General features: G+C 49.9%; 1 protein-coding gene across 2 annotated transcripts; it reads left to right on the top strand.

Moving 5' to 3' along the window:
- The first annotated feature begins 11661 nt into the window (after window positions 1-11661).
- Window positions 11662-69530, top strand: LOC311525920 (alpha-2-macroglobulin-like). Of its 2 annotated transcripts, none has more exons than XM_084638413.1 (36): window positions 11662-11826; window positions 18277-18460; window positions 19520-19676; window positions 19976-20028; window positions 25384-25404; window positions 28677-28845; window positions 31093-31177; window positions 32214-32337; window positions 33311-33425; window positions 33606-33715; window positions 34191-34352; window positions 34736-34963; window positions 35338-35401; window positions 36382-36524; window positions 37005-37154; window positions 38344-38514; window positions 39483-39579; window positions 41106-41223; window positions 41901-42129; window positions 43283-43409; window positions 44084-44205; window positions 49350-49401; window positions 50001-50084; window positions 50574-50750; window positions 53143-53227; window positions 54465-54621; window positions 54939-55013; window positions 55852-56017; window positions 60163-60386; window positions 61383-61601; window positions 61907-62034; window positions 64801-64891; window positions 66456-66524; window positions 66944-67046; window positions 67954-67995; window positions 69362-69530. In XM_084638413.1, exons 1-36 carry the CDS (start codon window positions 11738-11740, stop codon window positions 69385-69387), a joined length of 4416 nt encoding a protein of 1471 aa, XP_084494539.1. In that variant the 5' UTR covers window positions 11662-11737; the 3' UTR covers window positions 69388-69530. The 2 variants fall into 2 exon arrangements, with proteins under 2 accessions (XP_084494539.1, XP_084494540.1); XM_084638414.1 differs by having other exon boundaries at window positions 11704-11826; window positions 41103-41223.
- Window positions 69531-70977: the final 1447 nt, after the last annotated feature.

The following is a 70977-nucleotide window of genomic DNA, read 5'->3' as shown; positions in this document are numbered from 1 at the left end:
ATCCCAATGCCGAGGAGCCTATGCAGTGTAACCTGGGGAACTGGGCAGACCCATGCTCCCTAATCCACCTTGTGGGGGTCTCACTAACCCCACATATGTACACTAGACCAGTGAAGCTAAATGGGGTAGAGACAACAGCACTGGTTGATTCAGGGAGTGCTATCATGCTTGTCTCGGGGAAGCTCGTGAAGCATAGGCAGCTGCTGTGGGCTTAGCATACGGGGATAACGTGTCCATGGGACAGTTGGTTATTACCCCACCATCCCAGTAAAAATCGAGATTCAGGGGAACACTACTGAGGTAGCAGCAGGTGTAGTCCCTAAACTCCCATACCCAGTGCTCATAGGGAGGGACTTCCCAGGGTTTGGAGACTTACTCCCGGTAGGGGAATTGGAGAAAGGGGGAAGCCCTGAAAGTAGTGAGGCATCCACAGTAGACTGTCAACCCCCAACCTTCTCTGAAATATCCCCAGATTTGTTCTCCACTCCCAGACAGTGTAGAAAGACAAAAAGAGAAAGAAGGGCAGCTAAGGCCTTGGGAACCCGAATACTGGCCCAAAGCCAGAGGGTCACTCTCGTAGGTAGGCAGACCCGAGCAGCTGAAAAGGAGGCCACCCAGGAGGGAGAAGCACCCAAGTCTGACCCACACCCTAACGCCTCTGAACCAGTAGAGGCAACAGAGACTGGCCCCCTAGATCTCGGGCAGATTAGCCCCGGGAAAGGAAATTTTGGACAGGACCAGGCTGAAGACCCAAGGTACGACAACATTAGGAAGGAGGTGACCGAAATAGATGGGGTCCCCGTGGAAGGGAAAACCCAGGGACCAGGACTCTACTTCATAATGAAGAAGAATCTCTTATACCGGGTTGCACCTGTACAGGGGCAGAAGGTACAGCAGATCCGAGTACCTCAAAAACACCAGAATGCTGTATTAAGTCTGGCCCATAGTCATCTTTTTGGGGGGCATTTGGGGGTAGAGAAGACCCTGGCACGGGTCCTGCGACGATTCTTCTGGCCCGGAGTATATGAAGAAGTGCGGAGGTACTGTGCATCCTGCCTGCAGTGTCAGCTGCACAGTCCCTGTCCCCACTCGAGGGCACCTTTAGTACCCCTTCCCATCATAGAGGTCCCCTTCGAGCGAATAGCCATGGATCTAGTGGGACCCCTGGAGAAGACAGCCCGGGGCCACCAATATATACTTGTCGTTCTGGATTATGCTACTCACTACCCAGAAGCCGTCCCCCTGCGGAACACGGCCTATAAAATGATAGCGAAAGAGTTGGTGGGGATCTTTTCCCAAGTGGGGCTACCAAAGGAGATATTAACAGACCAAGGTACCCCATTTATGTCAAAGCTAACGAAGGACCTTCTCCTCGGCATCAGCCCCACCCTTCCCTCTCCCTCCCCATGAGGCCACAATCTCCCTCCCAATCCAGCCTGCAAGCCCTCTTGGCTGGTGGCATCTCCCTGGGCTGGGCCCTCTGCCCAGAGCCCGTTCACTCTCCCCAGCTGCTCACTGCACTCAGCTCCCGACTGTTCCAGCTCCGCTCTGCCTCAGCACGGCTGCTGCTCTGCCTTCAGCGCAGCTCCCTCGGCTGCTTCTCTGGCCCCTCTGGCTGCTGCTGCTGCTCTGCTCAGCTCAGGCTGCTTCTCTGGTTCTCTCTGGCTGGTGCGGCTCTGCTCCCCAGCTCAGCTTGGGTTCCTGCTCTCCCCATAGCTCTGCCCGCTCTGGCCCAGGCAGCTCCCACTCACATAGAGGACAGGACCCCCAGCCTCTTGACTCCCTCAGCAGCCTGCCTGCCCTGTCAATCAGGCTGACCTGGAGCACTGGCTTCTCCCCTTTGGTCTTGGGGACTGTCTCAGGGTCTTGATTTCTCATTGGCCCTTCCCCTTTCTTTCTGTACTGGGAGCTAGCCAACCAATAAACCCCACTAAGTTTCAGTAAGTGGCCAACAGTCCCCTTACATCTACATAGATCGGGGTCTCAAACTCCCGGCCCCTGGGCCATCTGTGGCCCGCGAACCTCCCCAATGTGGCCCGCTGGGCTCCAGCAGTTTTGGGGCCGGGTCTCTCCCTTGGCCCCACCTGCCGCCCCCGGGAGCTCCCACTGCCACCGCCTGTGATTTACAGTGGCCCGGGGTCCTGGCAGCGCAGCGGAGCTGAGTGGCATCTGCCTGCTTGCTCCACCTGTCTGCTGGTCCCTCCCTGCGGCCCCTGGGTGGCGCTGTTCTTCTGCATGCTGCCCCGAGCGCCCCTGCGGCCAATGGGAAGCTGCGGGGTTTGCACCCCTCCACCCCCTCCAAGAACTTGCATCCCCACCCCTTCCCCACGTACCCCCCCGGCCCCCAAACTCCCTCCCTGAGCCTGCACCCCCACCCCCTCCTCCTGCACCCCCTGCCTCAGCCCAGAGTCTGCACCCAGCACCCAAATTCCATCCCAGAGCCTGCTCCCCAGACCTCCTCCCCCACCCAAACTCCCTCCCAGAGTCCAACCTCTCACCCCTTCTGCACCCAAACTCCCTCCCAGAGCCTCCACCCCCACCCCCTCCTCCTGAAACCCCACCCCCTGCTTCAGCCCAGAGTCTGCACCCAGCACCCAAACTCCATCCCAGAGCCTGCACCCCAATCCTCAAATTCCAAGTGCCTGGGCCCTAGTTATCTACACACTTTTTAGCAGCACAAACCTGCAACTGAAGCACATTTATCACTCGTTGACTAAGCAAAGTGGGGCCCTGCACGTAACTCAGTGGCACTTCCCTTTTTGTCTGTAACAGGATAACTTTTGAACACCACAGCTGATCAATTCCAGAACTTCTGGAACTGTTCGAGGCATCAATGAGAAGAGGCCTATTTAATTTTGGTGATACTCAGAAAACCAGAAAATCCTGATTTCCACCAGTGTGTGGGAAAAATCAACTAACAGCACGCCCCATTTGGTGCTGCAGGCAGAGGAATATCTGGAGTGCCCGCTGCTGCTGCATACCCACATCAGAGACAGCAGCTTAATTTTGTGCTGCTCACAGGCTGTCTGCTTATGGTGGCACGTAGAGTACATGCATTGCAAAGGTAGTTGTAATGCTTGTGTGGTGTGACACTCTGCCCCGCTCTAGTGGAGGCTAGACCAGCTAGAGATTGATGAGCCTGCTGCAGCCTTGGCTAAGAGAGCAGTATCTTTTAGCTCAGAAATAGAACCTCATGCATTAAGCTCCAGGGGTCACAGGTTTGATCTGCTGGAGTCTCTTGGCATATACACTGCAGTGAAAGGCCCTGGCAAGCGGGGAAGCAGCAGGAACTATACGACTAAAAGTAGCAGTGTAGACATAGGAGGCACAGCTCGGGTGTGTAGAGATCTGTGTGGATTATACACCTTGCAGGTTCAGGTACGTAGAGCACTCCACCCTACCCGTCCAAGCCATGCCTCCCTGTGTATGCTGCTGTTTATACCCGTGCTAGCACGGTGTGCACTGTTTGTACTCTGCCCACGGCTGCAAGTGTCGCCATATCTTCAGTGGGTGTACACCTCTGCCTACAAACGCACCAAAACGTGCGACTTCTAGTTAGAGCTAGAGGCCATCTCAAAGAGACAGCAACCCAGGCAGTCACAAAAGGGCAGAAGAGTTGCCCAAGGTTCTTGGGCTGACAGCAATACTACTGACACACTGAAGTGCAAAAATCTGCTAAATTGCTAACTGCACCTGAATCCTGACCTGTATTCCCCCACCCCCCTTCTATTCCGGTCCTTCCCACACAGCCCTGCCAATGCCCTTCAGTCCTGCCCTGCACACACACCCCCCTGCTATTCCAGTCCTGGGCTCCTCACACAGCTCTGCCAATGCCACTCAGTCCTGCCCTGCAGCCCCTGCTAGTCCAGTCCCCCCCACAGCTCTGCCCAAAACTTCTTTAGAAGTGCCAAGATGAGGCACTGAGATATGGGCTTGTACGACTAAAAAGCAGCCGATTTTTTGAGGTTACAGAGGCAGGACAAAACCCACAGGACTATAGAATCCTTCCATGGATTAAATCCACCACTGCCCAGGTCCAAAGAACCTTTTCCCTTCCCCTTGTCTCTGAGGTGTCTCTAAAGATCATCACTATCCCTCTTCCACACACTCAGGAGTTAGTCCGGCTTTTCCTTCTCAAAGGTGTAACTGAGCCAGAGCTCTACATGCTAGAGGCATGGCGGAGAGGGCTAATAGGAACCACACTGGCCCTTGCCACCTCCACTAGCAGTATCCGCACTGGGAAATGTAACAGTAGATCATAAATCTACTTCTGAACTTCCTATCCATTAACCCCACTGCCTCACTGGAGGGGACTCTTCTCATCATTACAAACTGCTGCCAGTAACCCAGATTCTGGCCCAAATTCTAATGATGGCTGTAACTACTCTTATTTATACCTTGGTTTGGGCCGTAGGCTTGCATCACGGAGCCCATCCCAGTGTTGTGCAGGATGGAATGTGCTGAGAGCCACATGGTGAGGGACTGGAGTTCTGCGTGGGCCTCTCTTCCTCCCAATGTGGGCACCAGAATGAAAGGGCTGCAGAACCCACTGGCATAATGTCTGGCCCCAGGGAAGCTGGCACAAAGGCAGCCTGCATGTCCTTGCTGAGTCTCCTGGTTGTTTACTCCATGTCCCTCCTGTTAGAACAAAGTCAGGTTATGTGGGCCAGGGCCCTGCAGCAAGTCAATGCCTCAGTTGTAAATATGCAGCTGGCTGCTCTGTTGCTTGGCTCAAATCCACTGTGCTCCCCGTGGCCCCTGTTGTAACAAAGCCAAGTAATTAAGTGATGAACCAGCAAATTCTGTCCTGTTCCACTTTCCAAATCCTCTGATATCTGCTCACTGCTTTCCTGTCTTCTCCTAAACTCCCACACCGTCAATATGCTCAACAACTACAAGGTGTCCAGGTGGACCAGCCAGCTATTGGCTAAAGCTGGTGAAAATCTCCAATGGAACATTTCTCTTGTGATGGCTCTGCTCAGCAGGGGACTGTAACTCCCATCAGCCACCTCCACACTGCACTTCCCCTTCCTCCCGGCCAGGTGCAGGAAAAGGAGCAGAATCTGCCTGGGAAGTGGTGGCTGCTTGGCTAGCCAGGAGCTAAAGGAAGCTGGATGCAGAGGGCAGTCCCCAGGAACAGATGCAGAGCTGCATATGGAACAGTCTGTGTTTGCTGGAGGTTACAGATGGGTGCAGGTCTGTGTGGGGCTTATGAGGGAGCAGCAGCAGAGAGCCAGTGCAGAGTGGCCCCAATGAGAGACACTAAGTAAACCTGGCCTGGAAACCTGCTAGGGTTGCTAACCTCCTGACTGAACAAAACCAAACACCCTTGCCCCGCCCCGTCTCCAAGGCCCCAACCTGCTCCATCCATCGCTTGCTCTCCCCCACCTCACTCACTCACTCACTCACTCACTCATTTTCTTGAATAGAGAATGGACTGAAAGAGGTCACCCCAGGCACTAGGCAAGAAGAGCCCTGACTCTCAACTGGCCAGCCCCAGAGACTCAAACATTTATCACTATTGCTCACTGGGAGCTGTAACTGTTTAAGCATCTGGACCTAGGGCATCTACAATCTTCCCCTTTCCTGCCAGCCCTAGTAAAATACCCTTTCCTTTAGCCACGTGTCTGGCGGTTAGTGGGACTCACCAGGGCTAGCACGCAAAGGCCTAGCTGCTGAAGCACCTACATGGTTTGCCTCCGAGCTGTGGTACACCTATTAGCACCCTAGGAGTCTGGCATATTCAACGATGGGTTAAAGAATTTTGCGGCCCTGTGCACTATGGAAATTAGGCCGCGCATGTGAACCAACATCTGTAAATATGAGAACGCCTTCATTCATTATTATTATTTCTAGATCTTTCTGAGCAGAAAACACAGAAGCACCACTGGCAGTGAAAAGAGTTTGCTCCTATGGTAACTTGAGCAGTACTGTATTCTGTGTATGAGAAAGAATACAAGCAGAATTTGAATATAAGAATAAAAATTGTATAGTGCCTCACTGAGTGAGAACAAGCATTACAGTGTGTAGAGCTGCACAGTTCATGAACCAGAAGAAAACATGTATGTTTAATATATTTTAAAATGTTTTGTTTGTTTGGGGTTTTTGTTAACCTTACAACCACAATATAGTTCACTTTGTTACATTTTTTCAACAAAATAATTATTTTTATAGGATGCATAGCTTCAGAACATAACATGCACCTAGTGTACTTCATTAAATTGGTTTATTGCAGAGGTTCTCAAACTTCATTGCACCGCGACCCCCTTCTGACAACAACAATTATTACATGACACGAGGAGGGGAGACCGAAGCCTGAGCCCAGCTGCCCCGGGTGGTGAGGCCAAAGCCCAAGCCCCACTGTCCCAGGTGGAGGGGCGAAAGCCGAAGCCGAAGGCTATGGGCTTCAGCCCCAGGCAGGGGGCCTGTAACCTGAGCCCCACCACCCAGGGCTGAAGCCCTTGCACTTTGGTTTCAGTCCCGGGTGATGGGGCTCGGGCTTTGGCCCTGGCCCCTAGCGCCAACAAATCTGAGCCAGCCCTAGCGACCCCATTAAAATGGGGTCCTGCCCCACAGTTTGAGAACTGCTGGTTTATTGAATTCTTAGATCATTAAATCCAAACAACTCAAACTGACTATATAAATGCACAACAGAAACATGGCCTTAACTATAGTACTGCAGGGGCTTCTTCCCAGATCAGTGGCTTGCAAAATTTTCAATTATTTCACTGTAATGCAGGGTTCACGTCACATCACTCTGAACAGACATTAAGGCCAGGGTGTTTATTATGGCCTGTCCCCATTGTTGTGCGGTCTGAGGTTTTAATTCTCCTCATCCTGGAGAATGACTGTTCCACTTCAGCATTTGTAACCGGCAATGTGAGGTAAATACGAAGAGTGATGCCCACATTTGGAAAAGTGGATTCTGGGTAGGGAGCCTTCAGCTGCTCTAGTAGGTTAGCTGGCAAGTAACAATCTTCATTGTTTGCAAAAGAACAAAACTGTTCAAACTCATCTTCAAAAGTTGCTTCGGGATCAGATGCATATTTTGCAAACAAAGCTGCAGCTGCAGAAGAAATCTCAGTGTGCAGTATATTGTTGAAGTTGTTTAGGGAGCCAAAATCCTTAAATAAATGAATATAAGTGTGACACTGCACCCCATATTCATCATAGTAATATTATTATAATATGGTTATGGCATAATTATGATGCATTTTGTACAAGATATTGTGTGAAGTGTCATTGGAAAAGTTATGATTTGCTGAATATGATTATCCTATTTGTATGCAGATATTTTTATATCTGAAGTTATAAATACTGACTAGTAACACCCACTAGACAAGATGCTTTCAGTCTAGATAGCTGGTTGGGAAGGGCCTATTCAGGGCAATGAACCATCATGCAAAACAATAGGCCTTAGGAGAAGCTTATCTCCTACCTGGTGAGCCTTCCTGAGAACACTCCAGACAGCCTGTAAGTAATGGCTGCTAAGACTGTACAAGGGCATGTGATCAGGTCATATGATTCTGGACTCTATCTTTGGATATCAGTATTTTTCCACAAATCAGTCTGGGAACCAAGTTTCGAAACAAAGGGTTCCCACCATATGCTAAAGTTATATAAAGGAGGGAGTGACATCATCTACGGTCTTCACTCCCCACACAAGAAGACTCCCGTAAACACCTGAGGAAAAAGATTGAATTGGGGGAATTGCTGGACCCAGGCTAAAGGGATTGTTAGCCTGTATATGAAGACCTGAGAAACCCAAGCTGTAAAGCTAATGCAGCTTGTGCCTTAAGAATCTACAAGTCTGCTTGTATCATCTCTTAGGGTGAGAATCTGCTATTCATATACAATCTATCTAGTATATTAAGCTTAGTTTTCATTTTTTGTTTATTTACTAGGTAATCTGCTTTGATCTGTTTGCTATCACTTATAATCACTTAAAATCTATCTTTTGTAGTTAATAAACTTGTTTCAATCTAAACCAGTGAGTTTAGAGTGAAGTGCCTGGAAATCTTAGCTCAAGGGGCAGGGGCTGTTGCATTTCCTCTCCACATTGAGCAGGTGGGAAGTGAACTGGATAATAAATTCATACTGTTTGGGGTTTGGACCAGGATAGCATGGTACCGCTCTGGGGTCCTAGGCTGGGGATCTGGGGGTTATTTTGGCGGTAGCCCCTCTATTGTTTGTTCACACGCAGTGGCTGGTCAGAGAGCCTGCATGTAACTGCAGCTGGGTGTGTCCTTACCTGTGTGTTTGCTGGTGGAACTGTAAAATCAGGAGCGTGTCTGCAGCTTGTCACAGCAGCACAGTGTGAGAGGGAGCCCCAGCTGGTGTGTCACAGGGCTAAGTGGTACCCCAGTTCCAGGTGGCACCCTGGGGGGGAATCCATCACAATAAGCTTCCAGACGACTTTGCAGGGGCATTTTCAATTATGTCAGGGTCAATTATGATGTTAAAAGTTTCTATTCCACATTTTTGTGGCCCCTGCAACTCTGTATTTGGTGTGCTGGATTCACATATCTGCTGTTTATGTTTTGGGACTCAAGGAGTGCAAGTGCTTCCCTCAGGTACCGTAAAAAAATCAGCCAATGACTTCAGGAGTTGAGTAGTGGAAGCAAGGTCGATCTCACACAAACTGACAGCTGGGGAATTAAAAAATCTCCTTTGAGAGGAAATAGGGTGCAGCAGGGTATTAACTGTTGACAGGGCACTCTGAGTCCATGCTCCAAGGACTATTCAAGTGCTAACTCTTCACATGTTTTCACTTCCCACGTCTTGGCCAGGACCACAGGGAGGTGAAGGCTGGGTTATCATCCACAGCCAATTGCATAACCTTTTCCAACTGTTTGTACTGGAAGTGACTAGAGCTAGGCCCGTGCAGGTTGGGGTTTACAGCAGAGTGACATTGTTTACACAAAACTCCTTTTTGGTGAAAAATGAAGATTGGGCAACAGCAAAACTTTTGCAAATTATTTTGGTTAAAAAAAACCCTTAAACCAAATTCCAAAAAAACCCCAGAACATTTTGTTCTGACATTTTCAAATAAAATGTTTTGATTTTTTTGGTTCAAAATTGCTTTTCCTTGCAACAGTTCCTTTTAATTGTATTTTAAAAATACTCAAATACATTAAAAAAGAGTCAAAATCAAAATGAATTTTTTTCTTTCAGCTTGAATGAAATGTTTCAATTGACCCCAAATTTTTTTTCAACCTTTTGATTCACTAAGTGTTTAGAAAACTTTTGGTTTTGGTTCAATCCAAACCAATTAAAAAAATTTGCAATTGTCAGCAAATCAAAAAATTACTTATTCTCCTAGGTCTATTGGTCTAAATAGGATCCATCCTTCTCCTGACTAAGGCTTCCCCTGTATTTCAGATCTCCGTTTCGTGGAAGCAGGGCAGGGGTTTCCCACACTCCTTGAATGACCTTAATTCACTAATGGGGTAAGGGATTAACCATCAGAATGTCTGACTTCTGTTTTCCGATGTGCCACAAAAAGGGCTTCTTCCTTTGCCTTTCTATTGCACCTCCCACCAGAAGATCCTAAACCACTTGACAACCATTAATCAGTTGAGCCCAACACGCCCCTGCCAGGTGGGTCAGGATCATTACCTCCATTTTTCAGATGGGTAAAGTCAGATACAGAGGGGAATAGATGTGCCCAAGGTCAAACAGTAAATCGGTGGCAGGGCTGAGAAATGAACCCACTTCTCCAAACTCCAATGTCTTTGCTCACAAGACTCTCCTTTCTCCATTTAGAGCCCCAGTGTGCCAATCTTACTGTGTTCCAAAGAGACCATTCACAACTAGCACCAGCTTCCTGGGGAGCTAAAGAAGCAGTCCCGCTCCCTCGAACAACTGAGGGCGCTGATATGCACAGAGTTAGTCTGATGTTGCCTCCCACTGGTTGGAATATGGTGCATCCCAGCTCCTACTCTAGCACAGCTGTTCAGCCAGGATAGGCAAGTACTGTGGATGTGAGCAAGTGTGCTCTATGCACTCCTGCAAGGGCAGTGGCACAAACACACCCCCTACAGGGACAGCTCCACTCATTCAGCCAGCAAAGGGCACTTTTGTCCCCATGGCCAGCTCTGACACTCACCATGCAGCAGGGGGCAATAGTACACAAAATGGTCTCTCACTGTCATTCCCTACAGACAGGACTGACTAGAAGCAGGAAAGACAATTGTACGGAGACAATTGTACGGGGTCCCCAGACTCAGGGGTCCCCAAAACTTTGGTAACATCTGCATAAATAAAGTAAATTGGAGGGGGAGGGGCCCCCACACACGTGATGTCCCAGGGCCCCAATTTCTCTCAACGGGCCTGCCTGCATGTGTGCCAGGGGGCTATTATTAGAGGTAACTGGCTAAGCTGCCAGTGGAATGTGATATGCAATATTGCCAACACTTGAGATTTTTTTTGTGAGTGATGGGACTTCGGGGGTGGTGGGGGAGCAGGGGGAGAGGGGCTGGAGCTCGCCTCACACTGACACAAGGCACCCACCTGGGGCCAGAGGTCTGGAGACTCTCCCCTCCCATCGCCATTCTCACAGGAGGGGAACGGGGAGAGGGGAGCAAAGAGCCCAGCCGCTCCAGATGGCTCCTCTGCTCCTCCCCACTCCCCTCTCCTCCCTTCTGCATCTGGTCTGGGAAGGGGGAGGGGGGAAGAGCCCTGGTACCCCTCCAGCCTGGGAGAAGGGGTGGGGACCCCACTGCAAGCCCCTCCCCCTCAGGCCTTGGAGAAAGAGGGGTGAAGAGACCCAGTAAGAACTGACATGAGGCTGAAGGGGGCTGCTTGGGGAACTGATGGGGGCTGGGGAACAGGATTAATGCCTGGACATGGGACAGGCAGATGTGGGGGTGAGAGCTCCTGCAGCAGGGCCCCAAATCCCCTTAACCCAAACCTCTGGTAGAGTGGGTCAGACTGACAGTTGCATACACACACAGGGGAGGGGCACGGGGAGTTCAAAAGACCAAAACCACAATGGTGTCTTTCTTTATATAGAACCTTAAGATTTTAGGGAGGCCAATCTGATTATGTTGAGGGTCTGACTTGCGCTTTTTGATCTCTTGTGGTTGGTAGTACTGGGAATGGGGACAGAAAAGGTTTCTCTGGAAACGCTGGGCAGGATTTGGGGAGTTTGTTCCAGTCCCCACAGAATGCTGGACTGGCCCAGTAATGAGCTAAAGGGCTTCTCCAACCACCGCAGAGTGCTGCTGGAGTGATACAAAGAGGGGATGGGGGTGAATGGTTCAGACACAGGACAGTGTCTCACATGAACACCTCCAATAAATACTCTTCTCCCCAAAAAAAGAAAAGCAGGACTTGTGGCACCTTAGAGACGAACAAATTTATTTGAGCATAAGCTTTTGTGAGCTACAGCTCACTTCATCGGATGCATGTAGTGGAAAATGCAGTGGGGAGATTTTATATACACAGAGAACATGAAACAATGGGTGTTACCATACACACTGTAACCAGAGTGATCAGTTTCTCAGGGTCTGGCCAGGGATATTTTCTGTGCCATGAGTTAAGATTGGCTCTGGCTCCTCCTCACGTACCTCTCTCCATTGCCCAAATGGTCCTGGTCCCCTGCCCTTGTCTCGCCCCTCCCGGGGGCTGTTTGCAGAGAGAGGTATAAAGGGGCGGACCCAGCGGACAGCCCGGGTGCAGGGAGCCAGCGGACAAGGCTGTGTGTCTGCCTCACTCACCATCCTCGCTCTGCACCATGGGCAAGGACAGGCTGCCCGGAGGCCCGAACATCTTCCTGCTGCTCCTCTTCCTCCTCCCTGGAGACACGTCACCCACCACCGAACCGTAAGCTGCACACGCAGAGGGGGCTCGTGCTGTCTTCTCTTTTCTTTCCTTCATCCCCCTCACAGCGCTGCCAATGCCACTCAGACCTGCCCTGCAGCCCCCCTGCCATTCCAGTCCTGGGCTCCCCACACAGCGCTGCCAATGCCCCTCAGTCCTGCCCTGCAGCCCCCCTGTTATTCCAGTTTCCTTGCCTGTGAGGGAGAGCTCAGAAAAGTGTTGATCTTTTCTCCTCTTCTTTAAAGCCAGTTTGCTTCCCTTGGCAGCCACAGACTGTGCTTGTTCCCAAAGAGAGTCAGTGACCTAGATTCCTGTCTGTCAGCACAGACCCTGGCTGTGGCACATTCTGCCGGAATATCCACCTGGGGCACTGCAAACTAGCAACTTGGCTGCAACCTCGCCTCCATTGAGGGGCCTGAAGAGGGCGCGTGGCTAAGCTCAGCCAGGAGCTGGGCAGACTCAGGGTATCCCTTTGGCAGTGTCGACTGGCAGAGACTTCCCCTGGAGCCCGGCATAGATTAGAACATTTGCCCTCCAGTGGGCACTCCCCTGTCCTGGGGGCAGCACCCCTCCTCGCTGGTGTACATGAGCAGGTACAATTTACAATGCCCTGATTCAGCAGGCGATGGATCTAGGGTTGATAACTTTCTATTTGCACAAAACTGAACACCCTTGCCCTGACCTCTGCCCTTCCCCCTCCTCCAAGGCCCCGACCATGTCCCGCCCCCTGCTCACTCCATCCCCCCCTCCCTTTCTCGTTTGCTCTCCCCACCCTCACTCACTTGCTCATTTTCACCAGGCTGGCTCAGGGGACTGGGGTGCAGGAGGGGGTGACGGCTGCAGCTGGGGGTGCAGGCTCTGGGGTGGGGCCAGAAATTAGGGGTTCAGGGTGCGGGAAGGGACTCCAGGCCTGGGTAGGGGTTGGGGTGTGGGGGGGTGAGGGCTTCGGCTGGGGGTGAGGGCTCTGATGTGGGGCTGGAGATGAGGGATTTGGGGTGCAGGAAGGGGCTCCAGGCTGAGGGGTTCAGAGTGCAGGAGGGGACTCTGGGCTGGGGTTGAGGCATGCGGGGTAAGGCTCTGGGTGGGGCTGGGCATGAGGGGTTTTGGGGTGCAGGAGGGTGCTCCGGGCTGGGACTGAGTTTTGGAGTTTGGAGAGTGGGAGGGGTTTGGAGAGCGGGAGGGCTGGGTCAGGAGGTTGGGGAATGTGGGGGGAAGTGAGGGCTTCAGCTGGGAGTGCGGACTCTGGGGTGGGGCTGAGGATGATGGGGTGGGTGAAGGATGGTGCTCCGGGCTGGGATTGAGGGGTTCAGAGGGCAGGAGGAGGATCGAGTCTGGGGCGGGGGTTGGGGGTGCAGGCTCCGGGCAGCGCTTATCTCAAGTAGCTTCTGGAAGCAGCAGCATGTCCCCCCTCCGGCTCCTACGCAGAGGCTCGGCCAGGCAGCTCTGAGCACTACTCCATCTGCAGGCACCGCCCCTGCCATTCCCATTGGCCATGGTTCCTGGCCCATGGAAGCTCTGGGGGCGGTGCTTGGGGCGGAGGCAGCGTGCAGAGCCCCGTGGCTGCACTTACACGTAGGAGCCGGAGGGGGGACATGCTGGCTGCTCCCTGGGAGCCGTGTGGAGTGGAGGTTAGCATGGAGCCTGCCAGCCCCGCTGCGTGGCGCCGCCAACCAGACAGTCAGCAGCCCGGTCAGCAGTGTTGACCGGAGCCACCAGTATGCCTTTTCGACCGGGTGTTCCGGTCACCTGGTCACTCTAGATAGATCTAGTCCCATAACTCCAATGTCAGATCTCTTAATCCAATTCACTCCATATTGTTTTGAATTGCCACCCTGCCAGAAATTCTGACATTTCAAAAATTGGTCTCATTGCAAATTGGAACACACAGTCCAAATTTTTCATGGAATGGAAATCCCAGAAATATTTTATTCAGAAAATCTAAACACTTACCTTTTGATAATGTCAAAACATTGTACTGTAATATAAAATGAAAAGGAGTACTTGTGGCACCTTAGAGACTTGAGCATAAGCTTTCGTGAGCTACAGCTCACAGTGAGCTGTAGCTCACGAAAGCTTATGCTCAAATAAATTGGTTAGTCTCTAAGGTGCCACAAGTACTCCTTTTCTTTTTGCGAATACAGACTAACACGGCTGCTCCTCTGAAACCTGTAATATAAAATGTTGCACATCATAATGTATTATATTTAATATTCTATAACATTCATATTATAATATAAAAGTCAAAACATTTTTACGTTATTTAAATAAGAATGTCAAAACAATTCATTTAGACATTTTCCCATTCAAAATGTTGTCAAAATTGACACGCTCCTGCAAATTGTCTCCATTATGATGAAACTGCATTTTCTGACAGAAAACGGTTCCCTCTGAATTCTTTTGCCTCGCTCTGTTCCACTCTGAGCATGTAGTTTCATCTGGTCAGACTTGTCTGCGTCTTGCACCTTTAAATGGAGAGAAGACCCCCCTCTGTGCTGCAGAAGCAGCTGCCATTTTGTGTTCAGTTGCATCCTACAGGAGAGGCCCCGCTCTTCTCTCTCCATCTGTCTTACCAAGACCTGCCTTTTGTCCTATCTCATTCTCTTAGTCTAGACGAAAATTTGTTCTTGCTGAAAGGGCAGAGGAAGAACACAACATGAGGCACTGTCACCAAGTCTATTCTGCTCTGTGTGAGGCATTTTATGCACATTTTAATGAAATAATTTGCATATTTGTGAATACTTTGCATATGAGCATAAATTTAAGCTCATGGTCGACAAACCCTGCCCCAAGCAGAGGGGGGGAGGGCTGGCCAAGGAGCTCAACAACACATGGCCGCTATGGAAGGTCAGTGCTGAAAGGTCTCTGGGGGCAGAGCTGCTGGAGTGGTAAGGCTGCTGGGGCTGGAACTCCTGCAACGCATTGGGCTGTACAGATTGATGGGGGCTGAGGGGTTGTACAGGGGGGTGGTGGCGGCCAATATCAGACCCCTCACATTTAGGGTTACCATACGTCCATATTTTCCCGGATATGTCCGGCTTTTTGGTTCTTAAATCGGCCTCCGGGAGGAATTTTTAAATTTTAAAAATTCCTCCCGGGAAAATATGGACCTATTTAAATATCTAAAAACATCCGGGAGGGCAGCTGCAACAGCGAAGGTTACCCCGCCACCCTGTGGACTGTCCTCTTTTTTGAATGTTCAAATATGGTAACCCTATTCACATTGTGCTTTTGCCCCAGCCAGCTTCTGCAGCCTCTGTTAGAGAGCTTATTCCTTCACTCTCCCACTTGGTCCTTCTCGCATGAACAGAGAGCAACAATACCCGAAGTCTGAAGGTGCAAACAATTCGATGTTTATTGGGGTGAACTTCCAGCAAGCTTAAATACAAGTTCCTTTTTCCTTATTTTCGAATCCCAACTTACTTCCTGTTTGCCCCTAATTTATATAGTAATATTCTTAGCTATACCTTAACCAATCATACTACTGAAATTTAACTAACCAATCCTAACATACTGTAACATGATTAGCTAACCAATTATATCCCACCACCTTAATCAGTTTACACCCAGCAAAATTAATTATACAGCAAACAGAAACAATCACAGAACCAGACAGAGATTATACAGACAAACAATAGCAAAGTGGGAACTATAATGACAAAACAATACAGAAGTGAGGATTTCACATCCCAGCTATTGATAAGTGAGTTCTTGCCAGACAGGATGCTATCAAACTAAGTTTCCTTTTACATTTTCTAGGCACTTCCCTTTCTCTGGAGGCGATAGGCATTACCAGGACAGGAGTGTATTCCTAACAGCCCAATAGCACCTTCTTTCAATGTGACTAGTTTGGAATGTGAGGATGTGACCGTTTGCTTCACAGCTTATGGCTGCCTCTGCTGCTTAGCCAAAGGCCTTAGCCTAAGAACAGGGCCTCAAACTGTCACAGTAAAAGAAGGCCCTTACACCAGCAGACAGTGATTTTGATTCTTTCTTTTATACCTCTAGAACTAGCCAAGTGATAAGAATACCCCTAAATTCTTAAAGTACAGGCCTTTGCAGACAGGCCTGAATATCTATATCCTAACAGCCTCTGCCATCACCTCCAGGCCGCTTGCTCTGATCCAGCAGGGAGAGAGGAGGCACCTGGCTACCTGCTCAGCAAATGCCACAGCTGCCTCTAGCAGCCATAAGGTGCAACTGCAGGAAACTGCCTGCTGCCTTCTTACAGCTCAGCCCTTGGTCTCTATTCTATGTAGGTTCTCATAGTGTGCGAATCACTGCAGTACCAGCGAGCCTGCCACTAGAGTGTTAAGCCAGACGACTGTCACATGTTGTTCCTTCTGTCATCCTCACCCCAGAGGGAGAAGTGTGTGCCATGCAGTGTCTGGCAGAGTGGGTGTCAAATGCTATCAGAGCAGAAGGGCTGATTTCAGGCCCCCTTTGCACTCACTCTGCACCAGGTGCCAGGCAGGGAAGAATCAGCTCCCAGCCTTTATTGGCTGAGATTGAAGATAGAGAGAAAATCACACAGGGCTTGATTCAAAGCCCAGTGAGGTGAATGGAAAGAGTCCTATTGACTTCCATGGGCTTTGGCTCAGGCCTAATAAAGGGCGAAGAGGAATTTAATCAGAGCCAGATTAAGGCTACTCCTACCTGACTTTGTCATTTTGAAATCTTGGCTAAGCAAGATGAACAGCCCCCCGGCAGAAAGCTGGGTGTCCCAGGGGGCTTCATGCTGCTGCATGTCCAGCCTCCCAGCAGTGACGCTCTGCCAGCATCTCTGCTCTGAGTCAGCAGGCTGCAGCCTTCTGTAGTAGGGTTGCCAGGCATCCAGTTTTTGACCAGAATGCCTGCTTGAAAAGGGACCCTGGCGGCTCTGGTCAGCACTGCTGACTGGGCCATTAAAAGTCTGGTTGGCCACCTGCAGCAAGGCAGGCAGGGTGCCTGCCTGGCTTTGCTAAGCTCCCAGAAAGCTGCCGGCATCTCCATCTGGCTCCTAGGCTTAGGGGTGGCCAGGGGAGCTCTGCACGCTGCTTCCCTCCCTCCTCCCAGCGCTGGGTCCGCATCTCCCATTGGCCAGGAATTGCGGCCAATGGAAACTGCGGAGTGGCACCTGCATGCAGGGGCAGCATGGAGACTGCAGAGCCACTTGGCTGTACCTCTGCCTAGGAGCCAGACAGGCTGGCAGCTTTCTCGGAGCCTCCTGAAGTAAGCACCACCCAGAGCCTGCATCCCAAACCCCCTCCCACACACCAGCCCCCTGCCCCAGCCCTGAGCCCCCTCCTGCACCCCAAACCCCTCATCCCCACCCCAAAGCCCACACCCCCAGCTGGAGCCCTCACTCCCTCCCGCACCCCAATCCCCTGCCCCAGCCCAGAGTCCCCTCCTGCACTCTGAACCCCTCAACTCTGTCTCCACCCCTGAGCCCACACCCCAACCACCTGCCCCAGACTGGTGAAAATGAGTGAGGGTGGGGGAGAGCAAGCAATGGAGGGAGGGGGGATGGAGTGAGCAGCGGTGGGGCCTCGGAGAAGGGGCGGGGTAGGGGGTATGGCAAGGGTGTTAGGTTTTCTGCCAAATAGAAAGTTGGCAACCTTATTCTGTAGCCCAAATTACTCTGTTGTTGTCATTGCTGGTGAGGGGCGAGCTAACCTGGGTAAAGTCCTCATTAACATTTGAACTTGTAAGCTAGCACTTTTCATCCAGAGATCTACATGTACATTAAAGGGGGGCATAAGCAGCATCTTCAGGATCCCCATATGAGAAATGGGGAAACTGAGGCACAGAGAAGTGAAGCCCAGTAGCACACAGCAGATCACTGACAGACCCAGCAATAGCAATGAGTTTTCTGGCCAAATCCCTGTACAGTAGGTCACTCTGCCCCTTTAGCAGAATGGCCATTCCCTACATTCAGATGTCATCGCACACAGCCATCCCTACATTTGTATCTCTCCATTACTGAGGGCAGCTGGTGACACCTAGATCCACAGACAGCTAGAGAGGGGGTTAGATTAAAAGCCCTGATCCACACTCCTCTGTAACTGCCTGCCAGTCTCCATGGAGGTACAACAAGCATTTCATCTGAGCTCCCTCCCCGCTGTTCAGATAATACAGCGAGGGGCTGTGGGATACACAAACATCAATTAACAGCCTGGAACTTTTCAAGCCATCTCCACGCCCTGCTGGGAGCCTGAACAAACAGCCCTTGGACAGCAATCGCTGCTAGCACAGAACTAGTTCCTTCGCTCCAGGTGGTGTCCTGGGTTCCTGGCTGACTGAGCAGACCAGCTAGTATGTTACAAAAACAAAATTAAATTCACCATCCTGTATGTACAAATTACAGTGTGGATGGATGGTCGGGGATTCGGCTGTCACACTAGCCCATGCCCTTTCATCAGTACCTTCTCCATTCCCCATCCCCGCCTCTCTGACCTGTGCCCTTCCCCTTCCCAGGCAGTACATGGTGCTAGTGCCCTTTCTGATCCACACCAACGTTCCTGAAAAGGTCTGTATCCAGCTGACCCACCTGAACGAGTCTGTGACGCTGAGCGCCACGCTGGAATACGCCGGGGCGAACAGGAGCCTGATCGCAGACGTGGTGTCGGAGAAGGACGTGTTCAAGTGCATCCCGTTCACGGTGAGTCTCTGACTCCCACAGGGTTTATTACCTGAGTCAGTAAGAGAGTGACAGCCTGGGACCAACCCCTGCAAGGCCTGACACCATCAGAAACCACAAACGGAGACAGGCTCAGGAAGGAGACATTCACGGAAAACCCCACAGTTCCTGCTGGCAGTGCTGTGGGTGCCTCAGAGGAGTGATCTTCAGTCGGTGCTGAGCTCAGTGCCTGGCACAATGCTGGGAGAGGCTCTGCTACAGGCTGTGGTGTGGCTGGCTTTGTTGGGTGGTTTTCTCTCTGAGTCAGTGCTAACCTTATGGCTGCGGCCTGGCCTCCCATTTCTCGGGGGGCTCCACAAGCCTCTGAGTGAGACTGGAAAGAAAGCCATGGAAGGAGGAGGTTACAGAACTTCCTCCAGACCATCAACGTCCTTGAGCTCATCTGGTGCCTCTCCCGGGGGCCAGTCCAGGATTTCTCCCTGCAGCTCTCAAGGCTGGCTGCGGGGACAGTAGAAGAAAATGGACCCAGCACAGAAGTAATGAATCAGATGTAGCTTCCCATTTTCCTCCATCACTGGGATCCACAGCTGGGGGGACACGATCACAGTCCATCAATCCCTTTGAGGAAGGAGCATAATGAGGGAAGAGAAATGACCCCCAATCTTGGCAAGAGGCAGCACAAGGGGTGATGGGCAGAAGGAAAAGCTGAGACTAAGACACTGGGGGAAGTTCTTAAGATATGAGCTACTGGGGTGGAGGAGTCAGAGACTCCTGGTTGGGAGGGGATGGCAGTGGGTGGCAGGCACCGTCTCCTCTGGAGGAGATGGTGGAGGCCCCATCACTGCAAAGATTCTGGCAGCATAAAGGAGACATTAGTGGGGATGGAGGAGAAGAGTCCTGCAAAACCAGGGTGAGGTGAGACTGGCAGAGCTTGGCTTTCTTTCCCCAGACCCCACAATCCCTGATTCTGGTAGGTATGTGGTGACCTTTTTGGTTGGGTTTCATGTACAACTCCAGCCTCCAAAGGCTCAGTGCAGAAGGGAGAGCCTCTAAGGCAGCGGCTCTTTTGCTGTTCTCCAGGTTCCAAAGTCCAGCAGCTCATCAGCAGCGTTTCTCACGGTGCTGGTGAAGGGGCCGACGCTGGAGTTCAGGAGCCGGAAATCGGTGCTGGTCAAGAACTCAGAGAGCCTGGTCTTTGTCCAGACGGACAAACCCATCTACAAACCGGGACAAACAGGTACAAGGAGTTGGGTGGGGAATTATATACAAGGCAGGAAATCCTCCCTGCCTCCCCAGAGACCCCACAACTCATCACCAAGTTAGTACGGCTGGCAATAAACCTGCCTTCCCACCGCCTCCCCGCTAGTCACAGAGGGGAGTGTGGTGCATGCGTCCAACCTTGCCATGTGTCCATGGATCATTGTATCTGGGCCAGGCATGCACACAGCAGCTGCCTCAATGACTGATGGTCCCTGTGTGAGTGGCTGCAGGTGTAACAGTGAAAATCTCTTCCTCTCTCAATCATGCCCTCTGCAGTTCTGTTTCGGATCGTCTCTCTGGACGAAGACTTCCGTCCTCTGAATGTGAAGGTAGGTCAGATCACTGATCAGTTTCCATGGCTGACTTGGTGAGCGCTGATGATGACCCCGTTAAAGTCCTTTGTGAGTCCTGAGGAACTTATTTCTATAAACATCCTTCTAGAGCCGTAAAAGCAACTCGGTAAATCAAATAATCCCATCTGACTCCCCACATCTTCTATGTGGGGATCAGTTTCTGCCATGATTTACACTCCATTCTCCTTCTTTGACAGCGTGTACATAGGACAGAATATGTCCCTTTATGGCACAATATGAATTATTATATTATATTACAATACTATAAAGCTGGCTAGTGTGTAAATGCACCACTGCCCTCTACTGGTTGGAATCTGAAATGCACAATTGTGTGTCATAAGGCTACTACTTTGTTGCCACAGTGGTCACAAAAATTGTGAATTTCAATAAAATCCATGAAATCTTGGATATGGCTGTAAAAACTCATTTGATTAGCCCCCAAACCAAGTGGTGTTGTGACCTGGCACATGGGAATGCAGCCCCACTCAGGTTGGGCCCGTCTGACCCTCCTTCTCCATCTGTGGAGGCGTGGACGGGCCAAACCTGAGTGGAACTGTGACCACATGCACCAGGTCCCAATGCCCAAAATGGGGAGTCGGGCTAACTACTGCAGGACAGGAGCTGCCGCTGCAGGGTGAGCACAGCATGCCCCCCATCACCACCCCGGGCCTCCCCTTTCAGCACCCTCACTATACTCTTTTCATGTTGATGTAGTGCAAACTACATTATTTGGTAACCTTGCCATAACTTACTGTTTTTTCTCCCACACCGCTGTTGTGAAATTTACTAAAAATTTCTGTGCTGAAATCGTAGCATTAGCCATAGGCCTTATGTTGCGAACAGCTAACATAGATTCTTCTTTGGATTCCATGGTTGAGGCCTGGGCAAATGGATCAGAGTTCTGTGCCTTCTGCTGTTGCCATGAGTTTTGAAAGGCCATGGTGTATGGTAGAGTGACAGTCATGACATCAGAGATGGTCACAAAGTTGCTATAATGTGGAACCCCACAATGTTTTTCCAGAGTGACTGTTCAGAGACTAAATCCCTCTGAAGTGGATTTATGGACATCTACTAAAATAGCCAGTAATCCTGGCTCCCAAATGGGATCCTCTCCACAAGCAGCCCAGCTACAGAGGAGATTATGGGGTTGCTTCCTGTCTGCTTCCTGCCTCTTGGAAATACCCCAAGAGGAAGTAGGGTTAAAGAAATGTTTAGATGGGATGATCCTTGCTCTGAGATGCTGGGCCACATTCTGATCTCATTTGTACCACTGTCAATCTGGAACAACTCCACTGACTTCATGGGAACTGGAGTTGATGTGAGAGCCTAAATTGTGCATTAGTGCATTAGTAATGCCTTAGACTAAGACCAGTTACTGGGAGCAAAATTTGGCCAGTGAGGCTAAGCTGATTCTGAGATTGTCTTGGCAAAGATCTTGGGGAGGATGTTCATCTTTCCCCTGGAGCAGGGAATGGAAATTGTCCTGTTAGGATCATGTTGCCAGAAGTAAGTAAATTGGAAAAAGTCCAGAGGAGAGCAAAAAATAATAAGATGTTTCAAAAACCTGATCTATAAGGAAAGGTTGAAAGAATTGGGCCTGTTTAGTGTAGAGAAGAGACAGCTGAGGGGGGACCTGACAATAATAATCAGATATGTAAAACATTGTTATAAAGGAGACGGTGATCAGTTGTTCTCCATGTCCAAGAAGTAATTGATTTTGTTGGCAACAAGAGAGATTTAGACTATAAAGTAGGAAAACCTTTCTAACTCTAAGGATAGTTATGCACTGGAACAGGTTACTAAGGGAGGTTGTGGAATCCCCATCATTGGAGGTTTGTAAGAACAGGTTGGACAAACAACTCTCAGGGATGGTCTAGGTTAACTTGGTCCTGCCTCAGTGCAGGGAATGGACTAGATGATCTCTGGAGGTCCCTTCTGGCCCTACATTTCTGTGATTCTACAATTCTGTCCTACATGATAAATTGCTCACAGTTGGTGGAGCTAAGAACCTCCCTCTATCTTCTGTGTTACATCTTAAAAATCATAATCCTCTGTTTGTGGCATCCTTATGGGCCCTCTGACTATAGGGAACAGGAATTCGGGGCAGAGGGAATGAGCAGCAGGGCAGACGAATCTCCAGAGGCAAAAGATTATCATTATTCTGAAGGTGAAGGAGCATGCTAGTGTAACAAGGAGATTCTGATCACTTCATCTGATCTCAAGGAAACATAAAACTCTACCAGAGAAGTTAGTTCTTTGAACAGAATTGTAAAGAATAACTGTCAAAGAAGAAACCATTGGTCTTAACATGCAGAGCAAGATTGGAATAACTGGTTTCTCCAGTGCTTAATTTGTAAAGGTGCTGGGGGCTCAAACAATTTTTTTTTACGTGACGCGGCAAGCGTAGAGATGCCAGGGCTATTTACTGCCAAGCTAGAGATGCGGGGCTATGAACTGCCAAGCCTGGAGATACTGGGGCTCAGCCCTGGCACAAATTAAGCACTGGGCTTCTCCATTTGATCAAATCAGAGACTTTCAGTAGTGGCTTTAGGAACATCCTAAGGGCCTGATTCCCCAGTGCCGTGCACCTTGCGGCATCATTAACACCAGAGCAAAGTGGGCATAAAACGTCAAATGAGGCTTGTTCTGTGTGCCTCACTTTGCACTGGTGTGAGTGACAGCACCAGGGGTGGGCCAGCAGTGAGTCAGGCCCTGAGGAGATCACTTCTGTCTTGTGGGAAGGCATGTGACTGGGCCTCAAGACCCCTATACCTGGCTCTGTCACACCTTTCTGCACATCGTACACTGTGACCTAGCTGACCCGCCTCCACAACCTCACTGCAAGTTTGCATGTGCAGGAGCAGGGGTCCCTCAGGAGACATCCCAGCAGCAGGCCCCGCCTGATGCTGCAGAGCAGGACACAGAGAATTGAGTTGCCACCTGAAAGCCCTGAAAACCAGCAACTTTCCAAAGGGCCTCAGTGACTTAGAAACTTAAGTTCCCTCCCCACTCTGAACTCTGGGGTACAGATGTGGGGACCCACATGAAAGACCCCCTAAATTTATATTCCACCAACTTAGATTAAAAGTTTCCCCAAGGCACAAATTCCTTGTCTTTGGACGGTATCGCTGCCACCACCAAGTGAGTTAGACAAAGTTTCAGGAAAAGGACTACTTGGAGTTCCTGTTTCCCCAAAATATCCCCCCCAAATCCCTTCACCCCCTTTCCTGGGGAGGCTTGAGAATAATATAGCAACCAAATAGGTAAACAAGGTGAACACAGACCAGACCCTTGGGTTTTTAGGACACTAAAAACCCAATCAGATTCTTAAAAGCAGAACTTTATTATAAAGAAAAAAGTAGAAGAAGCACCTCTGTAAAATCAGGATGGAAGGTAATTTTACAGGGTAATAAGATTTAAAAACACAGAGGATTCCCCTCTAGGCAAAACTTCAAAGTTACCAAAAAAAAAAAAAAAAAAAAAGGAATAAACCTCTCTCTTAGCACAGGGAAAATTCACAAGCTAAAACAAAAGATACTCTAATACATTTCCTTGCTATTACTTACAATTTCTGTAATTTTAGATTATCATTTCAGTAGAAGCTGGATTACTTGCTTGATCTCTCTCTTTGTCTCAGAGAGAACAACAAAGAGCACAAACAACCCCCCGCCCCCAATTTGAAAGTATCTTCTTTCCCCATTGGTCCTTCTGGTCAGGTGCCAACTAGGTTAATGGAACTGATTAATCCCTTACAGGTAAAGGAGGGATTTTATGCTACCCTTAGCTGTATGTTTATGACAGGGCCAGATTGCCAAAGGGATTTAGATGCCTAAAGTTGCAGATAGGCGCATAGTGGATTTTCAGAAGCACGTAGGCAATTAGGAGCCTAACTCCCATTGGCTGTGGTGGGAACTAGGTACCTCAGCTCTTGGAAACTCCTCTAGGTACCTGTCTGCATTGTTAGGCACCTAAACACTTTTACAGATCTGCCCCCAAGTCTCACTGAAAGTCAGTGGCTCTTTGGCTCCTAAGCCACAGAACTTGAAAGGTACATAGGTGCCTGACTCCCATTGAAATCAATGGGAGGTAGATACATAAGTCCATTTGTGGATCTGGCCTAAAGTGCCTAAATCACTTTTGAAAAAGGCTCCTATGATAAATGAAGCGGGGGGAGGGGAGTAGCTCCCTTTTATGGGCACCCAGCCAGCCAGTTAGGTACAAAATCCGTTAGTAGCTGTTCTCTACTTGCTTTACCTGTAAAGGGTTAAAAAAGCCCATAAATAAAAGGAAGGGAGTGGGCACCTGAGCAAAAGAGCCAATGGGAAGGCTAGAACTTCTTAAAATTGGGAAAAAACTTTCCCTTTGTCTGTCTGTCTGTTGTTCTCCGGAGAGAGCAGACACAGAGCAGCAATGCTGTAAGAAGCTTTAAACCCGTTATGAAAAATCATCAAATCATACCTTGAAACTACTTATCTGAAAACCCAGATATGTAAGTAGATCAGGGAATGTCTAGGATTAGGTTTATTTCTTTATGGCTTGTGGACTCCTCTGTGCTAACCCCAGGTGCTTTTGTTTTGCTTGTAACCTTTAAGCAGCACCTCAAGAAAACCAATCTTGATGCTTATTATTATATTTGCTCTTTTTAAAATTTAGCCATAGCCTATGTTCCAGATGTATTTTCTTTCTTTTCGTTTTTTAATAAAATTTACCTTTTTTAAGAACAGGATTGGGTTTTTGTGTCCTAAGAGGTTTGTGCATATATTGTTTAATTAGCTGGTGGCAACTACTGATTTCCTTTGTTTTCCTTCTCAGTTCTTCCCTGGACAGGGGCGGAGGTGAAAGGGCTTGAGGGTCCCCGATAGGGAGGAATTCCCAAGTGTGCCTTCCTGGGTTCAAAGGCATTTTTTGCATTTGGGTCATGGCAATATCTACCCATCCAAGGTCACAGAGAAGCTATAACCTTGGGAGTTTAATACCAGCCTGGAGTGGCCAGTATTAATTTTTGCAATCCTTGCAGGCCCTCACCTTCTGCACTCAAAGTGCCAGAGTGGTGAATCAACCTTGACAGCTCCTAAGTCACTTGGGTGGGTTTGACATTTTTATCCTGAATCCTCTAAATGCAAAACAAAGTGTTTAATTTCACAGCTGTGTTAAACTGACCAGTTCAGGCTCTAAAACATTAAAAGGCCCCGCTGGAGTTTCTCATTGAGTAACAGAGAGCAAGGGGCAGAGGGAAATGCAGAGACACAGAAATCCCCTGAACAGGGTAGATGAGCTCAGTGCATGTCTGACCTGTATTTCTAACTCTGCTTTTCCCTGTTTTCCCCACAGTTTCCACTGGTCTTCATCAAGGTAAGTGGCACGTTGATTTTTACTCTCACGGCCGCTAGCTGAAACCTGGGGTTGCTGAGGGGCCGGGGAGACTCCCGTGCTCCACAGCAAAGGGGGTGTGTAGTGCGGTGTTCATTGTGAATGGGTAGTGTGGCCACTAGGGGGCTCAGAGCAAGGAAGTAAGGGTGAGTCTGTGGGAACAGGAAATAAGAGTCCTGCATTCACCCCACCCACCCTGGGTGATCATTGGATCATCTCAGCATTGGATCACCCTAGAGATTTCAGTCCTCAGCTGCAGTGCAGCATTGGAACGTGACCTGCAAAGGGGGAAAATGGGCCCGTGACCTTTTCTGCTTCTTTAGGTTGCTTAAAGGAGCCTGAAAAGGGTCTTTTGTGAAAGTGAGCCCTGGTCTGCACACAGATTTCATTCCAGTTTAACTGTGTCAGTCAGGGGTGGGATTTTATACCAAAATAGTTAAACCAGTGCAGCCACTAGCATGGGTCCAGTTATACCAACATAGAGGTGCCTTATACTGGCATAGCTCATTCCCTTTCTCATACAGAAATAAGCTATACTGGTCAAAGGCACCTTTATCCTGGTATAACTGTGTCCACACTAGGGGATTGAACTGGTGTCATTACACCAGTATAGCTCAAGCAGTACAACTTTTATATGTAGACGGGCCCTATGTTTGTTATTTCTGCCTCTTTTTCCATTAGAAGTTCAGATCTTGTCCACCCTGGAAGTCTCTGCGGGCACAAGAGAACTAGAGAGTTGATGATATGATACGAGTCCGTGGCAGGAAAACTGAACCCCTCAGATGGGAAGGGATCTTTAGGACTCTAATATTATTTAGGGTTGTTTGTTTTGTTTTTGTGGCCAGCTGTTTAATTCCAATGATTAAAAAACTGTTGGGATAAAGGCTGTCTCTGTTGAGACAGTGTGACCTAGATAGACAACTGTGGTGGGACTCAGGAGACCTGGGTTCTATTGGTAACTCTCCCACCCTTCTACTGGTGACTTTAAGAAGTAAGCTCACTTCTATCTACCTCAGTTTCCCCAGATGTGAAACAGGGATAATGATTCTGACCTCCTTTGTAAAGCGGGTTGAGGTCTATGGATGCAAAGTGCTAGGTATTTTTTTTATTGTTATAATTGTTTCCAACTCCCACCCCTTCAATTAAGATGTGGCCGCTCACAATAAATACATCTGAGATCTGGTGAGAAACCAGGGGAGATCAGACGTGGCATTCCTGCTATTTCTGAAGTTAAAACAATAAGCAGGGGGGCGAAAAAACACTTTTTTTTTTTTCATGTGGAAAAAGCTTTCAGGACTTCTGTCTATATCCATCATAAAGATGGCAAAGGCAGCACAAGCCCAATGATAAACCTTCTTTCCCAGCCTCCTCTGAGTCACATAGTCATTTCATCTCCAGATCCGCCTCACACTGGGCTACCCGCTTTTGACTTGACTTAAGTGTGGGGCCAACTCTCAATAACTGCGACAGCGCAGTGGGACTTGTCAGCTGAAGGTCCTTTCACCCACTCAGCCTTCGGTGTCACCTAGTGGGGTCTCTTGGAAACAGGGCCTGCTCTCTCCCCGTCAGCCATGAGAGGTCACTCCCCTCTGCCATGTACATTGGCCAAACTGGACAGTCTCTACGTAAAAGAATAAATTGACACAAATCAGACGTCAAGAATTATAACATTCAAAAACCAGTTGGAGAACACTTCAATCTCTCTGGTCACTCGATTACAGACCTAAAAGTGGCAATACTTCAACAAAAAAACTTCAAAACCAGACTCCAGCGAGAGACTGCTGAATTGGAATTAATTTGCAAACTGGATACAATTAACTTAGGCTTGAATAGAGACTGGGAGTGGATGGGTCATTACACAAAGTAAAACTATTTCCCCATGTTTATCCCCCCCACCCCCCACTGTTCCTCAGACGTTCTTGTCAACTGCTGGAAATGGTCCACCTTAAATATCTATCACTGCAAAATGTTCCCCCCCCCCCCCCCCCGCTCTCCTGCTGGTAATAGCTCACCTTAAGTGATCACTCTGGTTACAGTGTGTATGGTAACACCCACTGTTTCATGTTCTCTGTGTATATAAAATCTCCCCACTGTATTTTCCACTGAATGCATCCGATGAAGTGAGCTGTAGCTCACAAAAGCTTATGCTCAAATAAATTTTTTAGTCTCTAAGGTGCCACAAGTCCTCCTTTTCTTTTCACATCCCCCGTTACTTGGCTCAGGGATAAAGTGGGAATAAAATAAATCCTCTCCAGTCAGTCAGTCACCTGGGGCTATCTGAAGTAAATAGACTTTTGATGGTAGCCAAGATACAGAGGAGAAAACAGATAGAAAATGAAAGAGTGTGAAGATTAAACATGTTCCTGAGCAGTCTGGAAAGAGCACATCAAACTATATATTGCTTTTAGTTTAATCTCTTTGATGGTTTCTACTAGAGTTGGGCCTGAGCTGCAGAATTCAGAACCAGGTTAGGATCTAGTCACGTCAGACCTGGTTTGGTCCATTGCTTTGGCCTGTTAATCAATTTGTAATTAATAATACTCAGCTTTTACAGTGATGAAGTTTCAGGTCCAGCCTCTGGACCTGCCTTCAGACTTGCCCAAAACCATACTCAGGACCTTGTCTAATTTATTCAGATTGGCTTCCCACATTCCCCACCCCCCATACATATTGTGCATTGAGTAGCAGCCCAAAACAACATATTTAAGCCCAGATTAGTATTTCCATGGCCCATTTTCTTCCACATACCTGCATGGGGAGGGTTTTCTCAGCCCCATAGGTAACCTGAATATTTCAGTCCTCAGCCAGACCAGTTGCCAGTTCTTGAACTGCAAATATAACATTAAAGCTTCCAGGCTTTAGAAACTCATCACATCCTGCTGTCTGTGCATTGGTCTCTTAGCCTTGCTCTCTCCCACCCTCCTTGCCCACTCCATATGGATGTGGGCATGTTGATCAGGTGGGCAGACAATGGAATAGATTCGGTGCTGGTATCTGGCTGTTTAATTACACACTGTTTGCACAGGATTTGACTGGTTAATCCTTACAGGCTACTGGGAAAGTACAGAGCTGGCCACCAGGTGCCCTAACCTCAGCTATAGGAGAGGGAGATAATCGTATATATCCTGTATCTCTGCCAAACATTGGACTGCAACTGCCCTGCTCTGCAGCCTCATGCTGTGTAGACACCCTGCCTGTAAATGAAAGGTTAAGAGTCATCCTGTCTTAGGACTTTGTGCTCTTCTCACCTCTAGGACCCGCAGAGGAACCGCGTGTACCAGTGGCGAGAGGTGGAGTTAAATGGGGGCCTCACCCAGCTCTCCTTCCCCCTCACCTCCGAGCCCATTCAAGGCACCTACAACGTGGTGGTACAAAAAGAGACGGGGACCAATCTAGAACACTCCTTTACTGTGGAGGAATACGGTAAGGAAGGGTCCCACTTGTGCTGGGGTGAAGGGTGTTGGAAGCAGAAGCAACTGTCTGGGATTCATCCATTCCAGGCACAAAAATCCAGTTCAGGATTGTCTGGGGTATAGATGTGTGAAGAGTGATCTGAGGAATGGGCCAGGAAAACACTGGATACTTTAAGGGATCAGGATCTGAGCCCACATCCAGTGGTGTGTAGCTTTCTCTTCAGCACCTGAACTGTCAGGGTCACTGTTCACTGTAAGCCTGGGCGTATCTGGGTCTGAATACAAAAGCCCATCCCTTGGGCCTATTGGATTTGGGCTGTGATTCCAGTCTCAGTACAATGCAGCTTTATATTTGTGTAGGGTCTTTCCTACCAGTTGTGTGCAGTATATGGTACGGATGCAGAACAAACTATGTGAATGCTACATTACAGTGGCACAGTTTGCTTCCCCTGTGCTCTGCCAATGAAACTGGCTTAACTCACCTCTCCTTTCTCCCCTTCTCCCACTCTGGTCTTCACACCTTTGTCCTTGCAGCCCCTGGCACCCAGAACATCTTCAAACGTTCAAAATAAATAAATAAAGACACTTTGGCTGGAGATCAAGCCTGGAAAACATCAGCCTCAAAGGGCAAACTTTTGGAAGGTTTATGAGGAAAGGAAAATGAGGCCAGCAGGAGTGGTAGATTCTCAGAGAACCCATTATGCAACCTTAATTACAGTGGTTGCCACGAATCACCCAAGGAGAGAGAAAGTATAGCTCTGTCTAGTCTAGGGAAATGTACCACTCCAGCCCCCACCCCGACCACTTGTGAATTGTCCCACAGAAATGCTCCAGCCACTTACATGCATTCCAAGAGCTTACTCTCAGCAAGCCTAAGAGCCAGCTCATTCTGAACGGCTTAGTAACAGTGGCTCCACAAGGCCTCTCGCTGCTGTCCGACAGGGCATTCTGAAACCTCCCAGAATCCACTGCTTCTGGGGTCTGTGCTGGGAACTACGGGATAGGTACCACACGGCATCGCAACTAAAGGGCTTTAAAGCAGTGCTCTTGTAGGCAAACCCGCAGAGCTCCGAACACCAGTCAGCATGGCAGTGCGGGCACTGTGACCAGCCTGTGCTCCAGCTGGGCCGATCTCACTGGTTCCAGTGTGACCTGGCTCTGGACAGTCTGCCACCTCCTTGCTTGGGGTGCCTCTGCGTGTGCCACTCCGAGCCAAGCTGGCTTTTGCCTGAGCCTTATACCTTCAGCAGCTCTTATTGCAGGGGTTCTCAAACTTGGGGGTCGGGACCCCTCAGGGGGTTACAAGGTTATTACATGGGGGGTCGCAAGCTGTCAGCCTCCACCCCAAACCCCACTTTGCCTCCAGCATTTATAATGGTGTTAAATATATTTCAAAGGGTTTTTAATTTATAAGGGGGGGGGTCGCACTCAGAAGCTTGCTATGTGAAAGGGGTCATCAGTACAAAAGTTTGAGAACCATTGTTTTATGGAGTTTGCTCTCCACTCCCCTCCACACACCCCCAGTCAGTGTCTCTCTCCCATTACTACCCCCTCATTCAGTTAGTTCCGAACTCCTGAGAAAATTCACTTTGGGGCTGAAACTTGACATTGAAGTGCCCAGCCAGAAGGGGAATGCAGTCTGTGAACTCAGCCAGCAGGAAACAATATTTGCTTTTACCGTGTTATGAAACAGCTTTTATCCAACTCTTTTCATGCAGGGATAAGTTTAAAATGGCTGAACTTTCAGGGTCACATTCACTGGTGCAGTCCGTCTGCTTTGTACCACTCCAGCAGGGATGCAAAGTAAGCGGGCTTATGGCTGCTTTGCTTCACCGGAGCAGCACAAGAGCCAGAGCACACAGTGAATGTGGCCCTTTAAATCTGATGAGTGATGATGGTGCACTGGGGAGTCGGGCCCTCACTAGGTATCACTTGCGTCGCATAGTTTGGAATACAGTCTCTGAAGCAACGACAGCCCGGCGGGCAGGGTTGGGCAAGGGGAGCGAAGGGGAGCAGGGGTTACGGTGTCTTTCTCTTCAGTTCCACAGTCCCTGGCCGGATCCTCAGCTGATGTAAACTGGCTCAGCTGCACTGATGGGCATGGAGCTGTGGTGATTTATAGCAGGCTGAGGATCTGGCACCATGCGTTGCGGGGGGGAGGGGGAGAGGCTGTGTCTGTCACTCAATGGGGTAGTGACAGTGATGTACACGTGTTCCCTCTGCTCTGCTCAACGTCTGGCCCGTCTCTCTCCCTCAGTGCTGCCCAAGTACGAGGTATCTGTGAAGCTGCCCAAGAAAATCACCATCCAGGATGAGGAGCTGAAAGTGGCCGTCTGTGGTCTGTGAGTTTCAGGGTTTGAGTCACCGTTTTTTGTGCTCATCCACCGTTGCCTTCCTGCTGCTACCCCCAGAAACCAGAGCTGGAGAAGGTCCCTTGGGTCACTTTCTCTCCATCCCCAAGGGCCCTGGGCAGGATTGTTCCCTACTGTCTAGTCTGCATCTAGCCCAAGTTTTAAACATCCCAAGCAATGGGGCTCCTCCCCTGCCCCGGGAAACGATGCCTCAGCCCCGTACAGCTCCCTCTCAGAAAGGTTTTCTCCATTATTCAACCCAAATTTCCCCTTTCTTGACATCATTCCATCCTTCCTAATCAGACCCCCAAGTGCCTCCATAAATTATCCCGGCCCCCCTTGGTGATGCCTCCTTCAGACACTTGTAGGTAGAAATTACGTCCCTTCTTAGACATCCCGTAACCAGACTTGCCAGATTTAACTCTTCCTTCCCTCCTCATAAATCCCTCCCTCCAACTCCCTGCTCGTATTTCTTGCTCTTCTCTGAACTCCCTCCAATTTGTCAATGGCTTTTGGGTAAAGAGGTGTCCGGAGCTGAAAACAGTGCTCCAGAGGTGTCGTGTAGCATTGACGGGAGATGATAATCCCTCTCTATACAGCCTTAAAGTGCGACCCCACCTGGAAGACAGTGTTCAGCTCTGGGCCCCACAGCTCTGAGGAGACTGCACCTGGAATACTGTCTGCAGGTCTGGGCTCTTCCGTACCAGAAAGGTGTGGCCAAATGGGAGGGAGCTGGGAGAAGGGAAACACAACTGATTTAAGGGGCTGAAGAGCCTGACTATCGGGCAACATTTCCTAATGGGGAGGCCTGCTGGGTAATGGAATAATCTCCCCCGGGAAATGGCTGGAACCCCGTCACCTGAGTCATTGGAAAACAGGACTAGATGAAGCTCTGGAGAATAGACATTAGGAAACCAGCAACAGAGTCCTCAGGGGTAATGGTATAAAGGGCCCCAAAAGGCCTCTTCTGCCTGACTGTCTCCCCGTCTAAGCACCTTGTGTCTCTTTAACACCTCTCTGGTTACAGATACACCTATGGGACCCCTGTCCCTGGCCTGGTGAATGTCCGTGTGTGCCGGAGATTCTCCCAGTCCAGGTCACACTGCTATGGAAGAGAGGCCGAGGCTGTGTGTGAGGAATTCACCAGACAAGTAAGTCCAAGGCCCATCCCATAGGCAGGAGGTGACTGTCTTGAGGAGGGTGATCTGTGTCTGTCAAAGGGGATTGTTAGACCTCAGCTGGGATTCTGTGTTCTGGGTTGGGCTCTGTCTCACAGGAGGGAGGTATTGGTTAGGAGGTGAGGCCAGGGCTGGGGGATATAAATTATGAAGAAAAACCCCTCGGGTGAAATCCTGGCCCCATTGAACTCAATGGCAAAACTCCCATTGACATCTGTCAGGTCAGGATTCACCCCTGGATGGATGTTTCTTCTAACTGGGAAAGAAAAGACCCTGAGAGGTTTTTGTGTCTGTGAATGGGATTGAGATGGGGAGGGGAGCAGAGCAGAGGAGAAAGCAAGAGGGAACTTTAAGATCTGGGAGAGAGAGAGAACTCAAGAAGAAGAAGAAAGAGAGAGACAGGGCAAGGAGGTAGAGAGAATAGGGGTAGAGCAATAAAGAGAGAGAGGGAGACTATGAAGGAGAAGAAAGTAAGAGAGAGAAAATAGAAGTAGGTTAGACAGAGATAGGAGGAGGAGGAGAAGAATGAGAGGAAGAACGAGAAAAGGAAGAAGAGAGCAAGATTGTGCATGGAGAACGAGAGAGGATTCCAAGGGTGGATAAAAGACACAAGGAGATTTATCACACTGATGGGAAGTTGCAGTTCTAGGGGGTGTGATCTGAACAATCAGGGAACCAGGCGTGTAACTAGGAGAATTTGTGGTGAAATGCATCAGAGAGGGCTGCATATTGGATAAGTCACTGAGACGAGAGACGCCTTGATTGGTTTGTTGAGGAAGAAGGGAAGAGAGGGAGTCAGGCCGGATCAAGCCAGTAAGAGGATGGGATTAAGGCAAACTAAGCAGCAGGCAAATGTCTTGGGTACTGGGGTCTCTGTTCCTGTTCCACACAGACCTGAATTGTACAGGGATTTCCATGGTAATTTCCTCTTTGGGCTTTGGCTCAGGCGGACGTTCGAGGCTGTGTCTCCAATGTGGTGAAGACTAAAATATTCCAGCTCAAGCGAAAGGGTTATGAGATGAAAATTGAGGTGCAAGGCAAGATCACAGAAGAGGGTACAGGTATGCATCATGCTGACCTGGTGGAGCTGTGGGGCCGCACTGCGATAGCAGTGGGTGTTGCAAGCCAGCACTGAAGGGCACTGGCAGAGCTGGACAACGTGGGGGGCAGCATTGGAGCATCTAGAGGAGCTGCAGGTCAGTGCATTAGTTCAAACCCCTCTTTGCCATGTTTTTTTGCAGGGGTGGAGTTAACTGGGACAGGCTCCAGTGAGATCACAGGCACCATGAGCAAAATCAGCTTTGAGCAGGTGGACTCTCATTACATACCAGGGATCCCCTTCTCTGGGCAGGTAGGGAACCTCTGAGAGCCCAGGAAATTACCTGACACGAGTGTGCTTGTCTGTGGAGAATGAGAACGTGCAAATGGAAAAGGGAAAATGTGGGATGATCACAAACCACAGGAACAGGAGCTATCTCCCTCTGCCTCTACACATGCTGTGGTATCCTTGCCATTAGTGGGAATTGCAGCACCTTCCTCTGACCCCCTGGTGCTGTCAGAGACGGGATACAGAGGAGAAGGCCCATTGGTGTGGCTGGCACAGTCCTTCCCATGTTCCCAATCACACACTCTCGGAGGACAAGCCACCTCCTCAGGTGGTTCAGACTCACCCAGCATGTTCACATATACCTGCCCCGTGGTCAGCTCTGTAGGAAACACCCTCTGGAGCTGCCTCAGGGGAATAATGTGGGCAAAGTGTCATTAGGACTGTGGGGACTGCTTTCCCTGCCTGGTATAAGCAACGGAGATTGGATTTGTTCCTTTAGGTGAAGCTGGTGGACGGGACCGATGCTCCAATCACCAATGAAACAATTCGGATTTCCATAAGGGGAAACAAATACAAAGCCAACTACACAACAAATGAAGAGGGCCGAATCTGGTTTTCCATAGACACTGTCAACTTCACAGACACCTCCATTCACATCACCGTGAGTGGCTGAATCCAGGGAGCTAGGGGATGGGAGGTGTCACTGGCTAAGCTCCAGAGGAGATGTCCGTGGGTTTATTGATCTCTCTGCCCATCGGGAGATAAACCAAAGAGTTTGTTGGCTGGGAATTTCAGTCTCCTCCTCTCTGTCTTGCTCTCTTTCTCTCTGTCCCTTGTTCTCTGTCTTTCACACACTCGGTCGCTCTCCCTCTGATTCTCCATCTCTCTCTCTCCACACGACCATGGAAAATGCAGATCAATGCACTGTGCACTGAAAAATCTGCCAAGAACATGTTTTTAAAATTACCCACTTTTTCCTTCTGAAATGCTAGTAGACTTGTTACTCACTTTTTGATCTGATGTAAAAATGTTCTTCTTTATCAGGCAAACCATAAATCTGAACTGAACTGTTATGACACAGACTGGGTCACCCCTGTGTATGGTAACGTCGTTCACAGAGCAACACGCTTTTACTCCCTGAGTAAGAGCTTTCTCAAAATTGAGCCCATGTCTCAGACTTTAAGCTGTGGATCCAATGTGGTGGTCCGGGTGCACTACATCCTGAAGCCAGAGGCCGTGGGGGAGCAGAAAGAAATCGTCTTTTACTATTTGGTAAGCCCTCATGACCTCTACTTCTGTACACATGACACAGCACTGGAGGCCAGACACCCATATATGTCCCAGGCCACCAAACTGCCCCGAGGCCAGGTTCACTTGACCTTGACATTTACATGTAAAAGCCAGTGAAGGAAATGCAGAATTGGCCGGCGAGTGGATGGTTTCTGCTGGGAGAGAGAATTTCTGACTTGGTCGAGGTCCCAGTAAACTCCAGTCTGGGTCTGGGACTCTCTGTATGGCTCTGCGGGATTTTCTGCTCCTTCCCCACAGGAAGGCATCGGTATAGACACCCCCACCCCCAGCATTCCCTCGTGAGTATCCTGCACCTCCCACCAGGACCTCTGTAACAGGTGGGTTTCTTCTGGCAGGTGATGGCCAAGGGAGGCATTGTGAGGGCAAGCACCGAGGTGCATCCCATGCGGGATGGAGAACGTGAGTAGATCTGTGTGAATAACTGATTTCGCGGTTTGCTGGCCAAACCAGAAACCTCAAAAAACAATTGTTTGGGAACAGCTGAACCATTTCACTTTTGAGCTGCTTTCATCTTTTTTAAATAGAATTGAAGGGAAATTGTAAATGAGGAGTTGTTTTGAATTGAAAAATGGAACCATTCATTGAGGAAATGTCGAAACGAAACTTTCTGATTTGTTGCCAATTTTTTTTCTGAACAAAACCATTTGGTGAATTTCACACAAATTTGTGAAATGTTTTTTGGTTTATCCAAGTCTACATTTTTCAACAACAAAAAATCATCTGAAAAATTTCGGCCCATTGTCATTGTGAGCTCTCCCCACACCTTTCTCTGTCTGTCCTGGGAGACTGACCTGCTGTGTCTGAAGGAGGTGACGAGAACAGCACCCTTCTCTCCTCTTCACTTTCTCTCTCTCCTCCTTGTCTCACTAGTCATGGTCTCTCTCTCCCTTTGACACACACACAGTTCCCCTGACCGATTTCATTTCATTAATGGCAGTCTCAAGGGATTCCCAGTTTGACTGATTCAGGCTGGCTGGGCAAACTCCACCTTTAGGAGCAGGAGTGTGGAATCCCACCCCCTCTGCAACCCTGTACGCACAACCCTCCGCACAGAGCCACTGTACAACACGCACTTCTTTCCTCGCCTTCATTATTGCATTGGCAGGGGCATCCTGCACTGATGGAGGACAGTGCTAGACTCTAGCTGACATGGACTTAGAGGACATGCTGAGATCCACCAAACCCATCTCACCTGAATATCCCACACCAAGTGTCTGCAGTAAGAGTCAAAAGCCTCAACTATGTGCCAAAACTCTTACCCTTGGGTAGCGCATTTTTCAGGGTGGCTGATATTGCAGCCATCATGAGGGAGCCTAAGGAAATGTGTGGCCCTGGAGCTGCTTCTCTATAGCTTAGCCACCCCCATCTCTGTTTCCCAGTTATCCAAGTATTTGAGCTGAGGCTCCCCGTGAGGCCTGATATTGCCCCCCTTGCCCGGGTACTCGTATACACCACTTTACCCAGCGGGGAAATTATCGCCAATTCCGAAGATTTCAAGATTGAAAACTGCTTTGCCAATAAGGTGAGCATCCGGTTTCTATAACTCGCATGCACCCCATGGACAATGGCCCACCTGTGGAACCTGGAATGGCAAATTTCAAGGGAGACTCAGGAAATGTTCAATGGCTTCATGACCCATCAGGCACTGACCATAGATCAGCAATTGAATATGAGAGAAGAGTGCACATCAGGACTAATTTGCATAGGCAGAATTATGGAGGGTAGAAACAGAACTGACATATAGGGGGCACTGCTGATCATGTTTGAATTGCACTGGTCAGGGCTGAGGGGCTTTGGCAGAGCTGTGTGGGACCCCAGCATTGTAATAGCAGGGGGGCTACAGGGCAGGACAGAGGGGCATTGGCAAGGCTGTGGGGGGAGCTCAGGGCTGGAATAGCAGGGGGGTTGTAGGGCAGGACTGATGGGCATTGGCAGAGCTGTGGGGCAGCATGTGAAGGTATCTGGAGAAGTAGCTCCTCTAACACCTTTCTTGGGGTTGCAGGTTGACTTGCATTTCTCACTGGCTGAGGGCCTCCCCGCCTCCAACACTCACCTTCAGGTCGAAGCCTCCCCGGGCTCCCTGTGCGCCGTCCGTGCTGTGGACAAGAGCGTCCTCCTCATGAAGCCTGAAGCTGAGCTCTCACCCAGCTCTGTAAGTGCCAGCCTGTCCTGGTGATGAACCGGCACAAGAGATGATCTTGTCTGGAAAGTGCAGAGAATCACTCGTGGGAGCTAGGGCAGAGCAGTCTGCCTGTTATTGTAGGGTCCCAAGTCAGCACAAGGTCTGCGCCCACTGCTTGATCTATGTAGGGCGCTCATGAAAACTGTTGCTGCACCCAGTGATTTATAGTTCTGGGGCCGCTTGTGAGGACACAACCACACATACTGATTTATTACTGGAGGGCCGCTGGTGAGCATTGGTCAGCACACACTGGGTTATTATTATTCTGCAGAAAAGGACCTAGGGGTTACAGTGGACAAGAAGCTGGATCTGAGTCAACAGTGTGCCCTTGTTGCCAAGAAGGCCAATGGCGTTTTGGGCTGTATAAGTAGGGGCATTGCCAGCAGATGGAGGGACGTGATCGTTCTCCTCTATTCGACATTGGTGAGGCCTCATCTGGAGTACTATGTCCAGTTTTGGGCCCCACACTACAAGAAGGATGTGGAAAAATTGGAAAACGTCCAGCAGAGGGCAATAAAAATGATTAGGAGACTGGAACACATGACTTATGAGGAGAGGCTGAGGGAACTGGGATTGTTTAGACTGTGGAAGAGAAGAATGAGGGGGATTTGATAGCTGTTTTCAACTACCTGAAAGGGGGTTCCAAAGAGGATGGATCTAGACTGTTCTCAGCGGTAGCAGATGATAGAACAAGGAGTAATGGTCTCAAGTTGCACTGGGGGAGGTTTAGGTTGGATATTAGGAAAAACTTTTTCACTAGGAGAGTGGGGAAACACTGGAATGCGTTACCTAGGGAGCTGGTGGAATCTCCTTCCTTCGAAGTTTTTAAGGTCAGGCTTGACAAAGCTCTGGCTGGGATGATTTAGTTGGGGATTGGTCCTGCTTTGAGCAGGGGGTTGGATTAGATGACCTCTTGAGGTCCCTTCCAACCCTGATATTCTATGATCCTATGATTATTGAAAAGTTAGTGCTGAGCCGTGGAGTCAGACATTCTGCTCTGTTACTGTAGGGTTTTGTTATTGTAGGATCACCCTTGGTCACTGGGATTGCATGCACAGATGTGTTAGCTTAAAGTTGTCTGTGATCACTAGGGTGGCACACGCTGGTTTATTATTATTGGGCCTGTGGTCACTGACATCGAGACATGTCATACCTGCAGGTGTATGATTTGCTCCCGGTGAAGGAGATCAGGGGTTATAATTACCGGGAGCACCATTTGGAGGAAGAAGACGATAACCCTTGTGTGACACTCAAGAACGTCATTTTAAATGGATTCATCTACGGACCCATTTCTCCTGACGGTGAAGGGGATGCCTACAACGTTCTCAAGGTGAGGGCCACGTCTCCCTTTAGTGTGTGAAATCACTGTTAGTTTAGAAGATTTCCCCACTGTGTTCTTGGCGGAGCAAACTCCTGTCATATCCCATAGGTGCTGTCTGAGCACACTTAGTTGGGTGCTTGTTAGCTAGCTCATTCAAGGTAATAATTAAACCTGGCCCAGAAAACCCCAGATGGGAATCCCCCAGCATTGAGGACTGAATGCCTCTCTCAACCACTGAACTCTAGAGGTTTCCCATCACTAATTTAAACATGACAAGGAGACGTCCTAATAGCTGGGGCAAAGAAATAGAGCCCAGAAATGAGCGACTCAGCCTCTGCAGCCATTTTGTCAAAGAGATCCTGTCCCACACGCTCTCTCTCCCATCTATGTAGGTCTCTGTGAAGTGCCAGTCCCCATTTTATCCACACACGCACGCACATACACACATGTGCGGAGTGCTGCTCTGAGCCAGCACCCAGGGTAATTACCCAGCCCCAGCTGGTGAAGGTTTGGTGTCCTGCGGGACCTCAGGTTTGTTGCCGGTGGGACTCACTCCCAAATCATCCGATCCCCAGCACATCTGACAATGACTTGTTAGGCATCTCAGCAGAGAGGCAGGGGATGGACTGGGCCAGAGAGGCTGATCTCCCTCCAGGGCAGGGCTGAGGCAAGCCGGCAGGGGCTGAGTGCATGGCGGAAGCTTGCATGGCTGATGCCTCTGATGAACCTGCTCTGAGGACACACAGGACGTCCGTCTCCAGCCGCTGGTCCGGCGCCTTTCACTGACATAGACCTTGCCCTTGGCTTCCCACCAGCCACACAGGCATTGACCCCTCAGGCCTTAGTATCTGCTCTTGCAGTGACCCATCCCTGCACTGTGATAAGCCCGTCACATCCCGATCCAGTCCAGACGGCACGTTTATCTCCCGACGTATGGTTTACTTTATCACATGCCTGTCTGGGTTATCTTTTTACAGGAGATGGGTTTAAAAGTCTTCACCAGCACCAAGGTCCATAAGCCCAAACTCTGCATAGAGAGAATGTACGGTGCACCTGAAGCATATGGTGTTGCTGGTAAATGAGCCTGCTTTGTTTTGCCCTGCTGATACCCCCCTGTTAGGTGCTTTTCCTGCTCCCCTCCCTTTCACCCTCTCCTCTGCATGGAAACTAGACCACTAGGAACAGACTCTGTTCTCAGCTATGCTGGCCAAAATCCAAGAAAGTCAGGCCTGAAATAGGAATCTGGTCCATTTCCACCTGCTTGCTCACCAGCTAAGGAAATGTGCACTGTTGTAACTACACTGATGCAGTGGCACCTTGCACCCCCTAATGTAGATGTGCTGTACTGGCACAAACTGGCTGCTAAATCTTGTTGAATTTGGTTACAGCTCTCTCAACCTGGAACAGGATAATTTCCACTCCCTTGTTTTCACCTTTCAGCAAGTGCTAGAGAAAAAAACTATGCAGAAAGAGAGCCAGGTTCAATGGGGAGGGAGTGTGAACCCATGGGGAGAGTTTAGGACTGGGAATCAGGAAATCTGTACTCCATTCTTAGCTCTCCCATCAACTTGAACTTGGGTGAATCATTTCAATTCTTTGTGCCTTAATATTCCTATCTGTAAAAGGGGATTAATGATACTTACACAGCCTTGTGAAGAGCTCTGAGATTAGATGGCTAAATATTCATGTTAATTATGCTCTCAGTTATACCAGTGGAAATGAAAAGTAATCAGATCAGATCACTGACCCTCTAATCCAATGTCCCTGTTCCTACTGTAGAACATCAGACTACTGGTCTATATATGGCATGTCCTGCCTCCTGACCATATTGGATCAACACTGTCGTCTTTTTAGTGCAGGATCCCTCTTCAGACAGTGGTCAATGGTGGCTGCCTCAGAGTAAGGTGGAAAACCTTGGTAATACACCTCACGGTGCAGTACTGTGGGGTAAATTTCTTCCTGGCCTATGGGCTTCTTATCAGCTTGTATCCTGATGCACGAGAACTGATACCTGTGATCATTTGAATCCTAGCTGGTGTCACTAGTGTTGCTGCTACTCTTCGTCATATACAGATACAATTTTTTTCCTGTGACTCTGACTCCGCTACTGCATCTATAATGTCTTGGGGCAGTGAGTTCCACAGGATAATTCCACATTGATATGGATATAGGCAGGGCTCTAGGGGCTGCTTCAACACAGTCATTACAGCTGGGCTTCCCAAACACTCTGGGATTGGAGGTGTGGGAATAAATATGTCCATCCATCCCGCCCCTGTAAGGGGTGCTGAAGTCTTTAGAAAGCAGACAGTTTGATATCACAATCGGGCAATACAGACATTTTTTCAGGGGCTTTGAAAGAGGTTCTAAAAAGATGATGACGCTGGGAGAGTGGGGTGGGGAAAAGAATGACTGGTTGCAAGCAGAGATAGTCTAAGTTTGGGTCTGAACATGGCTGAAGTTTGTGAGGAAGGGTTATTAGATCTAGAGTTTAGGATCAGGCCTATCACTAACTGGAAACAAAATGCCATGGTTTAGAATAAGGTCTAACATATGTCCTCTCTGCCCTCGCCACACCCTGTACCCCTAATGTCTGAAAGAAGCTCTTACATCTGCGCGGATGTCTTCATCCCTTTTGGATTACATCATCGATCATGGCCCAGTGGAGACCATCCGGAAGTATTTCCCTGAGACGTGGATTTGGGATTTAGTTCCAGTGAAGTAAGTGATGTTTATGGGATGTGGTGAATGCGGTCAACTGGATTACACAGACACTCAGAAGAAGTTGCTCAGACACCATGAGATGTGCTTATATCCTTCTGTCATAGATGCAGTACCTGTTGTAGATAGACTAGAGAGAGACAAGCATGAGGGATGGATAGGCAGGTAGAGGAAAGGCAGGAAGTAAGTTAACTAGTTCTACTAAAACACCACAGCCACTCCTCTCAGTAACTGGGAGACACTTAATTGTGTGGATCACAATGGACAATCCCCTGTTAAGTGATCCAGCACGAGGTGACCTGCCTGGGAAGTGTGTGTGTGTGTCGGAGGGAGGTGTAATTTCTTTTTGGTCCCAGCTCTGGTGCAGAAGTCACTATTAGCTATGCATCTCATCCTTTTCTATAGCCGTGTGTCTGAGGGATTTTCTGTTCACCGTGGAACCCCACCCCTTGTCTTGTTACTTGAATGATTCTTCTGTGGAGCTGGATGTAGGATGGGATGGGAGGAAGTGCTCTGCAGTGAGCCTACAATAACCAACCGGCATGCACACCCCAGTGCTCCCAAAGGACCCTGCAGTTACAAATGGTGGGTGGGGGTTCATTCAGGATGCTGTGCGGGGCACGGTTGTTTCCCGCAAAGGTAGGAAAGCTCCCCCCATCTCCTTGTTTGGTCACCAGGTCTGATGGAAGTGCTGATTTGGCCGTGACCATCCCCGACACCATCACAGAATGGAAAGCCAATGCGTTCTGCACTTCAAGTGATACTGGCTTTGGCCTGTCCCCGACCGTGTCCCTCAGAGCCTTCCAGCCCTTCTTCGTGGAGCTCACTCTGCCCTACTCTGTGGTGCGCGGCGAGGCCTTCACACTAAAGGCCACTGTCTTCAACTACCTGACCCGCTGCATCAGAGTAAGGGACATTTGCAGCTTTCCTCAGCAGGGGGCAGGGAGGAGACCACATGGGCCAGTTGCAACATGGTTTCCCATCCAGGGGAGGCAGCTGATTGGCCTCTAGCAAATTGTCTTATTACAGTGGTAAGAAATGGGTGATGGAAAGGAGGAATCTGATTGGCTCCTAGGTGTGTGTTACTACTGGGGTACAGAGTGGGCATTAGGAAAGAAGGAATCTGTTTGGCTGACAAAGGTTTGCGAGCTGCAGATATACCTGAGACCAACTTCCTGTGTGGCTGAAGGCACCTGGCCTTAGACCTCCTGTGCCTATCTCATGACCCCATGGCAAGCAAGGTACCTGGGGTGACCACACACTGTGCATCACCCCTTACTCTAGCGGAGACTCCCGGCTTCCTGGAATGGACACCATCCATTATGTGCTTGGCCTTTGGCCTCATGCCACACAAGCCCCCCAGCTGCACTACAGCTGCTGGGAAACTCACTGGCCTGTTGCATCCATGGAAACGGCACTGACTCTCTAGCCCCACTGGCCTGCAGTGTATTCCTGCTCCAGCACAAGGGACTGGAGGGGACTCAGGAAGGGGGTCCCTGCAAAATTGTGGTGACTTTTCTCTCAGCTTTTATTTAAATGGGTTTCATTCTAGATAAAGTGAAGCGGGAACAAGCTCTATGGTGTTAAGAGCCCCCAAGGCACTCTCATCCTCTTCTCCATCCCTTTCCTGCCCTTTGCTACGCTCACTGATGGTCCCCAATTCTGTTCTCTCTCAGCTACTCCCAGATAGCCCCCCGCCCCCCCCAGCCAGCACTTCACCTCCTCCCCTAACAAGACATCAGAGGGGTCTCAGACTCATGCCAAGGTGGTAAATTTGAGGTCACCATTTTGTCTTTATTCCCACAGTTGGTCCTGAGTCCCTCAGGCCCTGCAATCTCCTGTTTCTTCAGAGCCATGCGCCCAACTCTCTGCCCCTCCTCAGTCTCCTGCACCTCCCCAAACCACGGTACCCCTCAGCTTTCCCCACCTCAATCCCTGCCCCACCAAATCCCTGTGGCCCCCAAACTCCTCCCCTGCCTTGTCTCATCTCCATTTACCCACAACCCCCTTGAACCCTTCTCTCTCCCTGCCTGATGGCACCTTTCTGTACAATGGACAGGTCAGCATCTCACTGGTTTCATCTAATGACTTCCGGGCTACCCCTGTGGAGAAGGAAGAAGAATCTTATTGTCTCTGTGTGAACGGACGGAAAACAGTGTCTTGGGCTGTGACCCCAAAATCTCTGGGTAAGGGACCTGGCAACTTCAAAATCTCAGGATCAGGGACTAATGGATGGGTCCAAAACCTCTTTGAAAGGGACCAAATGGCACTGAAATTTCTGGATAAGATTTCTGGCGTTTCCAACCTCTCTGGAAGGGACTGATCTGCTCTGAAAGGAGGAAGGCTGGCCTTATGGCTGAGGCACTGGACTGGACTCAGGAGACCTAGACTCAGTGTCCAGCGCTTGGGAAAGTCAATGTCCCGGTGCCTCAGTTTCCCCATCTGTAAAATTGGAATAATACATTCATCCATGTATGGGAGGTGCAGTACACGACTGCGATGAGGGCCATATAAATACCTGGACTGACAGACTGGTTGGGTCTGAAATTTCTGGAAAAGAAAGATGATGGCTCTGACACCATGCAGGGGTCTGAGTGTGAGAATCTGAAGGCCTGCCCCTGCACTCCCCTCCTCTCCATCTTGCCCAGCCCCATTCAGCGTAGCTGTTGGAGCCGAGGGGTTGGAACTAAGGCTTCTGCAGAGCTGTGCTATAGTGCTAACTACATGTGACTTGAGCTCTGCCCTCTTTAGAGAGGTTTCCATGTAACCCGTGGTGCTGCAAAGCACAACGCCAAGCGAATGACTCTGACACCCCTGTAGCTGCAGTGCCTGGCAGAACACTTATCCTTCTTTGTTCCAGGGACTGTGAATTTCTCAGTGAGCGCTGAGGCCCTGAAGACAGATCTGCCCTGCGGGAACGAGGTAGTGGAGTCCCTGGACAAAGGGCGGAGGGACACGGTGATCAAACATTTGTTAGTGGAGGTAGGTGGGCTGTTTAGTCCCTGTGGAATAGAGAAGCCATGATAACTTACTGCTGGGTCGTGACAACTGATATAATGCTGCAGGTCTTCTTGGTTTTATTGGGAAATGTAAGGGGACTGTTGCCCCCTTACTAACATTCAGTGGGGGTGTTTTGGTTGGCTAGCTCCCAGTACTAAAAGGGGGAAGGGTCGATGGGGAATCAGGACCCTGAGACTGACAGCCTCCAGGTACAATGGAGAGAGGCCAGTGCTCCAGGTCAGCCTGAATGACAGGGCGGGCAGGCTAATCAAAGAGTCAGGAGGCCAGGGAGGTCCCATCCTCCGTGTGAGCTGGATTTGCCTGGGTCAGACAGAGTGGGGCCAAGCTAAGGAGAAAGCAGGGGTCCAAGCTGAGCTGTGCTAGATCCAGAGAGAGCAGACCCTGTCCTGGGAGCAGAGCTGCAGCCCCAAAGCCAGAGGCACAGCCCAGAGAGAGCAGACTTGCCCTGGGAGCAGAGCTGCAGCAACCAGAGCCAGAGGGGCCAGAAAAGCAGCCCACGAAGCAGGTCAGTGCTGGGAGCAGAGTCACAGAAGCAGCCTGCAGAGCAGACCTGTCCTGGGAGCAGAGCTGCAGCAACCAGAGGCAGAGGGGCCAAAGAAGCAGCCCAGGGAGCTGGAGACAGCAGCAGTGCAGAGACCGAGTGGTGCTGCTGGGGCTGGAGCAGTCCGGAGCTGGGTGCAGTGAGCAGCTGGGGAGAGTGAGGGGGACCCTGGGCAGCAGGCCCAGCACAGGGAGATGCCTCAGCCAAGGGGCTCTGCAGGCCAGGCTTGGATCGTAACCCCGACAGGGCGGGGGCGACACTGGGAAGAAGGGTCCTACCACTTAGAGCCTGAGAGTGTGTGGCCACCACCAGAGCAAGTGTCCAAACCACAGCATCCCTGCAGCACAACCAGGGCCTGAGAAGAAGGCCTGGGACTTACAAGGAACAGACTGTGAACTGTCCTGACATTCCAGAGACACTGTTTGTGATGTTCCCTGCCACAGAGCGGGTTGATGTGTTTCCTTTCACCTTTCCCATTTTCCCTTATTCTTTTTAAAATTAATTGTTGATTAAATAACTTGGATTTGCTTTAACATGTATGTAATGGTCAGTGGGTCAGAGAAGTGCCCAGTGCAGAGAGAGTACCCCGGAGTTGGGACACCCTAGCCCCTGTCCTAGGTGACCACAGCAGGGTTGGGGGTCGAGCCCCCCAGGAATCCTGGGCCCAGCCTTGTTGGGGTTACGAGGACTCTGCCAGACAGAAGAGTGGAAGGGGAGTCCTCAAGAGCAGGGAGGCCACTGGGTAAAGGAAATGGGAGCAAGGACTCAGATTCTTTTGCTAGCCCACTTCACCGGGGTAGTGCAGAAGCCAGGAAAGTTCCCCACAAGAACGGGACTATTCCCCCGCTTACAGAAACCTTGATGATTTCATATGATCACACACTGTCTAATGCTGTAAAGGGAAGCAGCGATAAGTCACTACATTGGCCAATATAAACTGTAATACTGCATCACTTCTTACAGGAAAATACTGGTACCTTGCTGCACCGTGTGACTGAAATAATGAGCAAAGGTGATACGTTTGCCACAGCCATGTCTTTTGGGACAGAAACCATGACTTTTCGGTTTTGTCTATAACAAGTCATGGGATCAAGCCCTCAGCAGTGTAGATTGGCATAGCTCCATTCAATTCAATGCAGCTCTGCGGATTTACACCAGCTGTGAATGTGGACCGTGGTCCTTGTAAATTGAGCTGTGCGAATAACTGATTTTTTGGTTTGCTGGCCAACTGAAAAATCAAAAAAAGAATCGTTTTGGGCCAACCCAAATAGAAATGTTTCAGGGTTTTTTGGTGAACCGAAACAGTCAAAAAATGTAGTTTGAAGTCCAACAAAATGTTTGATTTGACCTGACATGAAATGCTCTTTCTTTTTCAATCTTTTTTACCATTTTAAAAAAAATAAATAGTGTTGAACTAAAATTAAAATGAAAAAAGCAATTTTGAATTGAAAAATCAAAACATTTTATTTCGAAAATGTCCAAATAAAATGTTTTGATTTTTTTCATTGAAACAATTTGGTGAATGCAGCACAAATATGAGAAATGTTTTGGTTAACCTGAATCTTCATTTTACAGTGAAGAAAAGCTTTTCCAAAAATTTACTTCTTTTCTTGTAAACCCTGCCAGCCCATCCCCAAATAGGACACTTCCAGGACCTGTAACAAATCTTGTGCTGTATGTGACCAGTGTAGTGGAATATGGGAGAGTGACTGCATTTAGAACATTTTTGAATTATTTGTGAATTATCATTATTTATTTTAAATCATTTAGCTTCATAATTTTAAAAAAAATCTCAAGGTAATGTGAGCCAATTTTTTTTTGTATAGTTTTTCTATAAATTTGTCTCTTTCAGTATTTTGTGATGAGGAACCCCTGGCTTTTCCCATTTTTTTTAAAAATGACACCCAACGAGACTTAATAATAATTCATAATATAAACCTCCACAGCTATTCTATGTAATAGGGAAGTAGTGATAATTTGTTACATAGTCTGATCCGAGCAATATCACGTGATAGAAGGTAGCCACTCCTCTCTCCATTATAGGAAAGCACTAATCATTTTTAAATTGTTTGATGTAAGCTGTAACACATGTTCTAATACTGCAGCTCCTCTCTGAGTTACAGAAATGGATCCCACCTTTTTCAGTAAGATACAATGCACATTATTGTATCAACCCAGAAAAAACAACTCTGTAAGCTTCAAGGTAGGAATGAGTCCTGTTGCCAGTTCCGGGTGCCACGCTTTAGGAAAGACATGAGTAAATTGGAGAGAGTCCAAAGGAGAGCAACAAAAATGAAAAAACCTGACGTATGAGGAAAGGTTGAAAGAATTGGGCATATTTAGTCTAGAGAAGAGATGGCTGAGTGGAGTACAAGATAACAGTCTTCAAATATGTGCTACAAAGGGAATGGTGATCAGTTGTTCTCCATGTCCACCAAGGGTAAAACAAGAAGAAATTGGCAAGAGAGGTGTGATACCAGGAATAACTTTCTAACTGTAAGGGTAGATAAGCTCTGGCACAGGTTACCTAGGAAGGCTGCGGATTCCCCATTATTGCAGGTTTAAGAACAGTTTGGACAAACACCTGTCCAGGATAGTCTAGGTGTACTTGGCTCTGCCACGTTCTGAGGGGGGTGGATTAGATGACCTCTCAAGGTCCCGTCTAGCCCTACATTTCTATGATTCTGTCCTGTTACAGTGAATCTGTTTTGGCTTTTGCTTTAAAGTTATCCTATGTGCCAAGTGAAATTTGAATTCTAACTTGGCTCCTTTTTCAATACATAGGGACACAAAGAACTGTGAAACACTTCACAAAAAAATTTGAAATAAGTGATTTCTAAATGGCTTCAGCTGAAGAAGTATTCACTTTGCTTCCGTCGCATTAGTGGAAATGTCCAACTTTATCTTGGGCTGATCTGACAGTTCTGTAAACACAGATTATTTTTCTCAGAATTATGAAGGAGATGAAAATTGGGCTTAAAATAATAGGAGACTAATAGCAACTTTAGGGAGTGTACTGGGGGGAGGAATAGCTCAGTGGCTGGTGCATTGGCCTGCTAAACCCAGGGTTGTGAGTTCAACCCTTGAGGGGGCCATTTAGGGATCTGGGGTAAAAATTGGGGATTGGCCCTGCTTTGAGCAGGGGGTTGGACTAGATCCCTTCCAACCCTGAGATTCTACAGTCTTGCCCTATTATTTTAAAGAACTGACTAGAGCACCACTGCCCTCTACCTGATGGAATCAGAAATGCTCATCTGCGTTTGCTAGGCTAACAAAAAGTTAGAGCTGGTTGAAAAACAGGATTTTTTTCCCCAGTGAATCTTTCACCAGAAAAAAAAAAAATCTAAAAAATATTTGATCACTGCATTTGAATTTCCTGTGAAACTCAACAGCAGATTTGTCACTGAGATTAATTTTGAAAAGACATTTTGAATCAAAACAAAAATGTTCATATTAACCTCAAATGTTGTTTTAGTGTGTGTGTGGTGGGGGGGTGTTCAACTTTTGGATTCTCCCCCTTCCCCCTGCCATACACACACACACACACACACACACACACACACACACACACACACACACACTTTTAAAAAGTTTTAACCTTTTTCGACTGAAGAAAGAGAGGGAAAGGTTTTTTGAAAGAGAGGGAAAGCCCCTTTTCACACTTGGCTACTGTTTTCCACCTGGCAAAAGTTGGAAAACAGTTATAAAAAGGGGGAAAACCGACTAGTCTCAGAATAAAAATTTGCGGGGGAGGGGTGTGTTCCAAAACCAAAAATTGTTTTGATTAAACCCTCTTTTTTTTCACAACATTTAGTTCATGAGTTTTAGTCAAAACTGTTCGCGTCATCTCAATAAATAACAGGGCTTCTTCCTTAGCTCAAGCCATGGGGGTCTGGGCCTTTGGAGCAAGAGGAGCTGAGTTCTATCCCTACTGTAGCCCTACAGGACTAATCGGCCACAGTGTGTAATGGTGAATTTCTAGGTGGCCCTGCAGTCATTACAATATGTCATTTCATGACACTGAGCGCTTTGGCCCTGACTCGGCAAAGCTTGCTTTACTTTAGGCACATGAGTTGTCCCATTGATCTCAAACAGGCTTAAAGTTAAACACTTGGCAGGATTGAGCCCCTACCTCACTTCATTAGCATCACAGCATATCATCAGCACCAGCACCTGGTGTAAAGCTGGAAGTTCTCTCTGTATCACAAGCAAAGCTCATGTTTTACAGTGTGCTAACAGCAACTAATCACCCATGGTAGATCACTGCAATATCCTCCCCTTGGGAGTGAGGAGGCAATAACTTCTTAGTAGCTGATTTCCAACTATTATCTGCTGGCTTTATGAGAATTATTGTTACATGAGAATTTGCAAGTCTCCCTCTTTCTCTGATTCACTTCCTTTTCTTTCTTTCTTTCTTTCTTTTTCTTCTCCCCAACTTTTTCCTCCTCCCCATCTCTCTCCATCACCCCTGCCCAGATGTTTCTGAAACCAGGTGCTCAATATCTCTGCAGGTTCTCACCTTTCTGATTTTTCTTCCCCTTCCCTTTTCCTCCCCAACCGAAAGCCTGAAGGGCTTGAGAAGGAAACGACCTACAACTTCCTGCTCTGTGCAGCTGGTAAGAGCCCCACCCCTCCTGACCTGCTTCTGCAAAGGGAAGGGTGGAAACCCCGGGTGTCCGAGGGGAAGAGCTAACGAGAGCAGTAATATGGGACTGAAGAAAGTGGGACACCTCCAGCTGGATAACGAGGAAACATTTCCTAACACTGAAGGTCTAGAATGGCGCCCAAGGGAAGGGCTGGAAGCGTAGGTCTTAGGGAACGTTCCTGACCCGGGTGCTGGGAAGATGGGCTAGATGGGATTTAATGGGGCTTTCCCCTTCTCTCACTCTGTGATTCCATGGAGTGAAATTACAAACTGGAAGGTGCCAGAGAAAGAGCTGGAGACTACAGTTCCCGTGTCTCGCCAGCTGGTGACACCTCGCTCCATGTGGAGGGCTGGGGTGGCAGGAGAGGGGATCCACTCCTGAGAGGGGATTTGGAGATGGGTTCACTATAAAGCTATGGAGGAATGGAGCTGCTAAAGGCAGGGAGCCCCTGTGCAGTGCCAGGGGAAAGACAGCAGCAGGGGCAGTATCCTAGCTCCTGTGCTGGGGTCTGCTCACTGCTACACAGGGGGGGATTTTACTACGAGCCCATCTATGTCACTTTTCCCCAGGAAAAACAGCGCCGCAGCTAATGCCCCTGAAGCTCCCAGAGAACGTGGTGCAGGGCTCGGCCAGAGCCTATTTCTCAGTGCTGGGTAAGTGAGGCAGTCCGAGGAGCCCAGCTGGGGGTGCTGCTGCCGTTCTCTCCCCCTTCCTGACAGTTCTGGTCTCTCTACCCGTTCCACTCCTCACCCCTTTGTGTACCCATCACAGCCCCTCCACTTATCCCCCAGCTGCCCACTGCTGTAGTCTCTTGCTAGCACTTCACCCCTTTTTCTCTCTCCTTCCCCCCACCTCTGCCTCTGGGCCCACGTCTCTAGCTATTCATCCAGCCTAGTGCTCCCATCTGTCCTTCCAGCAGCACGCCCTTCACTTTGCCTTTCATGTGTCCCTTCTCTCTCAGAGCATATTTCTCTGTCTCCTCCTTTCTCTGGGTTGTGTGTGTGTCTCTCTTTCCCTCCTATTGCCTGTGATCTCACAAGCCTGTTATGGATGTCTCACATTAGCATCCTTGCTCTGCGGTGCACTCTGCCTCCGCAGGCAGGCGGCTGGGCCACACTGACTCCCTGTGTCTCCATCCCCAGGCGATATCCTGGGCACAGCCATGCAGAACCTGCAGCAGCTTCTCCAGATGCCCTTCGGCTGCGGGGAGCAGAACATGGTCCTGTTTGCCCCCAACATCTACGTCCTGGACTATCTGAATAAGACGGGGCAGCTGAGCGAGGAGACCAAATCCAAGGCTGTCGGATACTTAGTCAGCGGTGAGGAGGGACGGGGCTTTTATTTCTTCACTTACTCCCTTCCAAGGTCGTGCTGGGAGCTTTTTGTGTCCGCCTTGCTCAGATAATGCTTCCACTGGGAAGGATGGATGGACTGAGGGGACCACCTGTCTCTCGGGGGGAACCCACTTGAACCTTCTCAGCCCTGTCATCCCATTGCTCCCCAGTGTGTAGCCCAGTGGTAATTCACTCTTACCCCAGCAAACCAGACTCGGCTTCCCAGGTGGCCTATAAGCCTTTCCTAGCCACCAGTGTATTGGCAGCACTGTCACAGCTGACCCCTCATCACACACACACCTTTGAACCAGGGCCTCTGACACCCCCCCCCGCACCAGAGGAAAGCGGTTCCCTTTCCCAGGAGCTACGCTGAGGAGTTACTCCTTTAATGGTTGGTGTTACAATAGATCACTTCCCAACAGGGGGTGCCAGAGCACAGTAGCATGCTTAGATCTAGGGTGACATCTAGGAATGTAGAGAACTCTACTCTCTGGAAGTGCTCGATGGGAGAAGATGGGTCCAAGTGGATGAATGACTGAATGACACAGCCTGGGTGCTGCACTGCACTGGGTGAACTGCACTGGGTGCATTTCTGCTGATGACGTGCAAGGCAGAGAAGAAGAGCTGGGTTGGTTCTGCAGCTCTGGCAGCAGTAAATGGAGCAAAACCTGGTGTCAGGGTTCCCTCCCTACTCTGAACTCTAGGGTACAGATGTGGGGACCCTCATGAAAGACCCCCTAAGCTTATCTCTACCAGCTTAGGTTAAAAACTTCCCCAAGGCACAAATTCTTCCCGTCCTTGGATCGGTATCACTGCCACCACCAAGTGAGTTAGAAAAAGATTTAGGAAAAGGACCACTTGGAGTTCCTGTTTCCCCAAAATGTCCCCCCAAGTCCCTTCACTCCCTTTCCTGGGAAGGCTTGAGCATAAACAAGGCGAGCACAGACCAGACCCTTGGGTTTTTAGGACAGATTCTTAAAAACAAAACTTTTATTATAAGGAGAAAAAGTAAAAGAAATGCCTCTGTAAAATCAGGATGGAAAATAATTTTACAGGGTAATAAGATTTAAAACACAGAGGATTCCCCTCTAGGCAAAACTTTTAAGTTATAAAAAAACAGGAAGAAACCTTCCTCTTAGCATAGGGAAAATTCACAAGCTAAAACAAAAGATACTCTAACGCATTTCCTTGCTATTACTTACAGTTTCTGTAATTTTGGAAGTATTGTTCAGTAGGAGCTGGATTACTTGCTTGATCTCTCTCTTTGTCTCCGGAGAGAACAACAAAAGCCCAAAACAAAAACCTTCCCCCTTAGAATTGAAAGTGTCTTCTCCCCTTAATGGTCCTTTTGATCAGGTGCCAACCAGGTTAGCTGAGCTTCTTAACCCTTTACAGGTAAAGGAGGGATTTTATGCTGCCCTTTTCTGTATGTTTATGACACGTGGGTTTAAGCCTTGTTTTCACTAGTGGAGATTTGTCTATTTGTAACACATTTAGCTGACTTGTAGTTTTAATACATGTTGATCAAGGTAAACTCTAGGCTCCTCGCTAAGGTTAACTCGACTAGCTAATGTGTGAAACTACACGTACCTTGTCTGTGTTAGGATTTAAACACATGATAGCTAGCAATGTTGGTAATGCTCCTTTATTCCTAATGTGGACATGACCTTTGCCAGTAAAGCCAGTAGCCATGACTCTGAACACATGCAGGGCAGAGCTGCTGAGTGAAAAGGGGCCCTTTCCACATAGTCACTTTTCAGAACAGCCCCACTTTGGGTCACACCTTTGATTATTCCTCATTCTCCATTTCTGCTCCACCCTGTTTTTAATGAGGTTCAGCAATCTTTCAGAGACAGTCTTCCCATTTATTTTAGGTGCTGCAAAGGGATCCTTGAACCTGGTGGCTTGTAGATGCACATCATAACCCTGTTCCCTGTACTTTCATTTAACACCTAATAGAAGACCAAGGCCTCTCTGCTGAGAGACTGAGGCTATTTTTAGGAATGGGAGGCCTGCCTGGCTTGTGTACTCTACATCGGACCTGCTTCTGGGTCTCAGACTTGATCTAAACCCAGCTTTGTTCCAGTGTAACTATTTCAGTTAGGAGGTAATATTTTACCAAAATAATTTAATCAGTACAACCCGTAGCGTGGATGCAATTCTACCCCTTTCCGATCTGGGAACAAGCTGTACTGGTATTAGCATTTTTATACTATCGTAACTATATCCACAGTGCGGTATTTGCAGCATTTTAACACTACTGGTATAATTCAAGCAGAATGTTTGTGTGTAGACAGGGCTGAAAATGCTTTTTTCCTGGCTGACGTCTACAGCTGGACTTTATTGCAGTAAAACACAACTTCATTCTCCCTTTCAGGTTACCAGACACAGCTGAAGTACAAACATTTGGACGGCTCCTACAGCACATTTGGGCCACGTTATGGGCAATCAGGGAACACCTGGTAAGATTTCAGTGTTGCTGAATTGTTTCCCTCCTCTTGTTATAACCTGGAGCTTGCCCACTGTTAACAGGTGCTGATCATGAAGGTGTGGAGGAAAGGGGAGGAGCTCTAGAGCTGATGATGTGGGGTAAGGCAACTATGAGAGGTGGTAGGGAAGGGAGATCTCCTTTAGTTCATATGCTAGAGGCCTTTGATTTTGGATTAATAACCATTTACAGCCTCCTCATTCCCTGCTCAGCTCAGAGCAGCCTCGGGGCTGTTCTAACTTGCTCCAGTTGGTCACAATCCCTTGAGGACCATACATCAGCTAGGTGTATCCAGAACACTGCACACTCCAGCGACTCACTTTCTGTACCAGGGGCTATAGGGAGGATGGCATAAAAGTGCCAGCCAAAGATTCCCCTGCTGGGTGACTTGTTGGTAGTTTCAGCTCCCTTTATGTTACCTGAGTAAGGTGCAGGGGTCAGAACAGGGCAGAGAATCCATTCCAAAGTCCAGACTGTGGATACTTGACCTTTCTTTAATTATGGGTTTGATCCTCAGCCAGAAAATTTGGCCACCACTGCCCTCAGGATAATGAAGAGGCTGGTAACTGAGGGTGGAGCCATCACAGCCCCTCAATGCTTAGTGAATGCCTTGCCGGGTGAACAAACAGGTTCTGCAGGGAGTGGCAGTGGGCAGCTCTGTAGGGGTTGCTCTTCCCTCTGCCACTACTGACTCTATTGCCCCAGTGTGGTGCTAGGGGGCGCTGTGCTGCAGGGAGCGGGGTGGGTGGCTCAGTAAGGGGCATTCTCCCTCTGAGTGCTGACCCCAGTCTGATGCTAGGGGGCGCTGTGCTGCTGTTTTTATCATAAGAAAGTGCAGAGCCAGCGTCCTGGCCATTCCTGGTCACTGAAGATTCTGAGGTCTGTTCTCCCAAGGGTTCTGGACAACCACCCCCTAAACCCACCCCTAAACTGTGCCCCAGCCATTTGAAACCAACACAGGAAGCTGGCTCACTTCCTGTCCTAAAACGGGCAGTTTAGCTGTGCCCTGTCAGACGACTGCTGGGTCTTGCCGCCAGGCTCTGCTGCATGTCAGTAGGTGGCTGAGTGAGCTAATGGTTCCCTGACCGATGGCCACCAGCTCTCCGGCCCCTGCTGCTTCCCCTCAGGATGTCGATGCCCCAGGACCCCACCCCTCCAGCGAGCAGAGGGCATGGGAGGGAGCTCTCACTGCTGCCCACTCTCTGTCGCAGGCTGACGGCCTTCATCCTCAAGTCCTTCGCGCAGGCCCGCTCTCACATCTTCATCGAGGAGAAGCACATCCAGGACGCCCTGGCCTGGCTCACTGGCAAGCAGAAGGACAACGGCTGCTTCCGCAGCTCCGGGACGCTCCTGAATAACGCCATAAAGGTGACGTATCTGCCCAGCCGGCTTCCCATGGGACCCGTACAGGACTCCAGTGACACAGAGAGAGCGTGCAACTCCTCATGGGAACAGCTCAGCCACTGCCGCACATGGGGTTGGGGCAGATGGGATCTACTAAGGGAGGCAAGAGCAGGGGGTACCATACTATACATGGAGCGACCATGGGCAGGGGAAGGGAGAAGAGGAGCAGATACATGGAAGCTACCATAGTGTGGGAAGAACAGGGATGTAGAACACCCCTGGGAAGAGGGGCCAGTGGGCGGGGTTTCAGGGTTAATGTCTCTCTCTGTGGTTCCCTGCAGGGCGGGGTGGACGATGAGGTCACGCTCTCTGCCTACATCACCATCGCACTGCTGGAGATTCCTCTGCCCATCACTGTACGTACCTGTAACCCCTCAAGCCAGACATAGGCTGCCAACTTGGGGGTCCCCAGCTCCAATCTCGAGAGAGAAGCCTTTAAAAAAGGGGGAAATCCAGTCAGAAAAGACTTTAAATTGAGGTCCAAATCTGGGATTGAATTTCCCTGCAGCTTCCCTTCCAGTCCAGGGCACTGATTCTCTCTCATCTCTAATCCTTTTATATGATCTTTATTTAAAAACTTTTGAGTTGGTGTTTGCTTGATCCTCTCTTACAAGCCTACAGGTCTGAGTTTTACAGATATTTAACACTTGAGTAAATAACACTTAACCCCTTGGCACCAGCCAAATGGGTCCCCATTGAGGGCTGATTTCTGTTCTCCTTCAGTTAGGTCTGCTCCACACCCAGAAGTCGCACTGCTAAAAGTTTTATCACCAGCGAGCAACCAAAAAGACTATATTGGTGCAGTGAGTTCACACTGGACCACTTGTGCCAGTGTGTTGTGTTCACCTACTATCAGGCCAGATAGGCAAAAGTGTGGTGCATTGTGGGTAGGCATCCCAGTGTCCTCTGTGCCGCTTTCAGTGGCACTGCCTTGTGGGGAAATTTTGCTGCGTAGCTTTTTCTGTGCTTATGGGAAATGTTCATTCAGCATGTGGGAAAAGGTAGCAAGTAGCAGGAATAGCTGTGGCTGTGGAGAATGTGCTGACTGTGTAAAAGCCAGGCGGGCTTCCCAACATTGGGACCCTTTGGTTCAAAAGAGCTGCCAGACCGTCTCTGCTAAAGGCAATGTTGCACTGTGGGACTGCAGTGGGCGACTTCTCTCCTCCCTCAGCTCATGTCTCTCTCCCCATACAGCACTCTGTGGTCCGTAATGCTCTGTTCTGTCTGGAGACGGCTACAGAGCAGGGAGGAAACCACGTGTACACCAGGGCGCTGCTGGCCTATGCCTTCGCCCTGGCGGGGAAGGAGGAGAACCGCAGGGTACTGCTGGACTCGCTTGACAAGGAAGCTGTGAAAGAGGGTGAGAATTCCTGACAGGCCCTTCTCCTGCATCCCACTGGCCCTACATCCCCCATTTGTATGGTGACCATGTGTTGAGAATCATATACAGGTGATCAGAGGGGAAACCACAGCAGAGGAAAGTTAGGAGGGACCAGGACCAGGTGGGAGAATGTTATTTGACATGAAGAAACAAGATTGAGAGAGAGGCACCCAGGGCCGGCCCCCAACACATTTCTACTCACAGCATGTTGTATCCCTGCCCTTTTAAACTGGGTCATAGGTTGGATATGGAAGGGTGCAACCAATCTATTAGGTAAAATGTCAACATTCCCTTTGCATTTGCCATTTTCCTTGTCCCTGCCTTCCCTCCATTTGCCCCCTTCCTCTACTCCGGAGCTTGTTAGCTTTTCCTCTGTTTGTTTCAGTCTGTTTTCCCCTTTTCTATACCGTGAAATAGCTGGTCTCTCCTTTCTTTTCCTCATGCTCTTTTCCTCCTTCCCCCAAGTCTCCAAATCTTTCTCCTGCCTCCCACACCAAAAGTTCTCACATATTCCCTACTTCCCAGCCCACAAAATCACAGGCATACTGTCCTGCTGCCTTGCACCCCCCAAATCTCTCTCCCCCCACACACACTGCAGCCTGCCCCAGGCACAAAGTAATGCACAAGCACGTGCAAGGTTGCCCCAGGATCCACTCACACACACAGGCTCCTTCTCCCCCACCTGAAAGCCATTCACACATACTTGCAAGCTGCCCACAATCCTAGTGCACATGGGACTTGTCATGCAGGGTCCCAGCACACGCACACTCCAAGTTCCCTTCCCCTCACAACAGACACTTGGGTTCTCTGTCCCCTGCCTTAGCCCCCACAAACACAGAGTCTCCCCCACAATTTTCTCCTCCCCCAGCACCACACTTATAGGCCTTATGCAGGTGAGGAAACTCACTGTGTTAGAAAATGCATTAGCTCATACACTGCTAAAGATGACTCAGTACCTAGTCTACACAGGGTCAGATGGGGTGAAAAACAGCAGCTGGTTGTGGCCAACCCAATCACATTAGCTGCCTGTGGCTCACCTGAGGGCACCCCATAGCTTAAGTTTACAAACAGCAAAGGAATTTACAAGTCCAGCCATCCCTGTCTATGCTAGGTGCCAAGTCATGTTTACCAGTGTGCTGCTTAATGCATTTTCTTTTCTAACACAGAGCATTTCTCCAGGGTAGATGGAGCTTCAGGCCTTGTCTACGCACATGTCTTACTGCTGTATCTGTACTGGTATAGTTAAAGCAGTGTGACTCCCCCAGTGTGGACACAGTTATAGCAGTGTGAAGGTGTTTATACTGATAGAACTGTTTCTGTTGAGATCTATCCTGCTTTGAGCAGGGGGTTGGACTAGACGACCTCCTGAGGTCTCTTCCAACCCTAATTTTCTATGATTCTATCAGTATAAGTGAGCCGTAGCTCATGAAAGCTTATGCTCAAATAAATTGGTTAGTCTCTAAGGTGCCACAAGTACTCCTTTTCTTTTATCAGTATAAGTGTAACCCTTCTGCCCATCAGACTTGGCAGCAACAAGGGCCAGGTTCAATATCTAGAGGTTCCTTTTCAATAACACAGTGCAAAACTGGCTCGAGCCCCCACCCAGTGACCTGGGACAATTACATACCACCCCCCCGGGCTCCTCTAAGAGGCAATACTTCCCCTCTCGCAAGCACAGAGTCTGAGTGTAGCAAAAGCCTTTTAATAAAGGAGGGATACAATGCGGCATGAAACAGGATTCATAACAAACCATGAGCAAAAGACCCACCCCCAGGTAAGTTTTGGTAGTGTCCTTTTGGCAACCCAAAAGTCACCCCACTCACAGTTTCTGTCCTTAGTCACTGCAGCCCCCAGAGTTCAGAAGTTCATCTGCAGAGTTTACCTCCCAGCCTGGGTGGAAGGGAGGATAGGTATGGAGGAACCTTACATGCTCTGCTGCTTGGTTGATGGCCAATTGCCACACCTCTGTGGGGTTCTGTTGCAGTCTTCACAACCAGCCATCTGCTGACCAATATGTCTTTAGGCCCCCTTACATAACACAGCTCTCAGTGATTTTACTGTTGGTAGAGGATCCTCAGTGCTGGTGTACTCAGAACCAATAGCCCAAAGTAAGTCTAATGCTTAGACCTAGGTGTCATCAATTGCAGTATGTAACAAAACTCCTAATAGAGTCAAAATTAGCTCTGTTATTACACAGTGGAGAGAAGAATGATCAAAATGGTCTTTGGGGCCCTTAAACAGAGCCTACACTGCCAGGCACAAATTTGTCCCCAATCTCTATCCATGTACTGGGCTTTGGAACCCATGTCCCTTGCCTAGCAAGTGCTCCTTAGTGGAGGGCTCATCCCTCCATCCTAAAATGCCAAGTACAGTTCTACTGTCCTTGATTTACATAACCAGGATAACAACACTTTATTATTTCTGCCCCAATTACAAAGAGACTGGGGACCCCACAGCAGCCAAAGTGACCATTTGGGCAAGCAGTCCATCATGCTAGGCGGGGTGGGTGTGCCCATGCAAATGAGATCAGCCCCTGAAGTCGTTTTCCACAGCTCACCACCAGATGTCAGGGTAGAGCTCATTCTGACTCTGCTTACAAAAGGAACCTTTATGCTGGTATAACCGTGCCCAGACTAGAGGTACTAGTAGAAAAGTCACAGCCCTAGCCAAAATAGTTGTCATGGCACAGAATCTGGCCAGGTCTTAGAGGCGTCTTCTCTCCCTTCCACCCTCCTTGAATGTCTCTCCCTCCCTTTCCTGCCCTCCTCCCTAGGATCTCTCATCCAAGGTTTTTCTTTCCTTCTCCCCTGGTTTCTCCTTCCCTCTCCCTCTCCCCACTCCTTTGGGTCCAGGCTGTCTCTACCCTCCTCTCCCCCTTTGCCTCAGGAGGATTCCAGTTCCGCTCCCCCCCCCCCCGCCACCGGACTGTTGCCCATTTTGAGGAGGGAGTCTGTTGCAGGGGGAGGAAGCATCTCAGTGGCATCTAGCTTCCTCCACCCCCCGCAGGCTCTGCTGTCTACAGTAGCCCAGGAGCGGGCCAGCACCGAGAGCAGCTCAGGGGGCAGTAGGTGAGGCAGAGGATGGTTTGGTCCAAGGGGCATTACGTGGTGAGAAGCATCAAGGGGCACATTTTAGGATACTAGCAGATGCCTTACAGCTCCCCAGACAGAGGGGGCATCACCAGGGCACAGCGAGTTGGGGCTGAGTCCCCTTTCCCTAGGGCTAGTTCCTGGGGGACGGTTTGATGGTGGCTTTTTTTAAAAAAAAGGCGCTGAAATATTCATGTAAAGACAAAGGAAACTTTTAAAAAACATGAGTTGGGGCCAGGGCTGCCGGTGCCTGACTTTGCAGTGACACAGGTGTATCTGGGGGGTCCCCCGACACCTCAGTGCTGTGAGTGAGCATATCCTGAACCCCTGAATAAATGGTACCATTCCCACTGAGCAATAGCATAGCTCTGCCGGTGTCTTCGCTGGCTCCGCTCCACTCCTCACTCCAAGCGCTGCTCCTCGCTCTGGACACTCGTTCCATGGGAGCGATGGCCCCTGGTCCGCACAGAGTGACATCTGCTCCCTACAGCAAGAGACAAACGAAGAGGAGAAGCCTGATGTTTGGACTGATCAAATGAAAAAAATGCATCATTCCGGGGGGGCCCAAAAAAGGGTCCTGGTGTCCCAGGAAATCCCAGGAAGAACTGGGACTGTGCTGGTAAGAGAAGGATTTATGGGCTCTTCACGCCGCTGGAGTGGTGTGTGACCGTCACTGCTGTAACCCTTTGGCCTTGAGCGCCTGGGGCCACTTAGTGACCTCACATTTTTTGGATCAAAAAGCCCAATAAAGGCTGCTACTGTCCATTCCTGGGATGTCCCTTTATAAGATAAAGGGGATGTAGGCACAGAGGTGGCAGCCTGATTAGTTGCTGAGTGTTCATACCACAAGATTTGTATAAATGCACTAGACCAGCAAGTGAGGGACTATTTAATCCTTTCACGTCTCATACCAATATGCCAGACTAGCACGGGGGGCTCTGTTCTCCCACCCGCAGCAGCAGCAGGTCAATAACCCCCTTAGAAATGGCATGTACTAAGCATCTGTATTTCCTTCTCTCCCTTCTCCCATTGCAGATGGCTCCATTCACTGGCAGAGGCCCGGGAAGGAGCCGGAGGTAGATCTCCCCTTCTATCACCCCCGTGCTCCTTCTGCCGAGGTGGAGATGACGTCCTATGTGCTCCTCGCTTACCTCACCACGCGGCCGGCACCATCCCAAGGAGATGTGTCATTAGCAGCTCAAATTGTAAAGTGGATCAGCAAACAGCAGAATCCCAATGGGGGCTTCTCCTCCACACAGGTGAGCTGTTCCCATCCCCAGTCTGAGACACCCAGGGCAGGAGGGAGAGGCAGACAGGAGAGGGCAGGAGACAGATAAGCTACCCGGGAGACGTGGGAGGCTGCCCTGAGGAGCGGGCAGTCCCCTCACTGTACAGTTTAGATCATGGGTTAGGCACAGCATGGAGCATAGTTACTTCCGATCCCCACAGGTTCCGGCAGGCTAATGATGCTGGAGACTGGACAAATGATGCTCCTGTGTACGGAAAGCAGAAGATTCGCCCTGAGCACCTACGCGTGCAGTGCCATCCCCAGCACTGACCCCATCCAGCCAGGTCAATTCAGCTTGAGAGCTGAGGCCTCTCCAGAGAAGCAGTAGCAGCCAGTCACTTCCGGACACACCCGGGGGGAAGCACCATCCTGAGTGACAACCAAACAGGAGGCGCCACCTCCTGCTTTCAGCAGGTGCAGGCCATGCTGGTGCTTGGAGGCTGGGACCTCTCGGAGTGACCTCTCTGACCAGTCATTGGCTCCATGTTCCACCATTTCCCTGGTTGGCTTGATACCCACAGGGCTTTCTCATACTCCATTACTGAGCCTCCTGGCTGCCTCGCCATGGTCCTCTCTGAGCCATTTCACTTGGTCTGTCTGTCGTGAGCTGCCCCTTCAGGCAGGGTGTCTTCAGGGGAGAGTGGGTGATATCTTCCCCCAGCTCCTTTCAGTGGAGTATCAGAGATACCAGATCCCCAAGGTTCCCAGGTTAGACACCTGGCTGCTTTCAATGGGAGATAGGTGCCTAAATACCTTGGAGGATCTGAGCCCAAGGGAATAGGGAGCATGGCACGTGCTGGTGATGGGGAGAGAATGGGTGGAAATGGGAAAAGCCGACCTTTCTGTCTCCCTTCTCCACCTGAGCAGGGCATTAGTGTGTTGGAGGAGCTGGCGGGATGGGACTCCAGGCCCATGGAAACGGCTAACTTATCCCCTTGGGTGCCTGGGCCCATCTCTTGTCTGGCAGGACACAGTGGTGGCGCTCCAGGCCCTGTCCCTATACGGAGCGTCTACCTATGCCAAGAGCGGAGGAGCGTCCACAGTGACCCTGCAGTCCACAGGGAATTTCCAGGCCCAGTTCCAGGTGGATCACACGAACCGTCTGCTGCTCCAGCGTATGGCACTGCCAGAGGTGCCAGGGGACTACAGCACAGTGGTGACAGGAGAAGGATGTGTTTATGTGCAGGTGAGGGCCTTGGGGCAGAGAGAGAGGGAGACGCTGCTGCTGCGGGGATCCTGTCTCATTCCCATGGAGATGGCATGGTGCGTGGGCTGGGGAGGGAGGGAGGGAAGGAAAAGAGAGGAAGAGATGGGGGAGAGGAGGAGGAAATAGGAAAGAGGTGTGAGGAGGAGAGAGAGTTGAGAGAGAGAGTTGGGGAATGGGGAGAGAGAGAGAAAAGAGATAAAGAAAAGAATGAAACTGAGCAGAGGGAAGGAGACAGAGGAAATGGACAGATGGACAGACACAGAGAACTGTGTATTCTCTTCCAGACCAGCCTGAGGTACAATGTGCTCCCCAAGCCGGGTGAGGCACCATTCGCGCTGGAGGTGCACACGGTCCCTGAGACGTGTGACAGCATCAAGGCTCACAGGACCTTTGACATCACCATAAACATCAGGTAACTCCCCCTCGCAGTGCCAGGCCTTCCTGAGCAGCCTTAGGGCTGGGGACAAGTCACTCCAAGAGCTCCCAAAGGGGAGGGGAAACCCCAGAAAAGTAGATACAAATCAATATTTTTCCAAAAATGGATTTTTACATTAAATCATGGTATTTTCTTAATTGCAATTGCTCTTTTCAATGTCAATCAGATTTTGTACTTCTGTATTGCCAGCTCTCCCCCCGTAAATTGTTACAGTGATTGTTTTGTGCTTGTTACTCTAAGAGTATGTCTACACTACGAAATTAGGTCGAATTTATAGAAGTCGATTTTTTAGAAATCGGTTTTATATGTTCGAGTGTGTGTCTCCACAGAAAATGCTCTAAGTGCATTAACTCGGCGGAGTGCTTCCACAGTACCGAGGCTAGAGTCGACTTCCGGAGTGTTGCACTGTGGGTAGCTATCCCACAGTTCCCGCAGTCTCCGCTGCCCATTGGAATTCTGGGTTGAGATCCCAATGCCTGATGAGGCTAAAACATTGTCGCGGGTGGTTCTGGGTACATATCGTCAGGCCCCCGTTCCCTCCCTCCCTCCGTGAAAGCAAGGGCAGACAATCGTTTCGCGCCTTTTTTCCTGAGTTACCTGTGCAGACGCCATGCCACGGCAAGCATGGAGCCCGCTCAGCTCACTGTCACCATATGTCTCCTACATGCTGGCAGACGTGGTACTGCATTGCTACACAGCAGCAGCAACCCATTGCCTCGTGGCAGCAGACAGTGCAATAGGACTGGTAGCCGTCATCGTCATGTCCGAGGTGCTCCTGGTTGCCTGTGTGAGGTCGATCAGGAGCGCCTGGGCAGACACGGGCGCAGGGACTAAATTTGGAGTGACTTGATCAAGTCATTCTCTTTAGTCCTGCAGTCAGTCCTATTGAACTATCTTATGGTGAGCAGGTAGGTGATACGGATTGCTAGCAGTCCTATTGCATCATCTTCTGCCCGGCAGGCAAGAGATGAGGATGGCTTGCAGTCCTATTGTACCATCTTCTGCCGAGCAGCCATGAGATGTGGATGGCATGCAGTCCTTCTGCACCGTCTGCTGCCAGCCAAAGCTGTAAAAGATAGATGGAGTGGATCAAAACAAGAAATAGACCAGATTTGTTTTGTACTCATTTGCAAACCCCCCGCCCCCCGTCTAGGGGACTCATTCCTCTAGGTCACACTGCAGTCACTCACAGAGAAACTGCAGCGAGGTAAATCTAGCCATGTTATCAATCAGAGGCCAGACTAACCTCCTTGTTCCAATAAGAACAATAACTTAGGTGCACCATTTCTTATTGGAACCCTCCGTGAAGTCTTGCCTGAAATACTGCTTGATGTAAAGCCACCCCCTTTGTTGATTTTAGCTCCCTGTAAGCCAACCCTGTAAGCCGTGTCGTCAGTCGCCCCTCCCTGCGTCAGAGCTACGGCAAACAATCGTGCATCTGAGTTGAGAGTGCTGTCCAGAGCAGTCACAATGGAGCACTCTGGGATAGCTCCCGGAGGCCAATACCGTCGAATTGTGTCCACAGTACCCCATATTCGACCCAGCAAGGCCGATTTAAGCGCTAATCCACTTGTCAGGGGTGGAGTAAGGAAATCGATTTTAAGAGCCCTTTAAGTCGAGAAAAAAAGGGCTTCATCGAGTGGACGGGTGCAGGTTTACATTGATTTAACGCTGCTAAATTCGACCTAAAGTCCTAGTGTAGACCAGGGCTAAGAACTTCAGTAACATCCTTAGTGTGAGAGAAACACAAACTCAGACACAAAACTGCCCAGCCAGTAGCCCTTTCTGTATCTGCAACCACCACTACCCTCCCATTGAGTGAACTGCCCTCAGTCACAGGAGCCGAATGCTTTGACCTGGCCATTCTTCTTCAGCGGGATTTGCAGTCTGAGTTCAATCAGACTTGTGCTCCTAAATCACTTTGGTGCTTTTACAAAGCCCACCCTTAGATGCCAAAATATGGGCTTAGGAGTGTATATAAAGAAGCTCACGGTTGCTTTGTATTGAAATAACTTCCCAGGGCTAACACTAAACCAGTTTGGATCTGAAGTGACAGAAATTCTATCCCAATAAAACCAATGTTTTTAATAATAATAATAATTAATACAGTTTTAGCCCCTGATGCTGCAAACATTTCTGCACATGCTCCAGTTTCCTCACCTGTGCCTCTGTTCATGTGACTGGAAGTAGGTACCTGCTAAAAAGTTTGTAGGAACAGCACCTTCACTTCCAATATTTTGGTTTTTGTGTGCAGAATTTTTGTAAAATTCAAATAGGATCCCCTAGCAGTAGCAGCATTTAGAAACACCAGCTTTATAAGTTAGTTCAGCACACACTGTAATCTAAAGTTTTAATTGCGCGAACCTTTACACTGATTTTTCAAAACCTGACTCACTTATAAATCAATTATATTTTTAAAAAATCAAGTTATTTAAATTGCTCCCTCTTCCTGCCCCCACCAATGATGGGCATATTTTAACTAAACCCCTTATTGGATGGGAAGCCTTGTGCTTGAGGGACTTTCAGCAAACTTACATGCTCCAGGGCAGAACTGAGGGACATTGGCAGAGCTGTGTGGGGAAACCAGGACTGGAATAGCAGGGGGCTGCAGGGCAGCGATGAAAGGTAGTGGCAGGACAGGGGGCCAGTGGGGGTGTGAGGTGCTGCAGCTCAGGGTTGAGGTGCATCAGCTCTGTGCTGAGATGTATTAAACTTTGTTTCATTTCCCGCTTGGTCTCCCAGATACACAGGGAAACGCCCTGTCTCCAACATGGTCATCGTTGACGTTAAGATGCTCTCAGGATTCATCCCTGTGAAGACATCAGTGAGGAAGGTAACGGCCCATTCTGTGTATGGGCCACAGCCAAGGGTATCTGCCCCACACCCAAGTGGAATCCAGCTCCCCACAACCCCAACCAGTGGGCATCCAGGGCACTTTGCCTCCAACCCCACTTGAGGGGTATCTGGCCCCAGGTCAACTCCAAACCCCAACCCCTCATTTGCAGCCTGGCCACTCCCTAGTCCCTTCTCCAGCATCAGGCTCCCTCCCCCCCTGGGCCCTTGTCTCCGTCTCTCTGACCCCATCTCTTCTTTCTGACCCTCCCCTGATCCCCCACTCCTTCCCCATCCTGTCCCATCCCCCTGAGCTCCCACTCAGTGATTCCCTGGTAAACTGTTACGCACAGGGGGAGCAGGCTCGGCTGGAGGCACCTCACAGTCTCCCCTGGAGGGGGCAGCGTTCCTGTAAGGGGAAGTCGGGCTGGGCTTGCAGGGTGCTTGGGGGAGAGAGTGAGGAGCCTCCATCTCCCTGTGCCCCTCTCTGCTCCCCCAATTCTAACACCCCCCCCCACACACACACACTGAAACTCCTGAGCCCACCCCAGGCCCTACATCTCCTCAGGGAGATCCAGATGGTGGGAGGTGCCCCTTCAGGGGCCCTGAGGTGAGATCTCACCATCTTAATGAAGCCTGTGAGAACAGGGAAGGCAGTGCTCACAGCCACAACCCTCCACTCTGGGGACAGGTCAGACACTGAGCTGATGCTGCACTTGATAGAGACTCAGGGTGACTTAGGGTTGCCAGATATTTCAAAATGACAAGCCCAAATGAGTCTCAAAACAAGCTCCAAATGCACCACTCCTTGAACAACCAACCATAAGCACTGAGGATGTATTTCTCCTACCTTCCCCCATATAACATCCCCACACACACACACACTGCGACACCCTCCACACTCTTAGCCAAACCGGATGATCCCCGGTGGCAGGTAGCCCAGTCGGGACCTGCCCACCATGGGGCTGACTCATTAGAAGAGCCATGCACCCACCCATGGGGATGGACTGCCTGGTCAGGACATTGGCCCCAGGTCCAGCCATACAGCTGCCAGCACCTCTAAGCAAGAACCTCCTAACACAACCCCCTGTGCCCAGTCATTGTAGGAGGACTCTGGCATGGATAAGGGTGACTCCAAGTGCCAGTGAGGCACGGAGGGAGCCTAGTTTTTGCTGGCTGGGGTCCTGAGTCTTACCTGGAATATCAGAGTTCTGGGAGTCCAGGCTACTGCTCCTCTAAGTCCTCTCTGTCTGCTGAGCTGTCTCCCAATCCATCCTGGCTTTCTGCCATGGTCACAGTCTTCTTGCTGCCACTGGCCAGCCGCGGACAGGGTGCCACATGGTGGGCAGCATGGTGGATGGTGGCAGCATGGTCCCTGGGTCAGGTTTTGGAAATCAGATGCTCTCAATCTGAGGCACTTTACACCTCAGTCCACTAGGTGGGTAGGGCCACACGAGAGACTCCACTCATTCCTTTAATGCACCAGCATCCCATTCCTTAGGGCTCTGGGGTAGTTTGAAGAGGGGCCCAGTAACATCCTGCTTCTCTCCCTTGGCTGCTGGCAGCTGGAAGGACATCACCACATCCACCGCACAGAACTGAGCACCAACCACGTGCTGCTCTACATGGAGCAGGTAAGCGGCCACATGGGGCCAGGATGAGCCAAGGAGAGAGTCACCCGCAACATACCCGCGATAGAGGCACTGAATGGAGGAAATCTCCCAGGCCAGGGCAAGGAAAGACAAACCCATGTATCCCCCGCTAGCTGCTGCTGCTCCTCAGTATTTCCCTTCAGCACTTTCTGCTCCCGCAACATACAGAGCCTACGGGTACCAGGGAGAGCGGCACGTACCCGGGGGTTGTGGGGCAGGGCTTCTCCCTCCTCCCCCAGGGCCTGATCCCTGCCAGGCCCTGCAGCCAAGGGGGGCAGATGCTGGACCTGCAAGATCATGGTGGGGGAGCAATGGGGGTACATGGGAGAGATGGGGAAGGAGTGGGTGAGGTGGCTCAGAGCATCCTCCTGAGTCTTGTCTGTTTCCCCCCCACACCCCAGGTGAACAATGTGACTCAGAGTTTCTCCTTCATGGTGGAGCAGGACTTCCCCGTGCATAGCCTGAAGCCGGCGCTGGTGAAAGTCTATGATTACTACGAGACGGGTGTGTGTGGGGGCAGGGACGGGGGGACGTTAGCCACCATGGGCCTGTCATAGGGAGGGGAGAGGCCACAGTCACAGCCACAGGGGGACCCGCTGGGCTCAGGGTTGTGTTTGGCCTCGTTCTCTTGATGATCCACCTCCCCACCCCTGGGCTGCCTCCTGAGGTTGGGGACAGGCCTGGGGCTGAGCTGAGAACCTCACGCCAGTGGTGCCTGCTCAGCGACTGCCCGGGCAGGTTCAAGGGCAAACCCCATTTCCTTCTCCTTCTGCTTCCAACCCGAATGGCCCTGCCGCCACCATCCCTGACACTGGTTTGCCCCACGCAGACAGCGTCCCCCTCTCATCTCTGGACACAACAGGCCCATCTCAGCAGCGTCTCCCCTCTCCCAGATGAGAATGTGGGGCACACAGGGATTATGGGCGAGGGATCATATTCCACTGGCCTCATGCTCGCACCACGAGCCCAGACCCCTCCCGCACTGTAGAGGGAAGGTGCCAACCCATGGATCTGGGAGGGTCTTGGGTTCAGATCCTGACCTGAGATCCCAGCTGACCTGGGGGAGGCACATTCGCTCCTCCGCTCCCAGCTAGGACATTGGGTGACAAAACCGCCGGGGTGCCATTGGGCTCTGGTCGTGAGTCAGGCGAGGTGCAAACGGACATAGGGCACCTGGCACAGACCCTCTGGAGATGCCTGTTGCGCTGTAGCCTTGGGGTAACCGTTGCCTTCCTCCCATGGAGCCCAGCTGAGGTTCCCCCAGTGCCCCTGGAGAGGGGGCTCCCTCCCCTCCTCCCTGAGATCTCTGGTGCAGTACCAGCTCTCTGCAGAGGGCCTGGTGGAAGTGTGAGGAGTCCTGGTTGGGTCTCACACAGCCCTGATCACATCTCCCTTCCCTTGTGCCTTCCAGATGAATTTGCCATCGCCGAGTACAGTGCCCCCTGCAGCAAAGGTAGCGTATGAAGAGCCATTTCCTCCCCTCGTCCTGCTCACAGCACCCCCAGATCTACTCCCCACTGTGAGAGCTCAGCTCCAGGCAGTGCATCCCCCGTGCACTTGGAGCTGGTGGCTTTTTTCCCCTGCACAGGGGTTTGTTGCCTGCACTGATGGCATCTTTGCTTATTCCGGGGGATAGGTGCTCCATTCACCCTGCAGCCTCTGCCTCGTGAGCCCTATGGAAATTGGGCCATTGCAATGGTTTGTGAGAGGCTCTTCCTGGGGCAGGGCGAGGGCTCCAGCCCAATCAGAGCCAACAAGTCCCTGCCATCTCACTGGGTAGCTTGTTTCTGTGAAGCTTTCAGAGATGGGCTGTCTGGGCTCGGATCAAATAAGAACTTTAGGCCTCTCAGCCTGTCCTGTAAGCTCAGATTCTTTACCCCTCTCCCCAGCAGTTGGGTCTGAGCTTCCTGCTTCGGGCTAGGATCAGAGGAGCCAAAATATCTGTGACAGGGAGGATCAGAGAGTGAATGAAAGAACCAAAGCACAGGAAAGCCAGGCAGACAGAGGAAGGGAGGGTCTCCCAGCAGCAGGACTCAGCAGAAGCCTCCTTCTCCCAGCCCTTGTTCTGCAGGACTGAGAGGCCCAGGGAAGGATCTCAGCATCCAAGGGCTTCTCTGGACTTCATGCCCCTGGTGCTGATCCACAGGCAGGTGCTCAGTCCCAATGCAGGGAGCTCCCTTCCCTCCCGTGGGCACTGATGGCTCTGGTGTAAATGGATTAACTCCATTCTGGGCCGGGTCCCATAGGAACAAAGGGGCAGGGAGAGGACGTGCTCCCCAGATCAGCACCTCGCTGCTGTTCCCTCTAAGCTGTGCGTGTGCACACACAGATCCTAAACCCCGCGCACATGGCAAAACACTGTGCGCACAAATTTGCACAGAAGAAATTTTTTGTGCACACGGCCTGTCAAAAATTAGAGGGAACATTGCACCTCGCTCCTAAAGCAAATGTCCGAGCTGAGCCTATGCATCCTGTGGCCCCAGGTCCATCCCTGCTCTGCAGTGTCAGACACGGCAGAGATGGTTCCAGGCAGACCCTAGCCTGACACAGCCTGCGCTGGATCCTGTGCTGCAACTCCCCAGCGCTATGAGACGCTCCATATGGAGGCAGATGAGGCGAGGCAAGGCCCTGTCCCTGGGAGGGAGAGATCAGGGCCACGGAATCTCCTGCCTGGGGCCCTGGCAGGGCTCTGCTTCCTGCGGCAGAGCAGTTGTGCCCAGCCCTGGATGTGTGTTGCTGGCTCTGTGCCCAAGCCCAGGGGAGGCCTAGCCAGTCTCTTCTCTAAACCCCTCCTGTTCCCGCTCCTTTCCCCCTCACAGTGGGAGCCGAGCAGAGCAATGTGTGAGGGATGGAGTCGTGTTCTGAGCCTCCTACGTCCCACCCGCTTAGCCTCTGCGCAGGCTGAGGTGGTTGGAGGGAGCGACAGAGAGAAAACAGCCGCAACAAGAGGGAAACAAACATTACAAATAAATGAATTCACCACCCTGACCAATGGCTCCTGGCCTCTCTGTTCCCAACCCCCTTATCCCTGCTCAGCCCCAGGACTTCTCAGGCCAACATGTGTCCCATCCAGCTAGGGCTCTGCCCTGCACAGCCAGCCAGGGGGAAAGGGTCTGTGGGAAAAGATCTGCTAAGCACCATTGTGTCCAGTAGCCCTCACCTTTTCCAGTTAGCGACTAGTGTGGGATTGTTCCTTACTTGTAAACATGAACTGTGGGACTGTAGATACTCTCTGCCCACTACGGGATGGAAACAGAAATACTCAGCTGTGTGCCAGGGCCTGATACGGCTAACATGTAACGGGGTCTCCTTTGGATGAAGTGGTCGAGGCCTGGGGGTTTGGAACACCAGCCTGTAAGTTGCATCCCTGCTGCTCCCATGAAGTGCAGCCGGCCACAGCATGTAGCATTGTGACAAGTGGTTTGTCCTAGAATTGAAGGGCATGTTCCAGGGATTTATATAATACTAGTTGTAAGTGCCTCAGCTAATGGGACTTCTGACCCCCTTCCCTTTGGGAAACTACTCCACAGTCTGGGAGCCCCTTCACAGAAAAAGTTTCCTGAAATGCTCCCCTTTTCTTGGTTTCAGCCCATTTACACCTAATTTTATCTGTTCAAGTCCCCTAAATAATGTCCCCTCTTTTTTTGGTATTTACCGTTTTAAATGCATGTAGTGAATTATTGTGCCTTCTAGTTATTCATTATTTATCCAAACTATGCATATTTAATTCTTTCAAAGTCTCTTTGTAAATTGCTTTATTCGGCCCTCTCTCAGCATGTTTGTCCTAGGAGTGTTCTCTCTGAACAAAGAAAACCCTGCATCCGATTCTCTGGCTTTTCACCTTATTTCACGTGTCCTTGACTAGGTCTACTCCCCTCGCGCTGTAGTTATACTGACCTAACCTGCAGTGTAGACAGCTCTATGTTGACAAGGGAGCTTCTCCTGTTGACATAGCTAATGCCTCTTGGGGAGGTGGATTAACCACATGACAGGAGAAGTTCTCTCTTTGGCATAGTAGTGTCTTTACTGAAGTGCTACATTTGCACTGCTGCAGTGCTTTACATGAAGATAAGTGCTTTGTCTCCTGCTGTGATTCCCCATTATCACTCACTAACGGTCCCATCTGCACTTTGCTTTTAAAAAGACCTTGTCTATAAAATGAACTGGGTTTAAATGAGAGCTGAGAGAAAATGAGATGAACATTAGAAATAACATTTTTTGCAGAATAAAAAGTTGCAAAAAAACAATTGATTCAGAAATGACAAAATATTTTGTTTCAGTCTTTTCTAGTGAAATGGAATGTTTCCATATTCTCAAAACAACACATTTTGTGCTTGGTTGTTGAACTGAATCTAAATGTCTAGCTTTGAATCAGTCCCCCTTTGAACTACATCTGCGTAAGGTGCATGGTGCCTCAAGAGATGCAATTTGGGTT

The sequence above is a fragment of the Lepidochelys olivacea genome, assembly GCF_965140295.1.
Source record: "Lepidochelys olivacea isolate rLepOli2 genome assembly, chromosome: 1".
NCBI lineage: Eukaryota > Metazoa > Chordata > Testudines > Cheloniidae > Lepidochelys > Lepidochelys olivacea.
This window is presented reverse-complemented; position numbering and strand designations above follow the sequence as displayed.

Coding starts and splice junctions, on each gene's coding strand:
- LOC311525920 (XM_084638414.1), top strand. CDS start 11,738: ATGGGCAAGGACAGGCTGCCCGGAGGCCCGAACATCTTCCTGCTGCTC. Junction 25,405..28,676: donor TTCCACTGGTCTTCATCAAG/GTAAGTGGCACG, acceptor TCTCACCTCTAG/GACCCGCAGAGGAACCGCGT. Junction 50,751..53,142: donor TGTCGGATACTTAGTCAGCG/GTGAGGAGGGAC, acceptor TCTCCCTTTCAG/GTTACCAGACACAGCTGAAG.